The 72,089-nt window shown below is 34.3% G+C and overlaps 6 protein-coding genes across 6 annotated transcripts in view; all 6 read right to left on the bottom strand.

Moving 5' to 3' along the window:
- Positions 1-734, bottom strand: part of LOC123537749 (tripartite motif-containing protein 29-like) — a 2,578-nt gene extending 1,844 nt beyond the window's left edge. Inside the window, exon 1 of the mRNA XM_053530576.1 lies at positions 367-734. Within this exon, the coding sequence (XP_053386551.1) occupies positions 367-719 (353 nt within the window). The 5' untranslated portion in view covers positions 720-734. The remainder of the gene's footprint in view (positions 1-366) is intronic.
- A 24,519-nt stretch (positions 735-25,253) lies between these two features.
- LOC123537748 (E3 ubiquitin/ISG15 ligase TRIM25-like) lies at positions 25,254-27,281 on the bottom strand. Its single transcript, XM_053529756.1, has 2 exons — positions 26,929-27,281; positions 25,254-25,818 (listed from the first exon to the last, which is right to left on the bottom strand). Exons 1-2 carry the CDS (start codon positions 27,279-27,281, stop codon positions 25,254-25,256), a joined length of 918 nt encoding a protein of 305 aa, XP_053385731.1.
- Positions 27,282-38,573: 11,292 nt separating this feature from the next.
- Positions 38,574-40,239, bottom strand: LOC123538448 (uncharacterized). Its single transcript, XM_045322554.2, has 2 exons — positions 39,907-40,239; positions 38,574-39,387 (listed from the first exon to the last, which is right to left on the bottom strand). The coding sequence occupies exons 1-2, from the start codon at positions 39,963-39,965 to the stop codon at positions 38,574-38,576; spliced, it is 873 nt and encodes a 290-aa protein (XP_045178489.2). The 5' UTR covers positions 39,966-40,239.
- A 2,734-nt stretch (positions 40,240-42,973) lies between these two features.
- LOC128546168 (uncharacterized) lies at positions 42,974-46,195 on the bottom strand. The gene is made up of 2 exons (XM_053530575.1): positions 45,831-46,195; positions 42,974-44,625 (listed from the first exon to the last, which is right to left on the bottom strand). Exons 1-2 carry the CDS (start codon positions 46,181-46,183, stop codon positions 43,299-43,301), a joined length of 1,680 nt encoding a protein of 559 aa, XP_053386550.1. The 5' UTR covers positions 46,184-46,195; the 3' UTR covers positions 42,974-43,298.
- Positions 46,196-48,633: 2,438 nt separating this feature from the next.
- Positions 48,634-51,649, bottom strand: LOC123538638 (uncharacterized). Its single transcript, XM_053530574.1, has 2 exons — positions 51,426-51,649; positions 48,634-50,303 (listed from the first exon to the last, which is right to left on the bottom strand). The coding sequence occupies exons 1-2, from the start codon at positions 51,533-51,535 to the stop codon at positions 48,971-48,973; spliced, it is 1,443 nt and encodes a 480-aa protein (XP_053386549.1). The 5' UTR covers positions 51,536-51,649; the 3' UTR covers positions 48,634-48,970.
- A 12,831-nt stretch (positions 51,650-64,480) lies between these two features.
- LOC123537750 (uncharacterized) lies at positions 64,481-67,314 on the bottom strand. The gene is made up of 2 exons (XM_053529755.1): positions 66,974-67,314; positions 64,481-65,807 (listed from the first exon to the last, which is right to left on the bottom strand). Exons 1-2 carry the CDS (start codon positions 67,312-67,314, stop codon positions 64,481-64,483), a joined length of 1,668 nt encoding a protein of 555 aa, XP_053385730.1.
- Between the last annotated feature and the right edge of the window lie 4,775 nt (positions 67,315-72,089).

Raw genomic sequence — 72,089 nt, 5'->3', positions numbered from 1 at the left:
CAGGAATAAGTTACTAGTATGATTCTTCATCCAGTCAAAAGCTACAGAGAAGCAGGATTCATTTTTTATCAAGGAGAATCGCTATTTTGTTTATGTCCTGAAATCTGTATTGCTTAGTCACCGGAGCCTGTTTTACAAAAGGTAAGTTTTATCCTTATCTCTCTCCTGACTATTGTCTTTTAAAACGCATATTTTGCTTCGGTATTAATAATACGAAAGTTAGTGTTATTTCATGTACATTTAGTAGATAATCAGCTTGGTAGTTAAGTCAAAGATATGCAGTTTGAAGCATAATAGAATACGTGTAGAAAAACTAGAACACATGGTTACCTGTCTGTATGTATATTTATATTTTGAACGACGTACCTGTGTTTAATAGCTATACAAGCTGGACAACAGACTTCGTCGTGATCTTTACAGAACATGTCGACTAATTTCCCGTGATGAACTGCACATCTTTCTTTCGGTAGGCCCGCTGAAGCTCCGTCGCTGTCATTTCGCCTGCTTTGTCCGGACTTGTCTAAAATCTGGTGCGACCTTAACGCCGGAAATTTGTTATGATGTGACAGGCATTGAGTGCAAAAATATGATCCACAGTCAACACAGAATTTATCCGCTTCTTTTGTCCTTCCAGATTCCAAACACGGTGAACAACACGTGTCGAAAATCTCCTCTGATCCTTCAGCGATAGATTTTCTGAAATCGTCACCGGTCGCCATTTTGTGGGTGTATTGATTCGCTTATCTACACAATGTACTTGAAACATGACCTGATATTATTTAAACTTCCTTGTGGGCGCGAAATCTGAATTAATGTGCATTTTAAATGACAAACTTTTGCATGTAATAAAGATTTAAAATCTTAGCCCTTTACATCCATTTTCCAGTATAAATGGAGAAATGGGAAGCACCTGTCTCCAGTTGCAGTCGTTTTTTAATTGCAAGGTGCATGTGTGCATTTTGTGTTTCAATTTTACGCTGACAGAAATTTGGCAAAATGGTTCATTTTAGGAAGGGTTTAAAACATTTTTAAATCCCAGTGGTTTTTAAGAATTTCTATTACGCTGAACATTTCAACAGTTAATAAACGTTAGAAACTGTTTTGTAAATATTTGTAAATATGAGATTTTGTTTTTGTTTTCCCCGGACGGCGTAGGGGAAGGGTTAGGGTTAAACTCATTTAATTTGTAAATAAAATGAAAATCATTTCTATTCTATTGTAACACCATATCTTGATGGGAAAGTTTTATATTGGCTACTAAAAATGTTATGTCTTTTTAAAGTTAGATTTTATCTTAACTAAACACTGATGAAAAGTGTTGAGGATGCGACTACGCGCTACAGGTCAGTAAGATAAGTGCTTAAATTTCAGGTTAAATATTTGATGCCGGAAAAATGTGGCGCCGAAAGGTCCACTTAATAACCATATCAGCTCGACAAATTATCTCGTGCGCCTAAAACCTTATCTCAAGCCCACGACATGTTATCTCGTGCGTCCGACATCTTATCTCGTGCGCACGACATATTATCTCGTGCGCACGACATCTTATCCCGTGCGCACAACATCGTATCTCGTGCGCACGACATCTTATCTCGAGCACATAACATCTTATCTCGTGCGGCCGACTTCTAATCCCGTGTGCACGACATCCTATCTCGTGCGCACGACATCTTATCTCGTGCGCTCGACATCTTATCTCGTGCGCAAGATATCTTATCTCGCGCGTTCAACATTTTATTTTGTGCGCTCGACATTATATCTCGTGCGCACGACATATTATCTCGAGCGTATGCCATCTTATTTACAAATATTAGTGCTCTTTATGTGTATTTAGATCATGAACGAGGTGATAAATAGGGTCCTGCCTTTTCAGTTGTTAAACTTCCAACAAGTTTATCACATCGTTTGGGAGAGCAGTGCACATAATTTGGGCATCCATAAGTTGTCAAAGCTCACGGAAAAAGATGTCAAGCGCACGAGATAAAATGTCGTGCGCTCGAGGGTAACATGTCCAAAGCCAAAAAACATGTCATGCGCACGAGGAAAGATGTTGTGCGCACCAATTAAGATGTCGTGCGCACCAGATGATAGGTATTTGCTAGAGTTTATCTTACGTGCTCATACGAAAGAGTATTAGTGTCACGTGCTTGTTTTTTTTCTTCACTCGAAATTTCAAGATAGTATGTCGAAAATTCGAGTAGAATGAGTCAAACTTTTGTGATTCGTAAGTCGAAATTGTCTCATCATTTTTTAAAAATTACTCTGCTATACACATGTAAATACATGTTAAACCTATGTTAGCCTCTAGAGCTACTGCAGATTTTAAACTGTACTTATATGCCCATGTGGGGGCCTCCTAGGCCAAGTGGTTAAGGACGCTGACTTCAAATCACTTGCCCCTAACCGATGTGGGTTCAAGCCTCACTGGGGGCGATGACTTTTTCATTTGAGGAAGCCATCCAACTGGCTTACGGAAGGTCGGTGGTTCTACCCATGTGCCCATCATTGATGAAATGATGCACGGAAGGGCCCCTTGGGTCTTCCTCCACCATCCAAGCTAGAAAGTCGCCATATGACCTATAAATGTGTCGGTGTGACGTTACACCCAACAAAACAAACAAACAAACATTATACAGGATGTTTCCATGTAAAATATGGATATATGTTTCCGTCTTAGTGGGCTTGAACTAAACTACTCGGCCATCTTCTACGACCCTCTATGGCCATCGAAAGGCAACCCAAGGTACCTAATTTCAGCCAGAACATATACATCTACCGTATATATGGCAGTACGTAAGCCGAAATTTAGTCTTTCGAGGAAGACAGTCGAAACGTTAATTAATAAGATGCACTTTTTTGAAGCAAGTTAATGTACTTAAGTCAATTAACAAACGTAAGTACTTCATGAAATCGGGGCGTGGTCGTACGTTCCAGCATCACTAGGGTTTGAATTATTTTCTGTAAGGACACAATACGGTCGATTTGCGCCAGGCTGGTGGTTTTATCCGGGTGGTCGCCTGCCTTGAGGGACCCAATGGTCTTTCTGAATGAGAAGGCATTTGAAATTAGCTGGTAATGTTATTAGAAGCAACAACAAAAAATATAGAACAAAGACTGGATTAATGTTTTTAATGAAGTTTCATTATGAGTTACGTGTACGATATTTGCACATTTTTACACGATATTTTTCATATTGATAGAAGATGCTGCTGATTTTATTGGAATTATACCGTTGTTAAAATTCATTTGGTATATTTTACATACTTTCCTCAAAAAACAAGTATAAAAAAAATATCATTTAAAACTCAGACATCCATAAACTGCTCCGTTTATAATCTAAAAACTGGTGTCCTTTGATTAAGTTACTGAGAAAAACCTCCACGGTTCTCTGGGTGTCTTCCCTACCTTATGTTTTTACTTTGGTGATCATGCAACAACATTATTATCATATGTTTCAAGTAAAAGGTGCCTTAAGCTTTCAGGCTTTAATAAAATATTCAAACATTCACAAAACTTTATTAAATGACACGAAAAGTGCATTTTTCTCCTCTCTTCAGGGTTCGTGTAAAATTTTCAAATTATCCAAAACTTCACAGGAACCTTCATATAAAGTAAAAAGCATCAACGCCAGTTATTAGCCGGAGTTTTAATAAAACCCCCTTCCCCCCCCCCCCCCCCTAAAAAAAACCCAACAATTTTCTACCATCATTTTTTCCATACGTTTCATAAAATCCTAACAGAGAAGAATGATACACACTTTTAATGTTCTCAGATTTAAATGTTTTGTTTGTCAAGATCCACAAATGTTTGTTTCAATAAAAAGACGAAAAACGTTCCATCGATGTATTGCCCCCATTTTTTCTGACAGTGAAAGCTAACACTAGCGTATCAAGAAGCACTTTAGGACATTGATATGCTTCTTTTTGTGGTCCTAAAGCCTAAAAGACATGATTATCCCGCAATATTCTTGTGCAAATTTTATTTCTGCTGCCGTTATGTTTTTCAAAGTGTTTTCCCCCCTGTAAAACATCACTTTTATGAAAATCAATATATTGAAAATATACATTACCAAAAGATAAATTAAATATTAAATATTAGAAAAAAAAATCCTTTACATTTAAAACTTCAAAAAAAAGAGAGAGAAAAAAAACATGCATAGGCAATACAGACAAAAGAAATGGTATCAAATATAATGGTCTCCCTGATCTCCTTGTATGTACTAAACAAACGAGGAGGAACAGATGAAGAACACAGCTGCACACCGCATTGGAATGGTCAGCCACAAAACCTTTTAAAAAATTTAAAAACGCCGTCCCATGAAGTATGTGTACGATGCAACCAGTCTTTCAACAAAACAGGGACTATCAATTATTTTTTTCACTGTATGCCAAGTAGACAATTAAAGATAAATGTGCTATACTGTTTCTATTTTCTAGATAACGAGTACACCTGTATTTCATTTCAACCTTTCCTTCTATAAAAACTTAATTTTTCTTTTCAACTCAAAGGGCCCGAGGATGTTGTATCTGTAGAAACAAGCCAATTTTCTTTCAACTGCTCTGAATTTGTAAGCCGTTATTTGAACCAAAATCGCAAACTAATATGATTTCACCAGAAAGGACGCAAACGTCTTTTTGTTCGTTCAGACAGGGTCATAAATGTACAAAGCAAAAAAAAAAATGTGCTTATATATTTTTCTAAATTTTATGATAACGAGTTTCCTTTACTCATTGAGCAGTTTCCTACTATAAGCCTATACTTTTCTTTGTCAAACGCTAGAGCGAGAGGGGTGGTATCTCTAAAATAGTCCAATTTTCTTTCCACTGCTGTCAATTTGTAAGACGTTATCGAAGCGTATCATAGCTATATGATATTTCGCCGGAAGGACAAAACGCCCCTTGGTTCCTTCAATCTGGGTCAATAGATGTCCAAAGGCGTCGCTGTGTTTGGTCAATGCTATCAGTTTTTGTTCTGCCTATCGGTGACAAACATAACATCATATGATGCACTGATGATAATTGTGTTTGCGAACGATAATAAGGAAGTTGTTCGCCATATTTCGTTTCTTTCGTATGCTCTCAACAACACTCCCGATTTCGTAAAACAGAAACTTTATTTTGGTTTTCAAACAAAAAAAGGCATCTTGCTTTGGCGTCGTAGGAAACCGATGCTGCTTGTCCATCGATATCAATGTGGTTCCCAGTTTCATTTTACCCCAACATCTACAAAAAATATTTGTACTGGAAGTCAGCCGTTTCCATTGAATGCAAAAAGTGTAGCAACTTGGTTTGGCCCTCTTTGCATGTCGAATACGGTTTTCCCCGAACATCAGTACGACCTCGACTGCGAAGGTTTTGTTCAGTTTCTTCAATTGCAAATGTGTATTGTCAGCAATCACCAATGCCCGTTATTCAACACCATATTCCAGATATTTCGCAATATTTGGGTCAGTAGGAATCTTCATATAATGCGCACCGTATTTCTTCACAACTTGTGCTACCTCAAACAGACGACTGTACGAAACCAAAAGAAGTAAGGTTCCTTTTAATTTCGTAATTCAACACAATTTGAACTCTTCAGTTGTTTTTCCCGCAGACGGTCGTTCAAGAGTGCTTCAGAATTTTTTTTATCAATTCTTTACTTGTTTTAACATTCATAAACACTGGCATTCGTTTAAGTCTAACAAATTTTTTCATATTCGTTATTGCTGTTGAAATGACATTTTCCAGCATATTTAATTTGTCCCTTTCATCTTTTGATACTGCGACAAATTTGCTCCTTTGAAGTTCAGAAAGCTCATGTATCTTTCGAATGAGCTCCGTTTTGAAGGCATCTTGTCTTCAACAATTTTTCCTTTTGCCCTTTCTATGTTTCTAAGTTTACCTTTTCTTATGTCTCTTTCTTTTCCATTCTTGTTAGTACATTCTGCAGTGAAGTTTTGGTATCTGTATACACCTGACTGTCCTGTATGCCTTTAGCTATGTCTGGCAGGGTTTCAACATGTTCACAAGCCCTGCAAATGAAAGCTTTGTATAATTTGTTAATATTTACATTTACTATGCATTTTGTATGGAAAGAAAAACAAAACGTTTATTTTCGTATAATGATTTCATAGACGGCCCTTTTTGCGAGACTGCACGCGCAGTCTGGCTTCATTCACGAAAAACATGAAAAAATCTTCGAAAATTCTTTCAAAATAGGACGCCTTAATTAAAACAACAACAAAAAATAAAAACAACAAACTATTAAATTATAACTTAAACTATTTTTCTGACGCTAACTAAAACCGTATCCACTCGACTGCATGTTTTTTTTTCATTGTCTTCGTTTCAAATCTTCTCTGACACTTTTACTTTTTAGGAGATTTTCCAATGGGAACTGAAGCCGGACATAATACGCTGTTAAGAATTGTGTAATTAAAACAAATGGCTTTTTACTCAGCGTATCAAACGAAAACTCAGATTTGCCCCCAACTGCAAATAAGGTAGCTATGCACATTTGATAAAACGGAAGTCATGACTTGATGTAATTATTACGGAAAAAAAACAGAATAAATCCTGAACCGTCGTACGGAAAGGAAATTGTTCTATGTATAAATTCCATGCTGTGTGAACATTTATACAAAACGGCAACGCTACTTTCTTCCCAAAAATTTTTGACACATGTAATGATTTCACATGATTCCTTCAATTTCCCCTTGAGATTTCCAGATTTTCTTAATTATGGACACATTTCGTAAAAACTGCACACAACCTATATTTCACTGGAATACCTACAGTATATACTACTCGAAGTGTCGATTTATAGATTTATAATTGTAAAAAATCCGTTCTATTAGCAAAATGTCATCAAAAAATGTATGAAACCTTTAGAGAATATGATCCGAACGAGCAGAACTAATGATGAGAATTTCGACAACATTAACGACAAACAAAATATTCTTCATCGCAGCATCTGAACGCGAAAGTTGTTTGCTTAATGCCTCATGATCACTCTACTTTCAAAAAGGTCATCATTCACCAATGTTAACATTGTACTAGTGTTTCATTTTGGTTACCTCAGTGAAATCAGAAGTTCAATGCATGGACGTAAAGAAATAGTAAACCATTTTTGCACTGATGTGACAACTAGAGATGTATTTTTCATTTGTGCTAATGTACTCAGAAAGAACTATAAAAGGGAGATAATTGATTTGATCAGTAGGTTAAATATGACATGGAACTACAAATGTAGTTATAATTTGTAAATATTGTAGACTGAAAATTAATTTCTTCAACAGATAGCGGACATACTTAAATTAAAAAAATGAATGTATAAAGATAGAAATTAAAGAGAACTTAAAGGTGTCTTATATGATTTTTCATGTACGTACTTGTACAGCCGGATAGTAGCATTTCTGCAACATAACCGATAATTTTCACTTGATGGAAATTGGCTAATGAATAATAGGACGTAACTCTTTAGAGTGAGTTTCAGTTGAGGTATTGTAGTTCTATTGTCAATATTCTCTGGAAAAGGGATTTTATTTCACCTTAAGAGTATAATTATTTTAGCCAGTAGGTTATTGAATATTTTCTGTAAATTTCTGCAAAACAAGCTCAAAATTTGTAAATAACGGAAAACAGTTTCCTAGTTCTGAAAAACTTAAATGATAACTGTGTTGTATGAATTTATCTTTTTTTATGTGTGCATTATTTCTTTGTTAATAAACCTGCCTGTTATGTTATGCTTTAGAATACGGTTAGTAAATTTTCAGTGTCAGAAAGCTTTACACCCTTTTATTAATAGTATTGTTATTGTTTTTATTTTCACATAATTGCCCCCACTTTATTCTTTAAAGGTTATTTGTATAGGTCGACTTGTTTTCTTTTATAAATAGTTTTCTCATATTTCCTTTATCATGTGATTGTAAGTATGTTTCAAAAAAAAGTGTAATTTTGTAAAATTTGATAAACTTAATAGATTAAGAAATAAAATGTTAGTGTAATAAAAATTCTCCAATGTAATTGCCATAAAGAATAATTGGATATCCTATATACATTATTTCTGTGTCATTGCTATTGATTTTAACTCTGGTTTACCTCGGGGAAAACTGCAAAAGTTTCACATTTAAGTAAATCATATTTCTAAAACTTTCCATGTTTATAAAGTACTTGTGACTGCTAATCCTGATCTTCACTTGGGAATTGGCTTTGTTGCATTTAAAGTTTAATCATGTGTAGGTTTGCCATATGCTATATTTTGTTCACACAAAAGTACCACAAATATCACTGGCTGTTAAATTAATGGCCATTAAACTTCTCACTTCATAGTTAGGTCAGTCAGATATCACTGGCTGTTAAGTTAATGGCCATTAAACTTCTCACTTCATTGTTAGGTTTTCAGTCAGATGAAAGATTGTTATATGCTACTAAGGAAAGACTTCCACAGCATTTTAAGGTTGGGATGTATTTAGAGAACTTATTTGAGTGAACTAGCCTTAATTTATTGATTTGCCCCTCATATTTAGTCTGGATTTAAGGAAATACCACAATACTAGTATTATCAGATGCATGCTTTGTTGTTGTTTTTTGCAGATACAGATGTATGTAAGAGCTTCAGAGCACAAATTCATTATTTGTTAAGGTTATTAGATGCCACTGTTCTTATACCAGTGTATAAAATGTATACATTGTATATAACTTACATATTTTCAAGTCATTTTTGTTTTTTTATGTGTTGTAAATACTGTATTAAATCATGGCATTGATAAATTCAGAAGTTTACTTACCTTAAAGTTGTGCTGTTTCTTTTATATTACTTTTGAAATATTGTTTTAATTATGTAAAATAAACGGTAAGAAATATATAATGTTTGTTGCTTTCTGTTTTGTATGTAGTAATTTTGCCTGAAATGACTGTAAAAAGGTTATACAAAGTATTTATAAATTTTGAAATTATTTACCGTTTTGTAAATGTTTAACCCTAACCCTGCTAAATTTCTATAATGAACTTGTCCATCTTTCAGTTTGGACAGTACCATTAACTGTTAAAAAGAGTGCTTACTTAAAAGATGCTGACTGAATGACAAACAGTGCAGAACATGATCAGACTGCAGACTGCACGGATGTGCAGGCTGATCATGATCTACACTGGCCGCAAAGGCAGACTCAATTGTGTCCAGTCTAAGGGTTACCGGTCACTTCTAGGCTCTTAATGACATCTTGAATAGTGCTGAGGATTTCTCTATTCATTTATTTAATTTATTTTTACTTAAATTTCATATTATACTCAATTAAATTTCGAATTTAAATCAGATTAAACGTAAGGTTTTTGCAATGAATAGACCAAATAAAATGCAAATTAAACATAATTTTAATTCAATTAAATTTGATTTTTAAGAGCGCTTATGTTAGTTTAAATTTTAAATTTAATTTAACTTAAATTTACATTATATTCAATTAACTTTAAAGTATTTATCCGTTTAAACGTAATGATTTCGCAATGAATAAATCAACTTCAAAACAAATTATGCGTGGATTTTATTTTATTAAATTCAATATTTAAGAGCTTACTATTTATTAGTTTACTCTTGAACTTAATTATAACTTAAATTTAGAATTATAATAGAAGTTTAAACTTTCACTTACTGAGGCAGTTATTAATCAGAGTAGTTCTTATTTATTTTGAATTGAAAACATTGGGCTGGGCTGGAGCCTGCCTTGAGCAGAAAATTTTCAGGTAAAGAAAGATCGTAACTACTCTGATTAATAATTGCCTGAGAAAGTGGAAAGTTTAAACTTCTATAATAATACTTCTACCAGGCAGATAAAACTGCATACATTAAATTCAGTATTTATTGACGTCTGGGGACTTGAAAACATTGGGCTGGGCTGGAGCCTGCCTTGAGCAGAAAATTTTCAGGTAAAGAAAGATCGTAAGTACTCTGATTAATAATTGCCTGAGAAAGTGGAAAGTTTAAACTTCTATAATAATACTTCTACCAGGCAGATAAAACTGCATACATTAAATTTAGTATTTATTGACGTCTGGGGACTTTTTTTTTCATCACACAATCGTGTTGTCATGGTGAAGATATGCTTAAAACATTACAAATTTGAAATACCGGTATCTATTTCATAACATTTATTCATGAAATCAATATGGCAGCCTTTGTTTAGCTTAAGATGTGAAATGTTAAGCACTGTTTTGAACGTTTACAAATGTTACAAAAACATGTTTGTGAATTGTCATAGAAAAGCCCAAGGATGTTGCTTTTTAAGTTCTATGGGAACGTCTCGTTCTGAAACTTCTGCACCTCTGACTCTTTTAAGTTCCATTTTCCTAGATTTTGTTGTTTTCCTGTCATTGTGTTTCCTGTCTAATTCTCCTAACAGCCGTTCGCACTCATCACTCCTCCATGGTAATTTCTTAACTTTCATCTTGGCCTCTCCATCACTTTGTATTTCGTCCTCTGATGACATAACTTCCACCGACAAAATAGCATTTACTCGAGCCTTTTTCTCACCATCCCACGATGTCTTGAAGGACACAGCATTGCGTAGGTTTTCCAGTGTCTGAAAGAAATACAAGGAATGCAAGTGAAGAACGTTACGCCTTGTCGCTTAAACATTTTAACATTTTGACATCACTATCGAATCTCATGCAGGTGATCGCAGGAGTCGTGTGACAACATTATCACACCATATCATATTTGATTTAACGTCCTTTTTTTCGGGTTCTTGTTTGCATCCAACATTTTACCTGGGTGGACCAGATAACTAAACAACAGCGTTCTTCCTAGATGTGACAAGTACTAGACGCACGTCTGCAACCACAAAGTACCCAGGCTATACATTAAATATTTACTTAACGTGGAAATTACACGTTTTAATTATATTTGTTACATTGGATTTTATGTCTGTTCTGCTCGTGTTTTTGAAATTGTATAATATATTGTACTTTATAATAAAGATTCATTTCAAAACGATAGGTCTTGGCAACCCCCCCCCCCCCCCCCCCCCCCCCCCCAAAAAACGTGACATCAGACAAATCGGTAATAATGTATAATGCAACATATGTTACTGTAAATAATTTACCCTTTTCTTTCTGCTATAACGGACCATTTTCTCATTGTGCCTCCGCTCCTTCCCCAATGCCATACGGCGGTTTTTGTCTCGCAGAGTGGTGAAGTATCTCTTGATTCCTTCTGGAATAAAATATATATATTAGCAATTCATAGTTATACATACATGTATATGTATATATAATAATTATCATGTAAATGTTCAATTTAGGGCATTGTCTTCTTTAAAGCATGCAAAGATATTTGATTCAGCTCTTTTTTCAACAGCATAAATTCCCTCATATTGGTTTTTCTTCTTGTTTTTGTTTGTTAAAAAACCATTTATTTTGTTGAGCTTATATTCATCAGTTGTAAATAAGAATCATATTTTTGAAAATTGTTTGCGATGATTATTATTATTGTACGGTGGCACAGAAGTGACATAGATGTTTTTTATATTAATATGTGCGCACGTACTAGTACAAAAAACATCATCGTACCTACTATAAAAACATCTTCGTACGTATAAAGTAATACGTGCGCACGTACTAGTAGAAGAAACATCATCGCACATACTATAAAAAACATCTTCTTACGTATGAAGTAACACGTGTGCACGTAAAAGTTTTTATGTGTGCACGTTTTTCTTTATACGTACGACGATGTTTTTTATACTAGTACGTGCGCACGTATTACTTTATACGTACGAAGATGTTTTTTTTTCTGTAGAATGTGCGATGATTTTTTTGTACTAGTACGTGCGCACGTATTACTTTATACGTACGAAGATGCTTTTTATAGTATGTGCGATGACGTTTTTTGTACTAGTACGTGCGCACGTATTAATATAAAACATCTATGTCACCTCTGTGCCAACGTATTATTGTCTAAGGTTAGACGAAATTATTACCTTTGATGACAATATCTTGAGCGTTTGGATATATTCCCTTGACCGAAATATAATCAGCTATACTGTACTACTACTAATACAATTATTAAAATGAATGATCAAACGTTTTATGCTCAGTATTCGTGCGCGGCATTTTCTTCCTTTAAAGATGAAAAGTAAAACATACATTTAATTAAATTTCAAATCCGTATAATCATAGTAATGTAGATATAAAAGTATCTCATAAACGATACATTGTATGTGTTTTTAACTATTGTTTATTTCTTATTTCACAAAATGGCCTACTTCATTATGTCAAGTCCATGCCTTCACCTTTAGCATGCGAAAATGCGTCTCGAACTGCAACCTGTAAAATGTACTTTACAATAATTTAAGCGTGACCGGGAGTCTTGAATTTTGCTTAGTCCAACAAATAATTATGAAATAAAATGTCACTGAGGCAAAACTTCATGGATTGTTTGTATTCAAATAACTATGTGAAGGAATAACTTCATTGTCAAAACTATACAATTACATGTGGTTTTATCCAATTTTTGAGCACTTTCATTAAGGGAAATTGATATTTTATAGTTTTTCATGAGATATAAAATAAATACCCGAATATTATTCGGTACGTCTATTGAACTTTTCCCTCCTTTTCTTGGCTTTTCTCTTTCTTTCACCAACCCCGTGAGCATACTAATGATTCTCTCATTTTGTTCCTCGAGTTTTTTCAAGCGCCTTTCTACCCCGGATGGTGCCTTGGTAAATACAACAGTGCCCCGTCTACCCTGCAATATACACAAAAAATATAACAAAATATAGTACATGCAATGTCATAAATGCACTCACCTGTAACTTTTACAATTTTAAGAAGAAAATTTTTGGAAGATTTTACTATTGTTATAAGTCTATTTCAAACTGATAAGCCTAAGGGCGGGATGAAATTGATTCCTGTGGCCATGCTTTAGATATCGAAGCTCTGGACCTTGTAGTTCTGGGGAGGAAGATTTAAAAAAATATATATACAACTCTATGAAAAAACGATAAGCCCGGGGGCCATTAGGAGCCCGGGGTCATAATTTGGGCAATTTATATAGAGCTCATTATGCAACGCTATATGCATAATGCCTGAGCTCTGGTTCCCCTACTAAGATTTATAAAAGTTTAACCTATACAAGTCTATGTGAACTGATAAACCTCGGGCGGGGCCATTTTGAGCTCGGAGGTCATGGTTTAGACAAATTATAGAGAACCCAAATAGGTAATGCTATGTAAAATATATCTAAGCTCTTGAAGTTGTGGTTTCAGAGATTTTTTGTAAAAGTTGACGACGACGGACGGACGACAGGCAAAAGGGGATCACAAAAGCTCATCTTGTCACTGTGTGACAGGTGAGCTGAAATAATGAATCCATGTCATACATTCATAAGCTCTCGTTCTGGAGTACTGATTATAGATTTTAATAATTAATATGCAAAACCTATATAGGAAATTAAAATTTTAACAGACTTGTTAAAGACAGATAATTATTATTATGTTGCACATTAAGATATGGATAAATGTGACTTCATGTTTTTCCTTTTTCCAAGTTTTATTTTTATACGCATTCTACATGTACCAACAGCCGAATATAAATTTCTATTGTATCATTTTCACTCGTAAAGTGTAACTGCTTACCGCATTAACCAAAGTCTGACCTCTGCTATCTCACATTTCTCTCTACTCAGTTACATGTACATCATCTGGGATGGTGCAAATATGTTATGCAGTGAGCCATGAGTAATTCATTCGGTGTTATTATGTGTAAAACATGCACTTATGAATGTTATCGTTCAGTACGTATACTCGGACACCAAACATAATAACAAAATAAAGTACGTTTATAGTAATATCAGTTACTGTACTTAACTAAATTTGACTTGATAATTTATTCACAAATCGTACACTACTGAACAATCCCTTTACATAATCTAGACATTTAAAGATGATAAAAAGTAATCATGACTTACCGCTAAGACAGTATCGTCGTTCTTTGAACTTGAAGATATCCCAGAAGTCGCATTCTGAACCGATAGATTCTTTGACATAGATGTAGAGGTAAGTACTTGTTTACCAGATTTTTGTTTATGTTTATTGCGGACAATATCCCAAATTGTGTCTGATACATGAAAACGTATTTATTTGCTTCTAAAACTCCTATATATTTGTAGTTTTCGTTCCTAGATAAAATCGTAATTTCTTGTCTTGACAAAAGTTGTCATTGCAAAACTAAGGCATACAGTAGTAACTAAATTACTTTCATAAAAGTTTTATATTTTTATTTCAGGACTATGGAATCTTCAAAAAGGAAGTCGAGTGATATCTCACATGTCCAACAGTCTATTCGGAAAAAATCTGTCAAATCTATAAGAACTCATACGAGTATACGAGTACAATAGAGCAGAATAACCTAGAGTAGTCTGTTTCGATTTTTTTGACAGTGACGATAGATATGGTTTTTCTTGCAGATCATGAATAACGATGAACTGATTTTGAAAAGCCTTTTAAGGGAACTGAACTTTACAATATTATCCAGGTGTCTTGCGGTAAAAGTGAGTCAAAGGAACGAAATCAATTTAGTGAACACGTTAGCGTATAATAGTAAATTGAAAGCTCGTATTGCATGAATTCTTTAACCATTTTGTATTTTAATATCCAAACAAAGGATTTTTAGTATATTAGATAGTTATTATTTGATTTGATTACCTTTTATATTGAGCTAAAATTATAAGTTTAAAATCGTATTATAAGCCTCAGATTTAAGAATCAAAGCCACACGGATTTACAAGATGTTTTTGTATAACAACACTTTAATTTCGATGTTAAGATAGTTTGCCCTTAGTTTATATAATAAATTGATGCGAATGACTTTGAGTAATAACACGGCTTTAATTCAGAATTATTTAAATGTTTGGTTATTGACACTTTTAATACTATTACATTCTTCATGAGGGATGTATTGGATGAAATAACTGAATTTATCATATTTATTTATTAATTTGAAGTATTATTAGCACACACTTACAATTGTGAACTGTCTAAAATGTTGATTATCATGAAATGTAGAGTATTAATAAAATAAGAAATGCAGCAAACAACTTTCATTGTCATCGCCCTCTGTAACAGCAACAACCTTGCCAACAACCGCCATACCCCAGTAATCGTTCAAATTTTGGTTTTACAGTATGTTTAGCCCGTGATCTTAATATGAGCCGTGAAAATCGTCATAATGATCAGCACCGTTCCCCAGGCAGTCTGCCCGTCCTTGCGTGTTACCTCTCCTTCACGATTCGCACTAGAGGCTTAAAGCTGCTGATTCGCATCGATCGAAAAATTAAAAAATTCTTTTTTGAGTGTTCTTGATGATTAAGAATGTATATTGAATGACATTCATTGATGGTGATTGTTCTAATATATATATTAATATAATGGGTTTCTGCCCATAAAATATCAATAAATCTGACAGTTGCGTTAATAACGCTGTTTTTACTGTCTTCAAATAGGTTTTGCATGAGAATAACGGGGTAACACATATAATGCACCATTTTAAATATTTAGAATGTCATTTTAGCGATCATCATTAACAATTTAAACACATTCAAATCGTTTTGACTTTTTCGATCATTGGTGGTTCAGCAGCTTTAAAATTATACCACATTTTAGATACATGTATGTGCATATGAAAGTCCTTAGTGAATAATCCGAGTAAAATTTTGCTTAAATTTGCCGTTTTTGTGAAATTCCAAGTAAAAGTAAACATTTTATGTATCTAAATTCAGAATTCAATGCAACAATTAAATTTAATGAATATGCTGAGTATAATTTTGCTTAAATTTGCCGGTTTTGTGAAATTCCAAGTAAAAGTATATATTTTATCTATTTAAATTCAGAATTTAATGCAAAAATTAAATTTATTGAATATCCTGAGTATAATTTTACTTAAACTTGACGTTTATTTTAAATTCCGAATAAAAGTAAATATAATAAAATATTATATGTCATTAAACGTGTTTTTCCGTCCAGTGAGGTCCCTAGGTCTAAGTAGAGATGGTACCTAAAAAATCAAAATCATCTTTACAGATTTTTTCAGAGTGAAATGATAGCTAAGTGCACCAGTTTACTAAATGTATTCATGGTTTCCCCCCTCTCCATGTAAAAATAGAAATATTTGATATCTAAAGAACGACTTTCTCAAAATATCTGAAGCAAAATGGACAACTATTGTATTGACCGTTTTTCAATGATTTTAGAATTTTCCCAATTATAGTCTATATCAAAAGTCTCCACAGCTAAATAAATTCAATAGAGTATAGTGTAAGTTGAGTCTACTTTCTACACTTTGAAAGAGCCTATACTGAAGTTCCTTTTGTCTTTTAATAAGTCAAAATCCAAGACTAGCCAAGAGTCTAAAACTGATGAAAAAAATCTGAGTGAAAGAGAATGACATGCTCTTTATAATAAGCTTACCAGAACCATACCAAAGCTTTACCTTAAAGAAGTTATTAAAGATTTTATAATGTGAACAAATCCCTACACCATTTTACCATCAATATTTTCTACTCATAAACGCACTCAATTCAGGTGGTAATTGTTGATATAATTGTAAATGAGAGGCCCCAACAAAAATATTTTTTCAAGTTGTGTAAACAGTTTAAGTTGTAAATTAATGTTGATATCTCAAGTTACCGGCTTACTTTGTTTACAACAATTATAAATAAAACACCTTATAGGTTGTAAAAGGTAGCTGACCTGTAACGAAAATCATCAAATAAAGTAATCTACATATGATTCGTCAGCATTTGTTCGTTTTTCATGGAAAGCAATGATCATGATAGTTCCATTCAGAGAATGTTGAATTGCTTAAAATACATTGCAGAGTCATTACCTATCAGCTACCTTAAAATGTTGTAATTACAACCACTACCTCAAAATATTGTAATTTCATTTGATGACAATGAATTTTTGTGTTACATTATTTGTAGCAAGAGAAATGCTTCAAAATGAATAAAGCATAAGAAACGCTTTCAAAATGATTTACTGAAATGATGAATATAACCAGTCTAGCTATAGTTGTTACACAAACGTTATACCAATTTAACTATTTTTTTAATTACTCATTGTTGGATATATACATTTTACATTTTAATATATAAATTTTGTGTAAACCAATGTATCATCATAGAGAACAATAAATAACTTTGGCTAGAAGTTCAAAACTTAATAACGTTTCTTAATGTCGTAAAATTTCTTTAATGGAATTTAATCATTATTTTACTTTATTTTCATGTACTACTAAACTTACTATCAGGGCCTCACTACAGCTTACAAAATAACTGTCAGTGTAAGCCAGGAGGAATGTGTGCATGTTTTATATTGAATACAAAAAGATTTAAACAATTTTTTTCTGCCTGATCAGTTGTTATTAAAAGGACATATTTGATTTTTCTTTCACTTTTGACCAATGTTTTATGTTGGCTTCAGTTTATTGGTCAATTCAGAGTTGTACCCTTAGATTTTCTTGGGTAGGTACCATCTCTAGTCTAAGGTCAAGGTCACACTTAGAGGCCAAAGGTCGGATACAAGAATGACTTTGTCCGGAGCATTTCTTCTTCATGCATGAGGGGATTTTGATGTAACTTGGCACAATTGTTCACCATCATGAGACGGAGTGTCATGCGCAAGAACCAGGTCCCTAGGTCTAAGGTCAAGGTGACAGAGGTCAAAGGATACAAGAATGAAAGCTTTTTCCAGAGCATTTCTTCTTCATGCATAGAGGGATTTTGATGTAACTTGACACAATTGTACACCATCTTGAGACGGAGTGTCATGCGCAAGAACCTGGTATCTAGGTCTAAGGTCATGGTCACACTTAGAAGTCAGAGGATACAAGAATGAAAACTTTGTCCGGAGAATTTCTTCTACATGCATGGAGGGATTTTAATATAACTTGGCACAAATGTCCACCACCATGGGATAGAGTGTCATGCGCAAGAATCAGGTCCCTAGGTCTAAGGTCAAGGTTACACTTAGAGGCCAAAGGTCAGATACAAGAATGACTTTGTCCGGAGCATTTGTTCTTCATGCATGGAGGGATTTTGATGTAACTTGGCACAATTGTACACCATCTTGAGACGGAGTGTCATGTGCAGGTCCCTTCTTTAGAATTACTTCCCTTTGTTACTATAAATAGCTTATATTGTAACTTTTTCGTTACTAGTCATAGGGAAAAATCGAGACCCCTTTTCTCTAGTACAACATGCATGTTATATCCAAGTCTGAGGTGTATTTTGACCTATCTCTAGTAAGGATTTTGTGTGGACTTAGAATTTTTTTTTGATTTTTTTTTAGAATAGTCTAGCTATTCTACTCATCCTGGCGTCGGCATCACACCTTGTTTAAGGTTTTGCATGCAAGTAAATACAGCTATCATTTAAAGGCATATAGCTCTGAAAGTTATTTTTTCTTTTTGTAGGTCAATTACCAACCACACTGGGCCAAGTTCCATAACTCCGACATGTATTTTGAGCAAATCATGCCCCCTTTTGGACTTAAAAAATCCTGGTTAAAGTTTTACATGCAAGTTACTATCTCCAAAACTAATGCAGATATTGAATTTAAACTTCACATGTGTCTTCGGGGTTATAAAACTAGTTGATAGCATTCAGTCCCATAACTCTGACCTGCATTTTGGCCAAATTATGCCCCCTTTTCAACTTAGAAAATCCTGGTTAAAGTTTTGCGTGCAAGTACATACAGCATTTACTAAAAGGCATATAGATTTGAAACTTATTTTTTCTTTTTCTAGTTCAATTACCAACCTCACTGGGTCAAGTCCCATAACTCTGACATGTATTTTGGGCAAATTATGCCCCCTATTGTACTTATAAAATTTCTGGTTAAAGTTTTACATGCAAGTTACTATTTCCAAAACTAATGCAGATATTGAATTAAAACTTCACATGTATCTTTGGGGTTATAAAACTGGTTGAAAACATCAAGTCCCATAACTCTGACCTGCATTTTGGCCAAATTATGCCTCCTTTTGGACTTAGAAAATCCTGGTTAAAGTTTTGCTTCCAAGTACATACAGCTATTACTTAAAGGCATATAGATTTGAAACTTATTTTTTTCATTTTCTAGATCAATTACCAACCTCACTGGATCAAGTTCCATAACTCTGACATGTATTTTGGGCACATTATGCCCCCTTTTGGACTTAAAAAATCCTGGTTAAAGTTTTACATGCAAGTTACTATCTCCAAAACTAATGCAGATATTGAATTTAAACTTCACATGTGTCTTCGGGGTTATAAAACTAGTTGATAGCATTCAGTCCCATAACTCTGACCTGCATTTTGGCCAAATTATGCCCCCTTTTCAACTTAGAAAATCCTGGTTAAAGTTTTGCGTGCAAGTACATACAGCATTTACTAAAAGGCATATAGATTTGAAACTTATTTTTTCTTTTTCTAGTTCAATTACCAACCTCACTGGGTCAAGTCCCATAACTCTGACATGTATTTTGGGCAAATTATGCCCCCTATTGTACTTATAAAATTTCTGGTTAAAGTTTTACATGCAAGTTACTATTTCCAAAACTAATGCAGATATTGAATTAAAACTTCACATGTATCTTTGGGGTTATAAAACTGGTTGAAAACATCAAGTCCCATAACTCTGACCTGCATTTTGGCCAAATTATGCCTCCTTTTGGACTTAGAAAATCCTGGTTAAAGTTTTGCTTCCAAGTACATACAGCTATTACTTAAAGGCATATAGATTTGAAACTTATTTTTTTCATTTTCTAGATCAATTACCAGCCTCACTGGATCAAGTTCCATAACTCTGACATGTATTTTGGGCACATTATGCCCCCTTTTGGACTTAGAAAATTCTGGTTAAAGTTTTGCGTGCAAGTTACTATCTGCAGAACAAATACAGATATTAAGTTGAAACTTCACATGTGCCTTCGGGGTTATAAAACTAGTTGATAGCATCAAGTCCCATAACTCTTACATGCATTTTGGTCAAATTATGTCCTCTTTTGAACTTAAAACTCTTTTGATATTTTAACATTTTGGGTAATATTTTCCTGCTTCTGGGAAGTATTTCGAATAGTCGGGGATTGGCTCTTTCTTACGGACAGCTCCTGTTTTTGTTTCTTTTTAGATTAACTTCCCTTAGTTGTTACTATAAATAACTTTTATTGTAACTTTTTTAGCTCGACTATTCAAAGAATAGTAGAGCTATTGGACTCAGCCGTGCGTCGGCGTTCGCATCGGCGTCCACGTCGGCGTCCCGGTTTGGTTATGTTTTTGTATGTAAGCTAGTAGTATCTCAGTAACCACTAATGGGAATTGATTGAAACTTCTCAAGATTTTTCCATAAGTGAAATTAGAAATGCTATTTTTAATGTCAAAAAGAATAGATCAGTTGGCATTGATGAAATCCCCGGAGAGGTTTTAAAAATGAAGCTGTTGTGACTTTTCTGCATAAATTATGTAATACTTGTTTCCAAGCAGGTATTGTACCTAGTATATGGAATAAAGTGTTAATAAAACCAATTCCTAAGTGTTCTACCAGTGGCCCAAAGGATCCGTCATCCTACAGAAGAATTGCAATAACTCCTGTAGTTTATAAAGTATATTGTACCTTATTAAACAAAAGAATTACTGATTCGGCAGATGTCAACAATATTATTTTTGAAGGACAAAGTGGTTTCAGGAAAGGTCGCAGTACCGTAGACAAGATACAACATTAACACATATAACTGAAACTAGGGAAAAACTTAAATTGTGCACATTTTGCGCCTTCATTGATTTTAAGAAAGCGTACGATACTGTTAATAGAGACTTGTTGTTCAAAAAATTGTCTAAACTTGGATTCCACACTAAGTTAGTCAAGGCTGTAAAATCACTATACCAAAATGTAATGTGTTCTGTCAAGTTAAATTCCTTTAATACTGACTGGTTCTCTGTAAACACTGGTTTAAAACAGGGCTGTTCTCTTTCGCCCGTTTTTTTCAATTTCTACGTAAATGATCTAGCTTTAAAGCTTAATGCACTTAACAGAGGGATTGATATAGAAGGTGAAAATGTATCTGTTCTGTTGTATGCAGATGATATTGTTATCATAGCAGCATCTGAGGATGACCTGCAAAATATGCTGAATGTGTTGAATAGTTGGTGTGTAGTCAATTTTATGAGTGTTAACCCTTTGAAATCCAGTATTATTCACTTTCGTAATCCATCTGTCAATATGTCTAAATATTGCTTCAGAATTGGAAGTACAACAATAGGTTTTGTTTCACAATATAAATATCTTGGTCGTGTGCTTACAGAGCACTTAGATTACTCAGTTACAACAAAGGCAGTTGCTCAAACAGCCAACAGGGCTCTTGGCTTACTGATTGCTAGAGTAAAGGCTTTTGGTGGACTTCCCTATGAGGCTTTTACCAAACTATATGAAACTACTGTTTGTTCTGTTATTACGTAGGCATCATCTGTATGGGGTACTGCAACATTTACATGTATAAATGCAGTTCCGAATAGAGCTGCCAGGTATTTTTTAAATGTTGGTAGATATACCCCAAATGCAGCGGTCTGTGGGGATATCGGATGGAACCCAGTAATAAGTTTATGTTGGAAAACTATTATATTATATTAGTGCAAAGTAGTAAATATGGATGAGACAAGATTAAATAGAAAAGTGTTTAGTTGTTCAAATAGTAAAAGTAGCAATAAATGTAAAAATTGGAACTTCCGGGTGTGTCAAAGATGGAAAAAATATAATTGTGATAGGTTTTGTGACATTAATGCTTTTGCTAATAAAAGTGTTATCTTAAATGTAATTTTACCTAATATTTTCAATGAATTTGTAGAACAATGACATTGTGATGTAAATCGTGATACTGTCCGTAATGGTGTAGGTGGAAATAAGCTTAGACTGTATTGTACCTTTAAACAGAATTTTGAAGTAGAACAGTATTGTAAGATTGTTTTAAATAAATCATATCAGGTGCACTTGCTAAGTTTAGGAGTGGCACTGCTCCAATACATATAGAAACTGGTAGATACAACGGTCTTCCTGTTAGTGACAGAGTTTGTTTTAATTATTACAGTTGAGGATGAACTTCATGTTTTAATACATTGTCCTTGTTACAATACTATTTGTACAGACTTGTAGAATCAATTTAAATTTCAAAACTTTAAATGATACAGAGAAAGTAGCCTTTTTGCTGACAAATCCAGAAATAGCTTTACTACGTGCCAAAACCTGTTTTAGTATTTTAGGTAGAAGGAGAAATCTTTTATAGCACTGAATAAGTATAAATGTATAAATACGTATATACGGTGTACAAAGTTGGTTGTACAGTTTAAAAATATTTTTTACTAAAACTTTTTATGCTTATAAAAGTTAGTATGACATTCTCAAATATTTTAGCTACTTGTGAATAGATTATAGTCTCTCATATTTCTGATTAGAAAGGTTTGCACGTTTTAACGTCTGATGTTATTTTAATATGTATGTGTATAATTATCATGCAAAGTGAGACTTAAATAAACATATCTTATCTTATCTTATGAAAAAAAAGTGAGAGTTTCCTAAAAGGAGTGAGAATTGCTTTGCTGTAAGACTTATAATTTAATTGGTCAGGACATTACTCAACATGACTGAGCAATCAAAATTAGTATAATTATTATCAATTAAAATAATTTTGTGTACATTCTGAGCATTTCAAACACAGGAAATAACCAATTTATCTGTAGGCAATAAAATTTATGATTCTCTGACAAAAATTAGGCTACATGTCAAGTCTGCAGGGGTTTTATGGACCCTTATCAGACTGGACCAGACAGGATCTTGTTTATTGGCGATTAAAATGTCTGGTATTTGTGTGTGTGTGTGTGTGTGTGGGGGGGGGGGGATCACTTATATAAGAGATTTTCTTTGCCTTTAAGTAATGAAACGAGCCCATCACAGGTTTTCCAGGCTGCCTTCTTTCAACTCCATAACGCACATTTTGAGGATCTCCTACTGTACTAACTGCCCTTAATCAACTCCTATTACGTTATTGCTGATAAGCAGCAGATAAGGTCAGGGCAGTTTAATGGGGGACACGTAAATAATAGTTGATCCAGGCCATAAATTGACCAGTCGCCGCCTGTCAATCAAACTTACCTAATATCAAATCAGATATAGATTTCCAGCACACACGTGTGTATCACTTATCGCCGCTATTTTCCTTCGACAAGCTGATTGTCGAGGTTACCAGATAAGTAAGCATCATTAAAATGTATTTAAAACTGTGTTTTATTGCTAAACTGTTGAAGTGACGTAAGACATGTGCAAGTTATTTCTTTCCGTTAACCTAAAGGCGTACAGTACACTAAATAGGAAAATGGCACGAAAAAATGGTAGTCGCATAATGGCGGATACAAATAGTCCTCAGATTTTTTCGTTCTGTAGAGATGTTTTCCTTATTTTATATGACTGTTTGTGCTTAAATCACATGACAGATCTATGCTTGACATGTAGGTAGCATTTTCATAATACATAGCAGAATTTTTGATGAAAAATTCTTAGCTGATTTTGCAGTTTGTGTGTTTGACTGAAAATATTTTTCTTGCATCAAACACGACCCCACTTTTCTTTTGATTTTTATTCAGCACTGACTATATTCTTTAAGAAAATGTGAGTTACAGACACTTAAAATGGGTCCTGACGTGTGCCGTGGCCATTGGAAATATGTCAAAAGAAGAACAGCTATTAGTGCGCTGTATCCAAAAGGAAGCCTCGAGAGATATGCAAACTTTGGCCTATTTAAAATAATAAGCACCTATGTCGGCTGAAGATGAATAAACCCTAGATCTTAAAACTCAATAGTTATCAAAATGATCATATTCAATGTATCTATACCATATAATAAAAGGTAATGTTTGTACTCGAAGTAACCGCTATTTGGCGACGACAAAAATAAAATAGTGCGAATATTTACAAAACATAGCTGAAACATATAATCATTGTATCAAAAATAATCTAAGGTATTGATTTTGTGCATGGAAAAGTATGCTCAGTTCCAAAAGAAAGTGTGCACTTTTTAAGTTTAAATATTTCAAAAAATTCCCCGACGTTTTTGTTTCATTTTTTCATACACTAACTCTCAGGTATAACTCAAAATCTCAGTAAAATGCACACCAATTTGTTTACGAACTGATTTAAATTTTGGTACCAAACATTATAAGTGTTCATGAAAATAACCGAGAAAAAATAACAGAAAACTAAGTGCACACTTTCTTTTGGAACTGAGTGTATTGTTCAATCAGTAGCGTTATATGGCCAAATGAAAAGAATTGATAGGGCCGACAACCTATTTTTCGTCAGAGATTTAGTGTTTTATCTTTTTTCTCGAATCTTAAAATACTGCTGTACCTACACAAGAAATAATGAAGCCTTAAGCTTTTAAGCAATTAATTTCTTTACATAATATAATAAATACCACTCGGATTTTCGAATATAGAAAAAGGTATGAAATGTTGAATAGTTAAAAAGAATTGGGTTAATAATGACATCACACAGAGTCCCCAAACTGGGCATAGGACACGTGTGAATCCCGCTGAAATACCATTGACTGTTCGGGTGCCCAGTTGAAATGAAGTATAGAATTTGAGAACATACGTAAATACTCTTTAGAAACTGAGAAACATATGAAAATACAGATTTTTTTTTAGAAACATAACAAATACAATATACATTGTAGAATTTGAGAAACATACGATAATAAAGAAAACTATAACTCAAAACTCAACGCGAAAACCCACCAAAGTTGAATATACGCAGCCTTTTTCCGTCCGAAAATATTCCATATAATTAATATACGACTAATTAGTAAACTTTTTAGTCACAGTTATGTTTTGTATTAAAGGAAAGAAATATTAGCCATTATCATCATTTCCAGACCACGTGATCTAACATGAGGAACTGTCGGACGTTTGGCGACTGGTCATTTTTTTGTAATGGTTTGCTATGGTATCTTCCTTGGATGCACAAATGTTTTAATTCCGTGTATTAAAGGTATAAAAATGCAATGTATGTCATTTGGACAACTAATGGAACTAAAAACAGAATATAATGTCAGCAGTTCAGCAGTCGGGATTTCCTCTGATGTAGTGCAAGATCCATTATTTGTCTTTTTACTCTAAGTCTGGAGCGCTGTTGACAACATACGATACGAACGAAAATGATGATCTGCTTAACAAATAGCATTACATATATTGAATCACTCTATGCATTCCACCGATGAAAATGGAAAAACTTCAGGATCAAAATCAACTAAACACCCCAGCAACTTGAGAGTTTCCTTCAGTTCTTGATTTAACGTAAATACCAGTTCCTCATTTGTCTTAACTTTTGACATGTCACTCAAAAGTGCCTCACAACTTTTTATAGAAACTTTGCTTGTTTTAATATTTACAAACAATTGCGCTTCGTTTTTACTGGACAATTTCTGTTCACTGGTTGTCGTTGTTGAAATAACAGTATCTAGAGTATCTAAATCTGACTGTATGACTTTCTTACTATCTTCATACTTCGCACCAATTTGCTTCTTTGAAGTGTCGGCAAGCTTTTTTATCTTTTTTATCAGTTGTTCTTGGAAGCTGTCTACGTCTTCTAATAGTTCATCCTTTTGCTTCTGAAGATAACTCAGATTATGTTTTCTTGTTTCTCTTTTCTGTTTCATCTTGGACAGAATATTTTGAAGTGAATATTTTGTGTCATTGTACTCTGTACTGTCTCGTATACCTTTTGAAACATCGGGCAGATAGTCAACATTTACACATGCCCTGAAAATGAAAGTAACAGTTAATAAACATCGAGTTTACTGATAAATCGATAGATATGGCTGCAGCTTACAACTACAAGTACTACTGAAACAGATTAGTAAAATTATATAATGTTTCAAATTTTATGTAAATTTGGTTATACTTTCTTCATTAGAAAGGAATTGTATTTCCTAAGGGAGACAAGTTTTACGTGTCTTAGATTTTTTATCAAAGCGATTTTGTTATTATTTTTCTCAGTTGCTTTCTGATTTCATATGATCTCTATATATGAATTTGAAAGTTATAATTGTGTGTCAAAAATAGACCGGTAACAAAAATGATATAGTAATATTTTGAACTTTAGACATTTCTACTGTCGTATTTAAAATTGATCAATCATTTGAAATGCGCGTAATTGTTACGCATTATCACGGTATCTACCAAGAGGTTGTATACAAGAAGGACAAAGGGCCCCATTCAAATAACGCAGCCGCCCGTGGAAGTAGGCGTACGTGTAAATGTATACACTTACACTGCGGCTGCGCACATGTACACATTTACACATACGAATTTAATAACGCTATAACAATAGCACAGAATTAACAAACATACACGCTACACAATAAATCAAAAACATAGTTTAACTACTGAAAATAATTTGGAAAAGGAATTTTTATGATCTCTTTATGAAATAAACAATGGGCAGTAGAAATATTTGTTACATCGTTTTAAAGTATATTTTATATAACCTTGCTACAAATTGTCTCCTCTTTATAATTTATTATTTAATATACAGTTATAAAAAGCAGTTGTCTATATTAGTATAAAATTCCAAAATAAAATTTTCTAGAGTGTAGGTTACTCAACTTAACTGTAGAACCTTAATTTATCTAGCTTCTAGGTTAATGAAAGTTTGCAAAACATACGCACTCCGATGGATTCTGCTATATCTTGATTTATTGAATTTTAATAATTAAAAAATGCAAGATAATGTTATCTTTTCAATACCTCTCATGAATAGAATTTATAAAACCAGTCTTGGTATACGCTTTCAAAGCATCCTGTTAGACTTTTTATTAAACAAAAATGTGACCTTCGAAACGGGTTGTATATTTTTCCCAAGCTGTTTACCTGTGTTTTATAGCAATGCAAACTGCACAGCACACTTCGTCATGATCTTTACAGAACATGTCAACCAACTTTCCATGGTGCATTGAACATCGCTCTGTCGGAAGACTCGTCCCAGTTTCGAAGTTTTCATTTCGATTGTTTTGTCCGGACTTGTCTACGATCTGGTGCGGTCTTAACACCGGAAATTTGTTATGATACAGCAAACATTTAGCACAGAAATATGATCCACACTCAACACAGAATTTATCCGCTTCTTTTGTCATTCCAGATTCCGAGCACGGAGAGCAACACTTGTCGAAAATCTCCTCTGATCCTTCAGCGATAGATTTTGTGAAGTCGTCGCCTGTCGCCATTTTGCGGGTGTATTGATTCGTTATGTATACGGAGTACTTAAACTGTAACCTGATATGATTTTAACTTTCGTTTTGATTATTACAATTCGCTATGCATCGTTTGATAAAATATTTAGTTGAAAATATTCACATATTTGCACTAATTACATTTCTTCTAAAGCTTAATAATAACATTCTTAAGACATTAGATTAAATTGAAAAATAAGAAAACACACTGATTAGACTTAGAAGTATACAGTGCAACCTCTGCAGAGCAACATCCTTTGGGAGATGCAGATATTGGCCTCTGTTGAGAGGTTGTTGCTCTATAGAGGTTAAATTGATAGTAAATTTTAACTATGAGAAATTTTGATGATGCTGTTGGGGAGAGATTTTTGCTATAGAGAGGGCCGCTCTGGAGAGGTTGCACTGTAAATATAAACTCTCCTAACGACACCTCGAAGGAACAAACACCTTCATAAAGACGTACGAAAGTGATGCATTGCATGAATTTCTGGGTAAATTAATCTCTTTAGAGTGGCAACCTCTACAAACAAAGGTGTTCGTTCTATAGAGGTTGCCTGTAAATACAGTAACTAGTAACATAATTGCCATTAATAGCTAGTTTTTACTTATACCGAAATTAAACTGTGCTTTTTCCTAAAGGAATGCTGTACGTGTACTACGGTGTTCCGTTTGGACCATCGAGATTTTTATTCCTGAACCTAATACCTCGAAATCACGAAACTACATTGATGAAAGTCGAAACCACGATGGTAAAATTCAAAAGTCGAAACCACGATGGTGAAAGTCGAAATCACAATGATGAAAGTCGAAACTACGTGGACGAAAGTCAAAAGCACGATGGTGAAAGTCGAAATCACGATGGTGATAACACAAAATCACGATAGTGAAAACGCGATTTTTATCCTCGTGGTGTCGTGATTTCGAATTTCACCATCGTAGTTTTAAGTTTTCACCATCATGTTTACGAGTTTTCAACATCATGCTTCCGACTTTCGTCATCATACTTTCGTGATTTCCACTTTCGAGATGAAAATATCAATGGTCCAAACAGAACACCTTAGTGTACCTATATTCGCATTGCATATATTTTGACGCTCAATCGCCAACCTTAAGAAACTAGAGATATTTGCTCGGGCTTAAATTGCTGGATTAAAAATATCGCGCTTGTGTGGCAAACTAAAATTAAGGGAATTAGCGGATAATAAAAACATATTTCATAATTGCCAATTAATCAATTCATTGTTATTTCAATTATGCTTCAATGCGAAAACAAAAATAAATGAAAAGATCTAGAAAGGAGATCCTATAGAAGCATAGACCGCTACCAATCATAATAATAGCATACCCAGTTTGATCGTTAAGTAATGGAATATGCAAAATTTATTTTTGATCTTGAGTATATTCTTAACTTTTGCGACATTTTTATTAATAGTTTAATATAAAGTACGTTTACATATGTTGTAATAGTTTAACCTAAATCTTAAAGTATCTAACCTTTTGATAAATTATATTATAAATTCATATTGTCATTGAACTTATATTTTGGACTCAGTTTTTTTTCATCCCGTATAAAACCAGTGTTGGCAAAAGACGGTCCAATATTGCACTGGATCTATTCTATTCTATTCTATATTCTATTCTAAAAGATATTCATCATTAAACGTTTTATTACGGATAATGTTAATTTCAAAGTCAAATGCATAGTTCAGTAGTCAATACTGGTACATTTTGCAAAACATGACAACCGTTATGTATTTTGTTTGTGCTTAAGTTTATTTATAGTCAGCACCCACGTAGACGACTTCCTCCGGAAGACTGTTAGTAATTTTTCAGTTAGAGGACCATGCAAAAACAGCAGAATATTGCTAAGTTTTTCACTTTGTTCTCAAAATGACTGAAAAGTCTATTTCTCTTCAGTTGTTAAGTTGTTAAGACTGCCTTAAATTAGTAAGGCTGTGTAATACATTTTTCAGATGTCCACATGGATCGTGATATGCCTTAATTCATTCCGTAAATGTGCCTCATCTCCAAAATCTTCCCTGGTTCTTTAGCGTGCCAGGTGTAAAGCATTCATACAGACGACTTATGCCAATGTTAGCAATTTTAGTTGGAAGAGCAGAGGCTCGAACTCATGACTTCAAAAATGTGGTCTTCTTATACCCCTTTACACAGGTGGTACTATTCACACATATATTGGGGGTCTTATGTTATGAATGCCATTTTCCAAACTTCTAGCTTGTGCAAAGACAGTTATGGAAGGCCAATAAGGCAAATAAATATAAAGTAGCATTATTCACAGATATCACTATTAATTCAAATAATGTTTTATAAACAATAAAGTATTATCTTAAAATAATATGACAATTTTATCATTAATAAATGTCTCATTAATGTACATAAATATATTTACAAATAAAACAACATATACATTACAAACAACGGTTTGTTCTGTTATCACATAGGCTTCATGTATATGGGGGTACCGAAACGTTTACATGCATAAATGCAGGTCAGAACAGAGCAAATAAGTATTTTTTTAAATATTAGTAGATATACCCCAAATGCAGCGGTCTGTGGGAATATAGGATGCCCAGTAACAAGTTTATGTTGGAAAAGTATGGCATTATATTGTTGTAAAGTAAATATTGATGGGACAAGGTTAAATAGTAAAGTTCTTAGATGGGCAAATAATAAAAGTAGCAATAAATGTAAAAATTGGAATTTCCTTGTGTGTCAAAGATGGAAGAATATTGTTATGACAGGGTTCTGTGATATTTGCTAATAAAAGTGATATTTTAGATGTAATCGTACCTACTAGTTTAAATGAATTTGTAGAACAATTGCATTGTGATGTAAATCGTAATACTGATAGTAGCAGTGTAGGTGGAAATAAACTTAGACTGTATTATACATTTAAACAGAATTCTGAAGTAGAACAGTATTGTGAGATTGTTTTAAAAAAAGGTGCACTTGCTAAGTTTAGGAGAGGTGTATCTCAAATACATATAGAAACTGGAAATGGTAGGTTAATGGTCTTCCTGTTACTGACAAAGTTTGTTTTAATTGTTCCACTACAGTTGAGGATGAACTTCGTGTTTTATTACATTGTTCATATCACAATGCTATTCGTACAAAATTACTGTTAGAAGCTTGTAGAATCAACATAAATTTCACAGCTTTAAATTATAAATGATACTGAAAAAGTAGCATTTTGCTGACAAATCCGGAAATTACTTTATTATGTGCCAAAACCTGTTTCAGCATTTCAAGTACTCGGAGAAATCTTTTATATCATTGATTATTTATAAATATGTAAATGCGTATGTAGGGAGTACTAACTTGGTCCTTACAGTCTTAATAGAATTTACTAAAATGTTTTATGCTTATAAATGTTAGTCTGTAAGTAGAAGGGAATTCTTAAAGTATTTTTACTAGTGAATAGATTAAGCAATGATAAATATCTCACAGAGAAATCCAAAGTCAAAGAGTTATTTGTTTGGAGTATTTCTGTCCTCTGATATTAAACACTCCAATGGTCGACTTGTAAAATGTACTTAGTCGGAACTGTACAACAGTTCTAAAAACCTTGACTGACCATTGGACTCGGTACTCAGTGAATTATTCTGATATTCACTGTTAGAAAGCAGCACTGAACAAAAGCTAAAATACAAGATGTACTATTCGGTTAGTTTAAGTAATCTTTAGATTAAAACGTCTTAAATTGCAAAAAGCTGTCAAGAATGTGAACAATATTAAGTGGATGAAAACCAAAATTGTTACATGACGAATTGGCGAAACCTGTTTAGATCTATACTCCTATATTTAGATAACTTCATTTTGACGAACACAGAACTGCCTATAATGTTTTGTAGAAAAATGGTTTACCATCAAAAGCAGTCACTGTTCATTAGCATAATGTTAATAATTTACTAGTATTGATTGTGTACACGTGGCATAGGTACTACAAAACTAACTTTTTAGATAATGTGTACACGTGTATTTCATTTGAATTGTTTCCTATTAGCAGTCTAGAGTGTTTCCTGTCAAAAGTTAAAGAGAACGGTTGGTTTAATTTTTCGGAAGCTTCTAGCAACTCTCCAATCTTTCTGCCATATTTGTCAATCTGTAATACATTGGTGGAAGCTATTCCACTCGCCAAGATAATATCACCCGGCAACACACACACTCCCCAGGGCCTTGTTAACTTGGGATCACAGAATGTCCAAATGGTCTTACCGTCCTTGACCAAAGCCTTGATTTTTCCATCACTTTCATCTGTGACGAATATTAACTGATTTTGTGTATTAAACGCCAGTTGTATAGCAAACTTGAACAGTTCCTCACCAGTTTCTTTCTTTTCGTATGTTTTTAACAATACTCCTGATTTTGTATAAACAGAAACTTGATTTCCGCCGCAAACCAACAAGGAACTTTGTAAAATATCATAGGAAACTCCGACTGCTGATCTGTCGATATTAAATGCTGTAATCAGTTCCATTCGTTGTCCAATAGACACAAACTGTATCGTATTTATACCATGAAGAAATGCAGCAATTTCGTTTGGCCCTGTTCTGCATATTGAACAGGGATTTCCACCAACCTTAATATGATCTTCAACCGTGAAGCTTCCGTTCAGCCTCTTCAGTTTTGAATGTGTCCAATCGGCAATCACGATCGTCCCGCCATCCATGGTACATATACCAGTTATTTGACAGTGCTGTGGATCAATCTTGAATTTTCCATACAACGTTGCTTTGTCGTATGTTTCGGCTTCCTCAGGATCAACTACGCTTCCTAGGGAATCAAGATTTTCCTTCAGGTATTTATTCAACGTAAACATCAGTTCTTCATTTGTCCTAACTTTTGACATGTCACTCAAAAGTGCTTCACAATCCTTTATTGAAATGTTGCATGTTTTAATATTTACAAACAACTGGGCTTCATTTTTAATGGACAATTTCAGTTCACTCGTTGTCATTGTCGAAATAATAGTATCTAGATTATCTAAATCTGACTGCTCGACTTTCTTACAATCTTCATACTTCAGAAGTATTTGCTTCTTTGATGTGTCGGCAAGCTCTTTTATCCTCTTGATATGTTCTTCTTTGAATCTGTCTACGTCTTCTAATAACTTATTCTTTTGCTTCTCAAGATCATTCAGTTTACATTTTCTTGCTTCTCTTTCCTGTTTCATCTTGGATAGAATAGTTTGAAGAGAGTTTTTGATGTCCTTGTACTCCGTACTGTCTCTTATACCCTTTGGAATGTTGGACAGATAGTCCACATTTACACATGCCCTGAAAATGTAATTAACAGTGGTAAATCCTAAGCTGTGGCTGAAACCTACAAATAAATGTACAACTAAAATAGATAAATAAACTGGTGTAACACATAAACAAGCGTATAACAACCTTCAAATTTTATGTGTATCAAGTTATATTTCTGCATTGAAGAAGAAGAATTGTATTTCATTATGGAGAAAAGGTTTAAATGCATCAAAGATATTCTTGTATTATTTTTGTCAGTTGCTTTCTGATTTGACATGATCTCCACAAGAATTTGAAAGTCAAAAATAGACCGACCGGGTAGAGCGGGTAACAAAAATGAAATTGTAGCATTTTGTAATTTAGACATTTCTTGTCATATTGACAGTTTAGCAATTATTTGAGATGTACATGATTGTCACAGTATTTGCCCGGAGCTTGCAAACAAGACGGTAAAAATGCCACATTCAAATATGCAGCCGCCAATACATCACTCCACATGGAAATAGGTGTATGTGTAAATACGCACGTACACTGCGGCTGAGCACATTACATATTAACAGATACAAATGATAATAATGCAATAACAAAAAACATGTAAGCAGGAAACAGGCACATACACTTAAGCTACACAATAATTATAAACATGCTGAAAAAAAGAAGAAATATTTTTCGAAATGGAACTGCGATGTTCTCTCTATGAAATAAACAATGGCAGTAGATATTTGTTTCATCGTTAAAAGTATATTTCTTTATAACATTTAAGTACCAAATTCCAAAAAAAAAAATTCTGGAGTGTAGGTTACTCAACTTAACTACACTACAGAACCTTAATTTACACAACTGCATGTTAGGTTAATGCAAGTTTGCAAACATACGCACTCGGATGGATTCAGCGATATCTCGATTGAATTTTGATAATTAAGAAATGCAAAATAATGTTATCTTTTCGTTATCTTTCATGAACAGAAAACCCAGTCTTAATCTACGCTTTCAAAGCATCCTGTTAGACATTTTATAAAGCAAAACAAAAATGACCGTTGAAACGGGTTGTATATCTTTCTCCAGCTGTTTACCTGCGTTTTATGGCAATGCAAATTGCACAGCAGACTTCGTCATGTTCTGTCAACCAGCTTCCCATGGTGCATTGAACATCGCTCTATCGGCAGGCTCGTCCCAGTTTCGAAGTTTTCATTTCGTTTGTTTTGTCCGGACTTGTCTAAAATCTGGTGTGATCTTAACGCCGGGAATTTGTTATGATACAGCAAACAATTAGCACAGAAATATGATCCACATTCAACACAGAATTTATCAGCTTCTTTTGTCCTTCCAGATTCCAAACATGGAGAGCAACACGTGTCGAAAATCTCCTCTGATCCCTCAGCGATAGTTTTAATGAAATCGTCGCCTGTCGCCATTTTGTGGGTGTATTGATTCGTTATCTACAACAACTTCTACAACAACGTACTTGAAACATGACCTGATATGAATTTAACTTCCTTTTTGATTATTACAAGGCGCTATGCATCGTTTGATATAATACTAAGTATTTAATAGAAAATATTCATGTATTTGCACTAATCACATGCCTTCTAAAGATTGATGAGTACATTCTTAAGACTGTAGATTAATTGAAAATTGAAAAAATAAGGAAACACACTGATTAAATGTAGAAGTATACAGTATAACCTCTCTTAGCGGCACATCGAAGGAAAAAACACCTCTATAAAGACATACAATTTCTTTCCCATCACATAAATTTCTTAGTAAATTAATCTATTCATAGTGGCAACATCTATACAACACACACACTTTAGTTTCCCAAAGGTGTTCGTTCTATAGAGATTGCCTGTAAATGCAGTAACTAGTAACATAATTGCCAAAAATGGCTAGTTTTTGTATAATTTCGGTGTTAATGACATCACTAATACCGAAATTAAACTGTGTTTTTCCTAAAGGAATGCTGTACGTGTACTACGGTGTTCCGTTTGGACCATCGAGATTTTTATTCCTGAACCCGATACCTCGAAAGTCGAAATCACGAAACTACGATGATGAAAGTCGAAACCACGATGGTAAAAATCGAAACCACGATGGTGAAAGTCGAAATCACGATGATGAAAGTCGAAACTACGTTGGCGAAAGTCGAAAGCACGATGGCGAAAGTCGAAATCACGATGATGAAAACACAAAACCCCGATGGTGAAAGCGCGATATGATATCTCGTTTTTATCATCTTGGTTTCATGATTTAGAATTTCACCATCGTAGTTTAGAGTTTTCACCATCGTGTTTTCGATTTTCACCATCGTGCTTTCGACTTTTGTCATCGTAGTTTCGTGATTTCCACCTTCGAGATATGGGGTTCAGAAATAAACATATAAATGATCAAAACGGAATACCGTAGTGTACCTACAATCGCATTGCATGCATTTTTCGGTTGATCGTCAACCTTTAGAAACTTGAGACATTTGCTCGGCCTTAAATTTGCACCCGCCACAGCTGGGCTTGCCTGGCAAACTTAAATTACGGGAATTAGCGGATAATAACAATGTATTTCATTCAGTGTGAAAACAACGGTAAAATGAAAAAATCTCTGGAAGCAATTACCAACCATAATAATAGCATACTCGGTTTGATCGTTAAGTAATGGAATGTTCAAAAATTATTTTGATGGAACATTTAAAACGGGAATATATTCTGTACTTTTGCAACATTTTTATTAATAGTTTAATATAAAGTACGTTTACATAAGTGTAATATTTCATCCTAAATCTTAAGGTATGTAGCCTTTTGAATATATTATAAACATCATATTATAAATTAATGGTGTCATTAAACTTATATTTTGAACTCATTTTTCATCCTGTATAAAACAAGTGTCGGCAAAAGACCGGCCAATATTTGTAAATTGGTCTGTTGGTTATCTTAAATTACGCCGAAAATGTCAGTACTGTTAATGTCGAATACACGCATTCCATCCCATTCCATTTCATTCCATTCTATTCTATTCTAATTAAAAGGTATTTATCATTGAACGTTTTATTTCGGATAATGTTACTTTCAAAGCCAAATGTATAGTTCAATAGCCAATACTGGTACACTTTACAAAACATGATAATGGTTGTGTATTTTGTTTGTGTTTAAGTTTATTAATAGTCGCCACCCATGTAGGCGTCTCCTTTAGAAGACTGTTTGTAATTTTTCGACAATGCAAAAAGAGCAGAACATTGCTTAGTTATTCACATTGTTCTTAAAATGACAGAGTATATTTTTCTTCAGTTGTTAAGTTGTTAAGACTGCCTTAAATTTACTAAGACTGTGTAACATTTTTTTCAGATGTCCTCATGGATTGTGATATGCCTGAATCAATTCCGTAAATGTGCCTCAATTCCAAAATTGTCCCCGGTTCTTTATCGTGCCAGGTGTAAAGCATTCACACAGGCGACTTATGCCAATGTAAGCAAATTTAGTTGGAAGAGCGTGGCTCGAACTCATGATTACTGGTAATTGTTATCAAAAATGTGGTCCCTTATACCCCTTTACAGAGGAGGTACTATTCACACATATATTGTGGCTCTTGTGTTATGAAGACCATTTTCTAAAATTTCTCGATTCTGTAATAACAGTTAAGAAAGGCCAATAATGCAAATAAATATAAAGTAGCATTATTCAGGTACAACATTATAATTTTAAACAATGTCTTGTAAACAATAAAATATAAACTTGAAATAATATGAAAATTTTATTGTAATTAATTTCATATCAATGTACATAAATATATTACAATGAAAGCAACATATAAAATCATATACGAAAGGACATTGTCACTGTGCGGAGTTGTAAGAGGCACTATGATATCACAGACATAATATCAAATAAATAGAGAACAACACAGACAATTGTATTAAAACTAAAACACCTCTGTTAATCATTTGATAAGAAGAAATATAATTTAATACGTTTGTCTATATATTCCTGTCATTTCTCAAGAAAAGTATGTTATAAAATATTATTCCTAAGTTAAAATAACTGGATCTTGGTTGGACAACTACGTGGGGGAAAGAAATCAAATCTTAAAGATACCCACTCCCCAAGTGAAAGTCTGACATGTATTGAGGCGCTGTAAGGGAAGATAAATAAATATATGCCGTTAATATTGTTATATACAAGTAACACTGTGGTAACAGAGAGAATAGAAGGTAGCTTACTTCAAGTATGAATAAGCTTAGTTGTACAGGTGTACATATGCTAAAGAACGATAATATTGGCAATACAATAATGAATAAAGAAAGAAAACCCCTTCAGATGTACAAAAAGGCAATGTCAAACAGAGCAAGCCGAAATCAAAGAATCACTTGTTTGAAAAATAGCTGTCTTCTCTGTTATTAAAAAGTTCAGTGATTGACCTGTAAGTCAAAACATACTTTAAACAAATGATAATAAGAAAAGGTACACGTGTATATAAATGAATGATGTAAAATCTTGGGCAAGTTTAATTTTATGTGTAACTAAGTGACTTAAAGCTTTGTTGAGTGTCGTAAGCATATCAAAATAACAAAATATTTACTTTAATATATATATCAAATGGGGGAATAATTACATCATTTAATTTACATTAAAAAGCATACAAGTTACTTTTCTTGAATAAATACATGGTCAGTTACCGGTCATATAAAATGTATCACAAGTAAATAAAGATTTGATTTTATTCATGTACAAAAAATACCTGCACGTACTACTTTTAATATACACGTAGGTATGAATTTTCAAAATACGTGCTTTTACAATCTTCGTACCTGCAGGTACAGTTTATAACTACTAAGTGTATCGTTTTACTTTTAACCCAAATGGTACGCATATTATCATGTGTACTAGTATGTATGAAGGTGCAACCAACCAGTCAGCTAACCGACTTACCACATATGATGACTCCTATTTTATGGCGTATCATTAGGGTCAAAAGTTATTAGATATAACAAGGAGTTTTACAATTCTACAAATGTTATACGTGCAGGTATATTTTTTACACACGTAAGTATATTTTTGTACAAATCAGAAATGTACGTGCAGGTATAAATGTGTACGTGTAGGTATAAAATACCTGCACGTACAACTCTATAGTTGTAGGAATCAAAATACCTGCAGGTATGATATTGCAGATATAAAAGTTTACCTTTACGTGTATATTTTTTACTTGCGCGTTAAATATATTTATACAATGTACCTGCAGGTATCAATTATACCTCCATGAACAATTCTGATTTGTACCTGCAGGTGTAAAAGTGTACCTGCCGTCTATATATGTAACACCGATTTTAGATAAAATTTGAATCTTGTATCTTAACGATATATTTCACATTGCTATTAACACAATATGCGTCATTTGACAGCAAAAGTCTACGTTATTTTTGAACAGTCATCGTATGTGCAAATAGATACATAAATTTACAACAAAATAAAAGCAAACTCATGCTAGATACTACAGTAATTTCCTGCAGGTACTAAAGTACTAATTTTCTAGATAACGTGTACACGTGTATTTCATTTGAATAACTCCCTATTATCAGTCTGGAGCTTTGTCTGTCAAAAGCTAAAGCATACGGATATTTAAATTTCTCTGAAGCTCCCAACAACTCTACAATTTTTCTGCCATCTTTGTCAATCTGTAATACATTGTGGGAATCCCAGCCACTCACCAAGATGATATCACCCGGCAAGACACACACTCCCCAAGGCCGTTTTAACTCTGGATCACTGAATGTCCACATTGTCTTACCGTCTTTCGTAAAGGCCTGCAATAGTCCAGTATCATAATCCGTGAAGTACATGAAATGATTGGATGCATTTAATGCTATTTGTCTAGCCGATCTCAATATTTCATAATTATTTTTGTTCTTCTCGTATGTTCTTAACAACTTTGCAGACTTTGTGTAGACAGAAATTTGATTAACATGGCAAACAAACAAGGAATCTTGCATCACATCATAGGAAACCCCAACTGCTGAACTGCCGACATGAAATTATGTTTTCAGCTCCATACGTTGTCCAACAGACACAAACTGAATTTTATTTGTACCACTAAGAAATGTAGCAATTTCTTTTGGTCCTACTCTGCATACCGAATACGGTTGTCCATCAACCTTAATATGATCTTCTACCGTGAGGTTTCCATTAAGCCTCGTCAGTTCTGAATGTGTATGATCGGCAATCACATATCTCCCGTCATCCATGGCACATGCACCTGTAATTTCACAGTGCATCGGATTTATCTTGAACGTTCCATGTAAGATGGCTTTGTAATCTTTGACATCTTCAGCAGTAACTAAAAAGCTCATGCTTGTTAGTTCTTCTTTTATTTCGCTATTCAATAAAAATTTCAAATCTTCAGTTTTCTTTCCTGTTGTTTGCTTCCTCAAAAGTGTTTCACAATCTTTGATCGATACCTTGCTTGTTTTAACATTCACAAACAATTGGGACTCGTTTATGCTGGACAGTTTCTGCAGATTTGTCGTTGTTGTTGAAATAGCAGTACCAAGCGTATCCAAATCGGACTGTACGTCTTTTCTTATATCTTCATACTTTGATGATATTTGTAGCTTCGAAGTTTCTGCAAGCTCTTCGATCTTCTTGATAAGCTCATTCTTGAAGTTTTCTATTTCTTCAAATAACTTCTCCTTTTCATGATGAAGCGTCGTCAGTTTACTTCTCTTTGTTTCTTGTTCCTGTTTCATTCTTATCAGAACATTCTCGAGTGCTTTTCTTGTGTCATCAAGCTCCGAACTCTTCTGTATTCCTTTAGCAACATCAGGCAAGTAGTCCACATTAACACATGCCCTGAAAAGGAAATTAAAAGACTACACAGCAAAATGACTCGCTAATGTCATAACGAATAAGTGGCTCGTATTGTAGACGAATGTGTGTATAACTACAGTAACTATAAAGTATTTTTAGATTTTGAAAGAACCAACATTACTGCAATTGCATAATCGTATTAACAGAAATAATACATTTTTCTCTATTCAATCAAACTACTATAGAGAAACAAAATTCAACTTTTTATCAAAGGAATTGCTATTTTGTTCATGTTCAGAAAGCTGAAGTGCTAAAAACAAGGACTTTGTTTCATAAAGTTCGTAAGTCTCATCCTAATTTCTGATTAGGTTGTATTAAAACGCAAATCTCTCTTCGGTATTTATGATACGAAAGTTAGTGTTATTGCATGTACATTTTGTAGTTAATCAGCTTGATAGTTAAGTCAAAGATATGTAGTTTGAAGCATAATAGAATACGTATAGAAAAACTAGAACACATGGTGACCTGTCTCTATATATGTTTATATTTTGAACTACGTACCTGTGTTTAATAGCTATACAAGCTGGACAACAGACTTCGTCGTGATCTTTACAGAACATGTCGACTAATTTCCCGTGATGGACTGCACATCTTTCTGTCGGTAGTCCAGCTCAGGCTCCGTCGCTGTCATTTCGCCCGCTTTGTCCGGACTTGTCTACAATCTGGTGCGATCTTAACGCCGGGAATTTGTTATGATCCAGCAAACATTTAGCACAGAAGTATGATCCACAATCAACACAGAACTGATCCGCTTTTTTTGTCTTTCCGGATTCTGAACACGGAGAGCAATACGTGTCGAAAATCTCTTCTGATCCTTCAGCAATGGATTTTGCAAAATTGTCACCGGTCGCCATTTTGTGGGTGTATTGATTAGTTATCTACAATACTTGAAATATGAACTGATACTATTTAAACTTCCTTGTGGATGTTTTATAAAGCGCGAAATCTGAATTAATGTGCATGTTTAAATTACAAATTTATGTATGTAATAAACACTTAAAATCTTAGCCTTTTACATCCATTTTCCAGTATAAATGGAGAAATGGGGAAGCACCTATCTCCAGTTGCAGTCGTTTTTTAATTGCAAGGTGCATGTGTGCATTTTTTATTTTAATTTGACGCTGACAGTATTTGGCTAAATGGTTCACTCTAGTAAGGCATTGTACAGATTATGCCAGTGGTTATTTAAGAATTCTATACGCTGAACATTTCAACAGTAAATAAAACGTTAGAAACATGTGTAAATCTTTGTAAAGATGAGATTTTGTTTTTGTTTTTCACGGACGGGGTTGGGGAGAGGTTGGGTTTAAACTTCATTTAATTTGTAAACAAAAATGAAAATCACTTCTTTTTCATTGTAACACTGTATTTTGATATTTTGATGGGAAAATTTTTAAAATAATTGGCTACTACAAATATTAGCAAATGTTACGTCCTTTTAAGTTAGATTTTATCTTAACTAAACACTGATGAAAAGCGTTGAGGATGCGATAACGCGTTACAGGTCAATAACATAAGTGTTAAATTTCAAATTTGATATCGGAGAAATGTGGCGTCGAAAGGTGTGTTTAATAACCGTATCAGCCTAGTTATCTCGTGCGCACGACATCTTATTTCGAGCACACGACATATTATCTCGTGCGACTGACATCTTATCTCGTGCGATTGACATTTTATCAGACATGAAATTATCTCGTGCGCACGACATCTTATTTCGAGTGCACGACATCTAATTTCGTGCGACCGACATCTTATCTCGTGTGCACGACATCTTATCTCGTGCACTCGACATCTTATTTCGGGCGCACGATATCTTATCTCGGGCGCACGATATCGTATCTCGTGCGATCGATATCTTATCTCGTGCGATCGATATGTTATGTCGTGCACTCGACATATTATTTTGTGCGCTCGACATCTTATCTCGTGCGCACGACATGTTATCTTGAGCGTACGTATCTATATATATTAGTGGCCTATATGTGTATTCAGGTCATGAGTAAAAACATACGGACAAGTAGATAATTAAGGTCCCGCCTATTCAGATGTTAAACTTCTCACAATACAAGTTTATCACATCATTTGGGAGAGCAGTGCACATATTTGGTCATCCTATCTTCAAAATTAAACGAACATAATAATGCCGCATGTTAGAATAGCAACAAATCGCAGTTCAACTGATAGTATAAATTCGCACATTGTCAGAAAAGTTATAAAATTACATGCATGAATTAAGGGGATACACCGAAATTCTTTGATATATGGGCGAAGCCTACATATTTAATCTTTATTCGTCAAAGACATAAATTTATTCCTTTGCGTCATCACTGAATATTTGGAGCCTTTTTTATATCAGTTTGTGTACTACCCTGCAAACCCGTATAACGGTTATAAGTATAAACAAAAAAAGCAAAAACAGTGGGAGTCGAATTGGTATTTGAATTGATATCATACGGGACATAATGTGAATTTGATTCAAACTTAAAATTATTGTTCCGGACCATCACCCACATCATATGACACAAGTCCATGCGCTGGCACCAATTTGTTACGAGTTATGGCGCAGATCTACAGTTCATGGGGTCGTGAGTTTGATCCTCAGGCGAGGCGTATGTTCTTTTTGATGATTTGATAAAAGATATTTGGTCTGAAATCATTCTTCCTCCATCTCTGATTCATGTGGGGAACGGAGAACAGGTTCGTACTGGAACACTGGTTAGATTAACTGCCTGCCGTTAAATGACTGAAATACTGTTGAAAAACGGCGTTAAACCCAAAACAAAAAAACCCTTAGAATTTCAGATTCAAGTTGTGAGGCACTTTTGCTCTATCTCAATTATTACTAAATTAATTAACTGAATTATTACTAAATTAATTTGTTTCAAACTTGAACATGTTGTTCCACATTATTAGCCACATGTTATGACTCGTGGTGCGTTACTCTTGTTGAATTTTTCCATGAATAATGGCCTTTTTTAAAACTTATTTAATGGTTTGATACACTTTACCTCACGTCACGCACCCGATATGAAATTCAGGTGTCAGTGTATAGAAAAATATTGACGTTTTCCGTACCATTGTACTTACTTAGAACGTTAGTATAATGCCTTCAAACTTAATAGGATGATTGCCTGTGTTCAGTGGATGACCCTTATTGTATTCGGGATCAATAGGTCAAAGGGTAAGGTCATAGTTACCTCGGTACTAAAAATGGGACAGGCTGTCCGTGCATAACACATGGCTGAAAGTTATATACTAGTATAAGGTTGATCAGCTAATTTTCCAGTATGTAGACTATATTAATTATCATCTTTCTTTAAATATTTGACAGCAAGCTCATCAAGAAACGTTTGTTCCCCGAACCCTGTTAGAAATATACCTTAAAATGAGTGAACAGTTTAGTTAATCTCTGTCTGTCTATGGGTCTTTGTTATGATTTAGTTAGAAAGACTTGAGCAGGAATAATACCAGTGTTTATAATGTCATAACATAAACTACTCTTGTTTAAAAAATGAGAGGAAGTATTGACTAATATAACTTGTGTATTCTGGTATATATATGCAATTATGGACGTAATTTACATATCGAAGTCATATTGTAATTATTGCATTTTAGATGAAAATAATCAACAGTTTATACATCAGAAAATAGTGTGTCAGAATTAAAATTGAAATAAATGTTGACTCTGTGTCTTTGATATGATATGACAAATCGGCTTAAGCTGTTTAGACCTATACTCCTGTGTTTAAATAACTTCATTTTGTCGAACACAAAAATGCCAATAACATTGTAGAAAAAAATGGTTTGCTATCCAAAGCAGTCAATGTTTATTAGCATAATGTCAATAATTTACTAGTTTTGATTGTGTAAACGTGACATAGGTACAGCAAAACTTATTCTTTAGATAATGTGTACACGTGTATTTCATTTGAACTGCTTCCTATTAGCAGTCTTGAGCTTTTACTGTCAAAAGCCAAAGCGAACGGTTTGTTTAATTTCTCGGAAACTCCTACCAACTCTCCAATCTTCCTGCCTTCCTTGTCAATCTGTAATACGTTGTGGGAACCAAATCCGATCACCAAGATAATATCACCCGGCAAGACACATACTCCCCAAGGCTGTTTTAACTCTGGATCACTGAATGTCCAAATGGTCTTACCGTCCTTGACCAAAGCTTTAATATTTCCATCACTATAATCAGTGACGAACATGAACTGATTTTGTGTATTAAACGCCAACTGTGTAGCTGACTTGAACAGTTTGTCACCATTTTCTTTCTTATCGTATGTTTTTAACAACACTCCTGATTTTGTATAAACAGAAACTTGATTTCCGCCGCAAACCAACAAGGAACTTTGTAAAACATCATAGGAAACCCCGATTGCTGATCTGCCGACATCAAATGCTGTTTTTAGTTCCATATTTTGTCCAATAGACACAAATTGTATCTTCATTATATCATTAAGAAATGTTGCAACTTCGTTTGGCCCTGTTCTGCATACTGAATACGGACTCCCATCAACCTTAATATGATCTTCGACCGTGAAGCTTTCGTTCAGTCTCTTCAGTTTTGAATGTGTATAATCGGCAATCACGAACGTTCCGTCATCCATAGTACATATACCAGTTATTTGACAGTGCTGTGGATCAATCTTGAATTTTCCATACAATGTTGCTTTGTATTCTTTAATATCTTCTTCAACAACAACTACACATCCCAGTGAATCAAGATTTTTCTTTAGGCCTTGATTTGACACAAACTTCAGTTCTTCATTTGTCCTAACGATTGACATGTCCCTAAAAAGTGCTTCACAATCCTTTATTGAATCTTTGCATGTTTTAATATTCACAAACAATTGCGCGTCGTTTTTACTGGATAATTTCTTTTCACTCGTTGTCGTTGTTGAAATAACAGTATCTAGAGTATTTAAATCTGACTGTATGACCTTCTTACATCCTTCATACTTCGAACGTATTTGATTCTTTGAAGTGTCGGCAAGCTCTATTATCCTCTTGATAAGTTCTTCTTTGAAGCTTTCTACGTCTTCTAACAACTTATCCTTTTGCTTCTCAAGATCATTCAGTTTACATTTTCTTGCTTCTCTTTCCTGTTTCATCTGAGAAAGAATATTTTGAAGTGAATGTTTGATGTCCTTGTAATCCGCACTGTCTCTTATACCCTTTGAAATGTCGGGAAGATAGTCAATATTTACACATGCCCTGAAAATGAAATTAGCAATTGATAAACATCGAGTTTACTGTTAAATCGAAAGACGTGTCAAAAGCAAACACGGTTGTTATAAATATTTTGTTTAGTGCGTTTTAAAGAAAGGCTTTAAGAACAAGGCTTTCATAGAATATTCTAAAGATTTTATCAACCATACAACTGCGGTTTGTAAGTGTTGTTTGGCATCCGTAAAACGTCTTTCCATAACATACTTGTTCTTCCATATTATAATTTCATTACTGTCATAATTAGGCCACTTACAAGTTTCTCAAAAATATTTTTTTCACGAAGAATAAATGTCTAAAAGTTTCCATCATAACGATTCTGCGTATATTTAGCTCAGTGTTGTCTGTTGTTTGTTATAACTGTTTGTCTAAAATATACCGGTTAGATAGTGCGAGGAATAAAAAAATGGTGTATTTGTTCCTTATTTGAGATAAAGCAGCATTTCGTAATATAGACATTTTTTTCATTCATATTGCAAAACTTAGAAATAATTTAAGTTGTATGCTTTGTTAAATATTTAACACTATGAATTTAGGGAGACCGTGTAAGCTTCACAATAATTATAAACATAACGGGGAAAAGGAAATATTTTTGAAAACGAAGTTTGGTGCTTCCTCTACGAAATAAGCCATGAACATTAGAAGTATATGTTATGCTTCTCAAATGAATATCTATATATAACATCTGTACAAAAGTGCCTTCAACCTCCTTTGAACATTTAGTATGTATCATGTATTTATGAAGAAGTATGTTAGTCCGAAATAGATTTCGTTTGACGATCTGATTACCGAACTCACTGCATTGCAGAACCTTGAATTACCTGATATATCATTCATTGTCGGTTCCTGTCTTCGGTTTTGCACACTAGTGCGTTCAAATAATTATATTTTACCATCAAAATGCAAAAGATAATATTACTCGACAAAACCATAGCGAACGTGTTGTGATATTTTCTGGTCATTTGGAATCATTGAGACCATTCAATATCTATTTAATAGAATAATAGAATTCCTCTTAAGCCAGTACAGAGGGGTGTTGCACTTTTCATTTCCTCTCATGAACGGACATGAACAGGCTCAGCATCACCTAATCTCGGTTGCATTCTTTTTTTCAAAATATCTTGTTACAGCATTTATTTAACAAAAATGTGACCTTCGAAACGGGTTATATATTTATTTTCTTCGCTGTTTACCTGTGTTTTATAGCAATGCAAGCTGCACAGCACACTTCGTCATGGTCTTTACAGAACTTGTCAACTAATTTTCCATGGTGGATTGAACATCGTTCTGTCGGCAGGCTCACTCCAGTTTCGTAGTTTTCCTTTTGTTTGTCTTGTCCGGACTTGTCTAAAATCTGGTGCGATCTTAACGCCGGAAATTTGTTGTGATGTAACAGGCATTTAGCACAGAAATATGTTCCACAATCAACACAGAATTTATCCGCTTCTTTTGTCCTTCCAGATTCCAAACACGGTGAACAACACGTGTCGAAAATCTCCTCTGATCCTTCAGCGATAGATTTTGTGAAATCGTCACCGGTCGCCATTTTGTGGGTGTATTGATTCGCTTATCTACACAATGTACTTGAAACATGACCTGATATTATTTAAACTTCCTCGTGGATGTTTTACATGGCGCGAAATCTGAATTAATGTGCCTTTTAAAATAACAAATTTATGCATGTAATAAAATCTTATTGCTTTAAATCCATGGAGAAATGGGAAGCACATATCTTCAGCTGCAGTCGTTTTTTAATTGCAAGGTGCGTGTGTGCATTTTATATTTATATCTTAAATGCATTTTGTATTTTAATTTTACGCCGACAGTAATTGGCTAAATGAGGCATTATACAAATTATGCCAAAGGTTATTGAAGAATACTATACGCTGAACATTTAAACAGTTAATAACAGTTTAGAAAAATGTGTAAATCTTTGTAAATATGATATTTGTTCCTGCTTTTCACGGACGGGGCTGGGGCTATTTTACGAATTCTATCCTTCTACCAGGAATTTTAGTGAATAATACGTCTTATAATGGACAACCATTGTATACGCAGGGTATGGTAAATTACAAGTTAATATAATTTACACTGGTGACTAGGCAACTTCAAACATTCAACAAGTAGATGCTTTCTTGTTTTTCAACTTTTGCAGGAAAATGATTATTTTACAAAAGATGACGAGGAAGGTTTTGAGAAATATTAACATTTTCAATTTGTAAACAAAAATGAAAATCATTTGTTTCAACATTGCAACACAATATTTTTATGGGAAGATTTTATAATTAGCTACTAAAAATGTTATAAAATGTTATGTCTTTTTGAAGTTAGATTTTTTTATAGTTTTTATCTTAACTAAACGCTGATGAAAATTGTTGAGGAGGCGATTACGTGTTACATGTCAATAAGATAAGTGCTTAAAGTTCAGGTTAAATATTTTATGCCGGAAAAATTTTTGGGCCGAAAGGTCCGTTTAATAACCATATCAGCCCAATTATCTCGAGCGCACTGATTTTAGCCAGGTTGATTTATGTACGTTAATTTAAGTTTTTACTTTTTTAAGCAAAATAATGTACTTAAGTCAATTAACAAACTTAGATATTTTCATGAAATCGGGGAGGGTCGTACGTTCAAGCATCACTAGGGTTTGAATTATTTTCTGTAAGGACTAAATACTGTCGATTTGCGCCAGGGTTGGTGGTTTTATCCGGGTGGTCGCCTGTAATAATAACGATGCTTTGAGGGACACAAGGGTCTTTCTAAATGAGAAAGCATTTGAAATTAGTTGGTAATTTAATTAGAAACAAACAAAAATATAACTAAAACTAAAATATGTTGAATGAAGTTCCATTATAAGTTACATGTATGATATTTGCAATCATTTTTACATGATATTTTTCATAATGTTACGAGATGCTGCTGATTTATCGGAATGGGTGCCGTCTGTTAAATTTCATCAGGAATATGTTACATACTTTCCGTCAAAGATCAACTATGAATTAATAAATATCGCGAAAACTCAGATCCGTATATAATCTAAAACTGGTGTCCTTGATACAGTTACTGAGTAACCTCCGCGGTTCACTTGGTAGTCTCACCCTACCTTATGTTTTTACATGGTGAGCATGCAACAGTATCATTGTATCATATGTTTCAAGTAAAAGATGGCTTAAGCTTTCAGGAACTTTATTAAAACATTCAAAGCATTTATAAGTGTTTATTAAATGACATGAAAAAAGTGCATTCTTCAGGGATCATATAAAATTCTAAAATTACCCAAAACTTCACAGGAACCTTCATACAAATTTGAAGTACAAATATACAAACAAATCTACGCCAGTTATTTGCCAAGTACGTTTTCAGGAACTTTATATGAAAAAAAAAATTCTATCTCTGTCATTTTTTTCCATACGTTTAATAAATTCCTTACTTTCCTCTGGACAGAAGAATGATCCACACTTTAATGTTCTCAAATTTAAATGATTTGTTTGTCAACATCCACAAATGTTTGTTTAAAGAAAAAGACAACAAAATGTTCCATCGGTGTATTGGCCCTGTTTAGTTCTGACAGTGAAGACTAACACTAGCGCATCAAGAAGCACTTTACGGGACATTAAAATATTTTTTGTGGTCCCAAGGCCTAACAGACGTTGATATATCCAGCAAAATATTACCTGTACAATTTTTATTTGTTCTGCATGCCGTTACGTTTCCCTGTAAAATATCACTTTTGGAAAAATCAATATATTGAATATCTACATTACCAAATGATAACTAAAAACATAATATATACAGAATAAAACTTAGACCGTATGCAATAACCCCTCACATGTAAAATTAAAAAATAAACATTCGTAGGCAATACAGACAAAAGAAATGGTATCAAATACAAAGGTCTCCCTGATCTCCCTGTATATAACGAGGAGGAATGATAAGTGCCAAAGCTTTTAAAAGTTTACAAAGTATCGTGTACGATGCAACCAGTCTTTCAACAAACACATGTAATATTATTTATTCACTGCATGCAAAGATAAGACATTAATGATAAATGTGCATATACATGTTTCTATTTTCTATAGAATGAATACGCCTGTATTCCATTTGAGCCACTTCCTACTATAAATCTATCTTTTTTCTTCGAATGCTAGGACCAGAGGACTTTGTATCTGTAGAAACAAGCCAATTATCTTTCAACTGCTTTGTTGTTAGCCGTTATTTGAACTAAAATCGCAAACTAATATGATGTCACCAGAAAGGACGCAAACGTCCTTTGTTCCTAGTGACATGGGTCACTAAATGTCCAAAGCAAAAATAAGTGTGCTGATATATGTTTCTATTTTCTAGATAACGAGTACACCTGTATTTCATTTGAGCAGTTTCCTACTATAAGTCTGTAATTTTCTTTATTAAACGCTAGGGCCAGAGGACGTAGTATCTCTAGAAACAGACCAATTTTCTTTCCACTGCTGTCAATTTGTAAGACGTTATTCGACTCGTAATCACTAAGTAATATGATGTCACCAGGAAGAACGCAAACGTCCCTTGGTTCCTCCAAATATGGGTCTGTAAATATCCAAACCGCTTGGCCGTGTTTGGTCAATGCTTTCAGTTCTTTGTCCCGCCTATCGGTGACAAACATCACATCATTGGATGCGCTGAATGATAATTTTGTTGCGAACTGAAACAATGTAATGTCATATTCGTTTTTTTCGTATGTTCTCAACAACACTCCCGATTTCGTATAAACAGAAACTTGATTTTTGTTACAAACAAATAAAGCATCTTGCTTTGCATCGTAGGAAACCGATGATGCTTGTCCATTAATATCAAATGTGGTTCCGGGTTTCATTTTTACCCCAACATCTACAAAAAGTACTTTGTAGTTGTAACATTGACTGCATAGAACTGTAGCAACTTCGTTTGGCCCTACTTTGCATGTCGAATACGGTTTTCCCCGAACATCAATACGACGCTCGACTGCGTAGGTTTCGTTCAGTTTCTTCAATTGTGAATTTGTATTATCTGCAATCACCAGTGTCCCGTCATCCATCACACATATCCCAGTTATTTCGCAATATTTTGGGTTAATAAGGAATCTTCCATATAATGATGCATCGTATTTCTTCACAACTTGAGCTACCTCATCAGACGACTGCACGAAACCAAGAGAAGTAAGGTTCCTTTTAATCTCGTGATTCAACACGAATTTGAACTCTTCAGTTGTCTTTCCGGCAGACAGGTCGTTCAAGAGTGCTTCACAATCTTTTATCAACTCTTTACTTGTTTTAACATTCATAAACAACTGGCATTCGTTTTTGTCTAACAAGTTTTGCACACTGGCTGTCGCTGTTGAAATGACATTTTCCAGCACATTTAAATTGTATTCAATTTTGTTCTTGCATCTTTGGTGCTGCGAACAAATTTGCTCCTTTGAAGTTTTAGAAAGCTCATTGATCTTTCGAATGAGCTCCGTTTCGAAGGCATCTATGTCTTCTAACAATTCATCCTTCTGCTGATCAACGTTTCTAAGTTTATCTTTCCTTGTGTTTCTTTCCTTTTCCATCCTTGTTAGTACATTCTGCAGCGAAGTTTTGGTGTCTGTATACACCTTACTGTCCTGTATGCCTTTAGCTATGTCCGGCAGAGATTCAACATGTTCACACGCCCTGCAAATGAATTTATAAATATATTTATTTCTTCACGCTGAAACAAATATGTACACAACAAAACATGTTCTTAGTTTAGAATAAGAAACACTTTTGGCTTGAAGGTGCATTGTTGTTGGGTACTACAAATTTTTACTACAACCGCATTTGAAAAAGATATTTTTGCTAACACTGTATAGAATATACGTTAGAAAGGCAGACTGCTATATTGTTTCGTTATCTTGAATACAACGGACGCAAATTGATACGAAGTAGAGTACATTTTAGAGTCAATAAAATAAGATTAAGATAGGATAAGATCTGATGTTATCTACCATCGTCTTTGCAACTAATCAGGTGTTCAATAATCGACTTGTACCAAAAGCTATTTTTTATCAATTTTTTTTTATTATTTCAAACTGTAAGTTAATTTTAAACGGTTACAATTATATTGAATCGGTTATGCAGGGGTGAACAAGGACAAGCGAAAGCTTTATATAATTTGTTAATTTATATTCACTAGAAAGCAAAAGAACGTTTATTTTCGTACTAAAATCTTAAAGGACGTTTTTTTTTTTCGCGAGATTGTACGCAACAGTCTGGCTTCATTCACGAGAGAAACATGAGCAAAAAGCGTCTTCGAAAAGTCTTTGAATAGTGGTTACTTTAATTAAAAATCAACAACAACAACAGCAACAACAACAACAAGAACAACAACAACAAAACATTGAATTATAGTTTAAACTATTTTTTTTCTGATGGTAACGACCGGAACTGAATCCACTCGACTGCATGTTTTATTTTCATGGCTAACGATATTTAAGAAAACAAACAACAACAACAAAACAAAAACAAGGAGCTGTAAATTTATCGGACTGAAAGTGGGCGGGTCCTTTTGGCTGTTATATTTAAATGTTGAAAGATTCGACATCCATACCTTTATTTTGATGGAAAGAAAACCACTTATTTTTGTTGCAAGCTACCATAAAAATGTAAATTAAGCATTGATTAATATTTTATACATTTATAAATCCGGGTATAAACCACATTGAACCGTTATTGCAAACATCCAATAATCGATAGCGCCATACGGTTTTTACCTGTATAAATGTACATACATCTTCATTGTAAAAACAAACAAACCTGTGTTTAATTGCGACGCAAGCAGAGCAACACACTTTGTCGTGATCTTTACAAAACATATCAATCAACTTTCCATTGTGCACTGAACACCTCTCCGTCGGCATGTTCATTTCAGTTGTTTCGTTTGTACTCCGTCCACTCTGTCTGGTCTTATCTAAAACCTGGTGAGATCTTAACGCCGGAAATTTGTTATGTTCTAGCAGACACTGAGCACAAAAATGCGATCAACACACAGAATTTATCCGCTTCTTTTGTTCTTCCGGACTCCGAGCAAGGAGTACAAGAAGTGTTTAAAATCTCCTCTGAACTCGTTTCAACGTTTTGTTCGGTCGCCATTTTGTGGTGGTATTGATTTGTAATTTGCAATGCTCACTTGAAAGCGCAGGCGTTTTAAAAACTCTACATTTAAACTGTCTTGTTACATATCGCCTTACGTATGGAAAACTGCTAGAACTATATTCTTATATTACATGGTTTTCAGAAAATTATCGAAAATTAGGGTGAAACATATCACTGTGGACAATATCAAATATATTTTTCCCTTGAAAGAAACTACCGAATGGGTAAATTTCGTCAGAACATGAAATAAAAAGATAAATTGTTTATTTTACATGTAAGCTTTTATATATTTCAATCTTACACTAAAATAAACAAATATCCTCTATATATTAAAGAAAGGTCACTAAATTTTAGTTAAATGTTCATCCGTCCCGTCGATTGATAAATATATCTGTTGTGAGTATAACCCAAATTATCCATTAATGTGGCTGAAATGTTTTATATCTTTTTGTGTAAAAGATGTATGCACATATAATAATTAAGCCAGTACCTCAAACAACATATGTAACCATGAAGCCAGAACCTTAAAAAACATGTGACCATGAAGTCAGTACCTCAAAAAATACATGTCATTAAGCCAGTACCTCAAAACATGTGATCATGAAGCCAGTACCTCAAAAAGCATATGTAATCATGAACCGAGTACCTCAAAAAGCATATGTTATCAAGAATTCAGTACCTCAAAAACATATGTAATTATGAAACCTGTACCGAAAAGAACATATGTTATAATGAAACCATTTCCTTAAAACATACGTAATCATGAAACCAGTGTCTCCAAACGCATATTTAATCATGAAGCCAGTACCTCACAAACATACGTAATCATGAAGTCAGTATCTCAAAAAACACATGTAATCTTGAAGCCAGTACCACAAAAACAAATGTAATGATGAAGCCAGTACATCCAAAATTATATGTTATCATGGTTGCAGTACCTCAAAAACATATGTAATCATGATACCAGTATCTCAAAAACGTACGTAATCATGACACCAGTAACTTGAAAAACACATGTTATGATGAAGCCAGTACCTCCAAAAATATATGTAATCATGAAGCCAGTACCTCAAATAACATATAGTATTATGAAGCCAGTACGTTAAAAATATATGTAATCATGAAGCCAGCACCTGATAAACAGGTCACATCAGATGATACCAGTACCTTATAAACATGTGTTGTCATGAAGCCAGTACCTCATAAACATATGTTTTTTATGAAGCCAGTACCTCAAAACATATATTTTATGAAGCCAGTACTTTAGAAATACATGATATCATGAAGCCAGTGCCTCATAAAGATAAATATTATCATGAAGTCAGTACCTTATAAGCATACCGGTATGTTGTCATGAAGCCAGTACCTTATAAACATATGTTATCATGTAGCCGGTACCTCGTATACATATGTTATCATTAAGACAGTACCTGGTAAACATATGTTATCATGAAGCCAGTACCCCTTATACATATGTTATCATTAAGACAGTACCTGGTAAACATATGTTATCATGAAGCCAGTACCCCGTATACATATGTTATCATTAAGACAGTACCTGGTAAACATATGTTATCATGAAACCATTACCCCATATACATATGCTATCATTAAGACAGTACCTGGAAAACATATGTTATCATGAAACCAGTACATGTACCTCATAAATATGTTATTATCTGCATGATCCTCATCATCTTAAAGTCCAATAAAGCTTTTAATTTTATGTTAAAACAAATAAACCAGCTGTCCAAATAGATGTTATGCATAATTATATGGTTAGAAAAGCAATGATTTTAATAATGCACATGAACTTTTACAGTAAGAGTCTTAAAGGGAGGTAATAAATTAATTAATTCTATACAACTTTTCTACCATGCCAGTCAATATCCATACCTTTGACAAATGTTAAAGAAAACAGTTATCGAAACTAGAATTTAACCAGAAATTAGTATATTTTATTTTGAAAACAAAAATGTGGCAGCTACATCATAAACAAAGGCAATATGTCCCTTTAACGTCAAATCTAAACTAGACAGTGGTTATTTTGTTATGACAACTCGCAAATGCTTTAAACTCTCCTGAGTAAAGCTCAAGATATCATGCAGGTACACAAAAGGTCAGGGATCTTGCCATTCCCTTCCCCAATTGACCGGAATGATGTACATATACACATTTGGCATTTGTTACTTGTTATCGGGGAATACGGCTTTTGTACCGACAATGGCCTATTATAAAATAAAATGTAAATTTTTTCTTGATATAAAATTGATTCACTCATATTAAATAATTATCGTGTTTTCTTAGACCTACTTAACTGATAGACTATCCTAAATGATTAAAACTGTTGATTTTATTCGTGTAAACATGATTTGTACTGAAAAAGACAAATTCTATAATTTGGTTATTAAGATGAATTGTAGGACCCCAAAATGTAATAATGGTTACACATATGAAAATAGTTGCAAATGTGAAACTTTTGTGTTACATATATCAAAACATTTCAAAAACGTGTAACATAGTTGCTCTAAATGTAAGAATGACGCTGATCATATACAATATATGTCATAAAAAGCGTTACAAATGTAAAAACATGACATATGTGACCAGCCTCATTTTTACTTTTAGAACAACTAGGTTTCATGTTTGTGGAATGCATTCTTAAAACAAACCATTACTTCAATTATAGAGCCGTGATACTAAATACAAACAAATGTCTTGTTAGAGATTTAGAAAGTTTGAAATAAAAAGCCTTTTTTTGGAGGTGTTTGTCACGTTTTTTATTCATAGTTAACGTATTTTTGGCAATTATACACTATAAAGTCATAAATACTTAACCTTTTGACTTGCACGATTTTATCTGACAATTGAAACGTATATCACGTTTATTCTACAATACTTAAAGACTTGAAACAATATATGATTAATCGTCCATTCTCCTATGAAATATTAATGATTTTAACCTTTTTAAGATCAGATTGTTTTAAAATGCACTGCCAATTATTGAATTCAAACCACGATACGTCGCACTTTTACTAATATATTAGAGGACGTGGAGTCACCTAGTACTTTTACTTTCGTTTATAGCTGTCCCAACTGAGTCTCTAGGTGGGAAATGGGACTTGGGGCATTATACGTCAGGTAGACTTGTGATAAGTCAATCGAACCCCGAGTAAATTGAGTAATTAAAACAACAAAAACAATAGATGGCCTAAACTCACGCTGTATCAAACAAATACTTTGTACTTTGCAAAGCAAGCTGCATAAGTGAAATAATAATTAAGGTGATTATGCACATTTGATGAAACGGAAGTCATGACATGATGTCATTATTCCGGATAAAACAGGATAAATCTTGAACCCGGTGTACGGAAAGGAGAACCATTCTATGTATATGTCTCATGCTGTATGTACTTTTATAACAGTACTTTCTTTCAAAATTGTTGACACATGAAATGATTTCACATGATACCTTCAAATGCAGATTTTCGGACCTTTTAGATTATAGACACATGTCGTAAAAACATGCACACAAGCCTATATTTTTCACTGGAATACATGAAGCATAAAAATTATAATGTGTTGTATGAATATATATTTTTTTATGTGTTCATTATTTCTTTGTTGATAAACCTGCCTGTTATGTTATGTTTTAGAATACGGTTAGTAAATTTTCAGTGTCGGAAAGCTTTACATCCCTTTATTAATAGTATCATTATTGTTTTTATCATCACATAATTGACCCCACTTTATTATTTAAAGGTTATTTGTATAGGTCGACTTGTTTTCTTTTATAAATTGTTTTCTCATATTCTCATCATTTATCAGGTGATTGTAAGTATATTTCAGTGTAATTTTGTAAAATTTGATAAACTGATTAGATTTAGAAATAAATGCTACTGTAATAAAAAATCTGCAATGTAATTGCCATAAAGAATAATTTTATATCCTATATACATTATTTCTGTGTCATTGATATTGAATTTAACTGGTTTACCTCGGGGAAAACTGCAAACATTTCGCATTTAAGAAAATCATATTTCTAAAACTTTCCATGTTTATAAGGTACTAGTGACTGCTAATCCTGATTTTCACTGGTGAGTTGGCTTTGTTGCATTTAAAGTTTAATCATGTGTAGGTTTGCCATATTCTATAATTTGTTCACACAAAAGTACCCATGTATCACTGGCTGTTAAATTAATTGCCATTAAATTTCTCACTTCATTGTTAGATTTTTAGTGAGATGAAATATCAATCTATTCTTCTAGGAAAAGACTTCCACAGCATTTTAAGGTTGGGATGTATTTAAAGAACTTCCTTGAGTGAACTAGCCTTAATTTGTTGATTTGCCCCAAATATTTACAGTCTGGATTTCAGGAAATACCACAATATGTGTCAGATGATTTTTTGTTTTGCAGCTGTGTGTAAGAGTTTCAGAGCACAAATTCATTATTTGTTAAGGTCATTAGATACCACTGTTCTTGTACCAGTGTATAAAATTTATACATTGTATATAACTTACATATTTTCAAGTCATTTTTGTTTTTTATGTGTTGTAAATACTGTATTAAATCATGGCATTGATAAATTCAGAAGTTAACTTACCTTAAAGTTGTTCTGTTTTTTATATTATTTTTGAAATATTGTTTTAATTATGTAAAATTAAACAGTGAAAAATATATAATGTTTGTTGCTTTTTGTTTTGTATGTAATAATTTTGCCTGAAATAACTGTAGAAAAGTTATACAAAGTATTTATAAATTTTGAAATTAAATACCGTTTTGTAAATGTTAAACCCTAACCCTGCTAAATTTCTAAAATGAACTTGTCCATCTTTCAATTTGGACAGTACCATTAACTGTTAAAAGGGGTGCTTACCAAAAATATACCGACTGAATGGCGACCAGTGCAGATCATGATCAGACTGCAGACTGCACAGATGTACTGGCTGATCATGATCTGCACTGGCCGCAAAGGCAGACTCAATCATGTCCAGCATAATACGGGTTGATTACCAGTCACTTCTAGGCTCTTAATGAGATCATGATTTCTGGTAATGATTTTACCATTCATGTACCCAGACAGGCTGGAGACTGGATTTGCTTCAGATTGGAACAGTTGTTCCTTATCATCAACAATTGTTCCACATCATCGCTCACATTTGAAATAAGGTCCATAGCTATCACCAATATTTTATCCTTGGAATCAATCAAAAGTGAAAGTTTTGATGCTCTTCCATCCTTGGAATCAATCACAGGTGAAAGTTTTGATGCTCTTCAACTCTGTTATTAATGAATCGGATTCAAACTGTTGCTCCACATCATCACCCACATCTATCATATATTTTTTCATTATCCAGCATCATAATAGTAAAGTGCATAGATAGTGTGCTCAGACAACTCTTAGTTTATTCCAGTCATTTTATCTCTCCTGGCCATAAAGTGCTCTAAGTGAGCTTATAGGAATATTTGATCCATACTCTGTCTACTATTTCTATAAAGAACTTCAAAAACACGAAGCCAGTTCCACATGATTAGGTTTTAGGTATTCAAAGTTTATGGAGAGCTATCCTACTGCACCTGGTGTCTGCATCGGCTTCCTTTCGTGTCTACACCTTGGTTAAAGTTTTGATGCACTTTATCTCTGTAATTACATGATGGATTTGCTTCAAACATGAAATAGTTATTCCTCATCATGGTACAGGGGCATAACTCTCGCACCAATATTTAATAAATTTTCCCCCGTTTTGCTTAGAATTTCAGCTCAGTCATGATGCACTTTCGCTGTATCTCAGTTATTATGCCCCCCTTCGAAGAAGGTAGGGTATATTGTTTTGCAGATGTCGGTCGGTCAGTAGGTCTGTCTGTCCGTAGACCAATCCATTTCCGGATGATAACTCAAGAACGCTTGGGCCTAGGATCATGAAAGTTGATAGGGTGGTTGTTCATGACCAGCAGATGACCACTATTGATTTTGAGGTCAAAGGTCAAGGTCACAGTGACCCAGAACTGTTAAACAGTTTCTGGATGATAACTCAAGAATGCTTGGGTCTAGGATCATGAAAGTTGATAGGGAGGTTGATCATGTCCAGCAAATGACCCCTATAGATTTTGAGATCAGTAAGTGAAAGGTCAAGGTCACACTGACCCAGAACAATTAAATGGTTTCCGAATGATAACTCAAAAACGCTTCGGCCTAGGATCATGAAAGTTGATAGGAAGATTGATCATGACCAGCAGATGACTCTTATTGATAATGAGGTCAGTAGGTCAAAGGTCAAGGTCACAGTGACCCGGAACCGTTAAATGGTCTCCGTATGATAACTCAAGAACGCTTGGGCCTAGGATCATGAAAAATGATAGGGAGGTTGGTCATGACCAGCAGATGTCTCCTATTTATTTTGAGGTCAGTAGGTCAAAGGTCAAGGTCACAGTGACCCGGAACAGTTAAACCGTTTCTGGACGATTACTTGAGAACGCTCTGGCCTAGGGGCATGAAAGTTGATAGGGAATTTGATCATGACCAGCAAATGACCACTATATATCTTTTGAGATCAGTAGGTCAAAGATCAAGGTAACAGTGACCCGGAACAATTAAACCATTTCCGGGCGATAACTTGAGAACACTTGGGCCTAGGGTCAGGAAACTTTATAGGGATGTTGATCTTGACAAGCAGATGACTGCTATTGATTTTGAGGTCAAAGGTCAAGGCCACAGTGACCCGGAACAGTTTTTGGATGATAACTTGAGAATGATTGGGCCTCTAAGATCACGAAACTTTATGTTAATTTTGATGCATTTTCACTCTGTTATTACAAAAGTGATTTTGAACTTAAAATTATTGTTCCACATCACCACCCACATCATTTGAACAAAGGGCTATAACACTGGCACAAATGTTTTATGAATTGTACCCCTTTTTACTTAAATTTTCAGGTGCACTTTCTCTGTTATTACCAAAATAATTGTTCCGCAGCATCACCCACATAATATGAGATAAGGGCCATAACTCATGCACCAATTTTTCATGAATTATACCCCCCTTTTTATTTAGAATTATGTCTCCCACCACACAGTGGTGCGGAGACATATTGATTTTCTCCTGTCTGTGTGTGTCTGTCTGTTTGTCACAAAGCTTGTCCGCACTCTAAGTCGAACATGTCTCATCCGATCTTCACCAAACTTGAACAAAATGTGTAGGCCAATAAGTCCTCGGCCAAGTTCGATAACTAGCCAAATCGGCACAGGCACTTCGGAATTATGGCCCTTGACCATAATTACTGAGCCATTCATCCTAATCACCTAGACTCATAAAAATGCTGAACCATTCATCCTAAAACTTGCTCTAAAAATTACTGAACTATTCATCCTAGTCCACCTAGACTCACTAAACACTGAAACATTCATCCCAAAACTGTACTTTACTTTTTTACTATTCAGATGATTAGGCAGTTGTGCGAGACATGCGCTTTTCTCAAAAGCAGCTCTAGTTTCAGTTTAATTTTGGTGCTTTTATGCCATATTTCTGTTGTTACTAAATGAATTTGATTTAAACTTAAAATCGTTGTTCCAGATCATCACACACATCATATGACACAATGTCCATAATACTGGCAGCAATATGTTATGAGTAATGCCCGATTTTAACTAAGAATTTTAGGCTCGCCTGCTAAGCTTTATAGGGAGAGCGCAGATTCAGTGGGGTCACGGGTTTGATCCCCGAGACAATGCATATGTTCTCCTTGATGATTTAATGAAATACATTGTGTCTGAAATCATTCTTATTCCATCTCTGATTCATGTGGGGAAGTTGGCAGTTACTTGCAGAGAACAGGTTTGTACTGGAACAGAATCCAAGAACACTGGTTAAGTTAACTGCCTGCCGTTACATAAATGAAATACTGTTGAAAAATGGTGTTTAACGTTTAACAATCAAACAAAACTTAGAATTTCAGGTTCAAGTTGTGATGCACTTTTGCACTATCTCAGTTTGTACTAAATTGATTTGATTCAAACTTGAAATTGTTGTTCCACATTATTAACCACATGATATGACTCGTGGTGCAGAAATATTTCATGAACAATGCCCCTTTTTTTAGCTCACCTGAGCACAAAGTGCTCATGGTGAGCTATTGTGATCACGCTGTGGTCGTCGTGCGTGCGTGCGTCCGTCAAGTCGTCCGTCATCAACAATTGTGTTTAAACGACATCTCCTCCAAAACCACTAAATGGCTTTTGATGAATGCAATTCAAACATGTTATGGGAAAAAGATATGTTCATATAGATTTGCAATTCATGTCTCTTTTTACTCATAAGTATGTTTTTATCATTAAGGATGAGATATGAAACTTGGCCTAGATGTTCCTTGGATTGTCCTCCACCAAAGTTGTTCAAACGGTTCTGCTTGGTTGCACATAGGGAACGCCAGAGCTAAAAATAGAAAATTCTTCAAACGACATCTCCTAATATAAACCGATGAGCCGATTTTGAAATGGTCACCCTCCACCAAGATTGTTCAAATTTTAACGACTTGTCAAAAAACATGGTCACTTTTCTCTATATGTTTATACAGGAAACTTTAAAAATCTTCTTGTGTGAGACTACTTGCCTGAAAAAACATGGCCGCCAGGGGGCGTGGTCACTTTTTCCTATATGTATAATAGTGGAAACTTTAAAAATCTTCTTGTGTGAAACTGCTTGCCTGATTTTAAAATAATTTTACACAATGGTTCTTGTGTGACCTTCTACCAAGATTGTTCAAATTATTTTGAGTCGTCAAAATGGCTGCTAGGGAGCGGGGTATTAATGTTTTACAAACATATATATAACTTCCATGTACTGTACAGTGCATAACACATGTTTGAAAATTATACCTAGGTATCCCAGTATATAGACTCTTTTTATTTGACTGCAGGGTCATCACTGAGCGTTTGTTCTGCAAACCTTGTTAGAGTTATACATTTAAATGAGCACAATTGAGTTCATCTCTGTTTGTCTGTCTGTCTGTCCGTCTGTCTATTCTTATGATTTAGTTAGAAAGATTGGAGCAGGAATAATACCAGTGTTTGTTATGTCATAACATAAACTACTCTTGTTTGAAAAATGAGAGGAACTCAGAGAGACAAAGGATTGACTAATATAACTTGTGTATTCAGGTATATATGTAATCATGAACGTTATTTACACATCGAAGTCATGTTGTATTGTCCGTAAGTATTGACCTGGCACTCTTGAATATTCCGTATGTTTCCGTAAATTAATTTTCGGTGCCCGAACACAATATAACTATTGAAAAGCCAATTATATACCATCATTTATAATGTGCAGATACACGGGAGGGGATCCAACATATGTATTCCTAAATGGGCACCGCTTAAAATCATATGTTGTGCTTCCGGTAGTACATATGTGGTAAACATTTCGCAGATAAATACGTGAGATTTTTATTTGTGATTGAATATTGTGAAAATGACATTGTTTTGCCAAAAAATCGCGATGCAGTGCAACCGAGTATACATTAACTAGCACGTAAGTGCATTTACCTCAACTGTATTTCTAGAAATGACAGAGAAAAACGTATCCTCCGTGAAGCGGTATGACTGAAAATTAGCAACATTTTTTATCAACAGATGAAAATATGTTGTTTAGTTGCCCTGCGCCTGCTTAATTTTGCCCTCGCAACCTTCCGTATGCTAAACCCCATCCAGAAGAAAAAATATTTAGCGATCACTTTGCTAGTAAAATATTTTTGGGCGAAAAACCGAATGGGATACATATGTTGTGCATGGGCTACATATGTGGTCGTTAGACTTTTTAGAACTCCACAGATCTTGAGCTTAAATGATACCTGGATAAAGAAACGAACAGGAAATACGTACCAAGTATATGTCACATCAGTTCAAAAATTATATACATGAAAGGGATAACTTATAAACGAGCACAGTTTTAAGCTTATATTAGATGTTGTAGAACATTTTCACTTAGGAGTCAACGCATCTCTCCTAAATCCGAAGGCGTTATTGTGTTGACCTGTGAATGTCGGAAATATGCATGTATTGTTTGCTGTATAGTATATTAGTTGCCGATACGGTCTGCGTAATTATATGTTCTTGAACCTAGTGTTCTTTTCATGTTTGCTTTACCCGTTCATGTGCGCCTCTCTATATATCTTCGGCGGTATTATGCATCGTTAACTGTGGAAATTGTCTGTCCGTGAACTGAGTTATAGAGCAAAATATCTGTCTCGGCAAACGGACTCAAACATAAAATGTAATAAATACTTTACGGTCGGGGTGTTTCAGGAGGTATTTTGGTTTGCCCGATACAGAACTACTGGCCCAGCCTCTCAACTACATGTACATATGATATTGTGGACCTGGCACTTACTTGTGTAAGACTGCCTTGTTACATGTATACCGCAACTCCACATTCTAGGCATATCATAGTTTGTGGAAATATAGGAGGGAGGATAAACTGCAAGGTACTCGGTCATATAATCAGAACATAGCTGCGTCTGATAGGTAACTTAATCAAATTAAGGACCCAGGACATATTTCATAATTTAATGACCATGCTCAGTTATATTTACACAATTTTTGACCGAGATCCTTGCAGTATATCCTCCCTCCTATATTGCCACAAACTATACAGGTCTAGCTTGCGATGTTACTGCGTAGTTCAACACAAGTAAGTGCCAGGTCCACAATATCTTATGTATTGGAGCGGCCGTGCAAATAGTTTTGTATCGGGCAAACCAAAATTACTTCCTGAATTGAAATCCCATACCCTAAAGTATTTATTACATTTAATTTTCGAGTCCGTTGCCCGAGACACAGATATTTGGCTCTATAACACAGTTCACGTACATGATTCAAAGACAGACAATTTCCACAGTTAACGATGCAAAATACCGCCGAAGATATATATATATATATATATATATATATATATATATATATATATATATATATATATATATATATATATATAGAGAGAGAGAGAGAGAGAGAGAGAGAGGCGCACATGAACGAGTAAAACAAACACGAAAAGAACACTAGGTTCAATAACATATAATTACGCAGACCGTATCGGCAGCTATATGCTATAAACCAAACTATACATGCATATTTCCGACATTCACAAGTCAACACACATAAGCAACACATAAATGCCTTCGGATTTAGGAGAGATGCGTTGACTCCTTAGTGGAAATGTTCTATAGCATCATATGTAAGCTTAAAGCTGTGCTCGTTTCTAATTTATTATCCCTTTAATATACATTTATATAATTTTTGGAATAATGTGACGTATACTTGGCAAGTATTTCCTGTTCGTTTCTTTACCCAGGTGCCATTTAAGCTCAGGATCTGTGGAGTTCTAAAAAGTCAAATGCACCACATATGTAGCCCATGCACAACATATGTATCCCATTCGGTTTTACGCCCCAAAACATTTTTCTAGCAAAGTGATCACCATAATTTTCTTTTTCTGGGTGGGGTTTTGCATACGGAAGGTTTCGAGGGCAAAATTTAAGCAAGCGCAGGGCAATTACAACATATTTCCATCTCTTGATAAAAATGTTGCTAATTTTCAGTCATACCGCTTCACGGAGGATAAGTTTTTCTCTGTCATTTCTACAAATACAGGTAAGGTAATTGCACTTACGTGCTTGCTAATGTATACTCGGTTGCACTGCATCGCAATATTTTGGCAAAACAATGCCATTTCTGCAAAATTCAATCACAAATAAAAACTTCACCTGTTTTTCTGCTAAATTTTTACCACATATGTACTACCGGAAGCACAACATATGAATTTAAGCGGTGCCCATTTGGGAATACATATGTTGGATCCCCTCCCGTGAGATATAGCTGTGCGGACGAAACGTTTTACCATTAACCTCAGGGTTGTGTGTTCGAGTACTTTGTCTGACCAAATTGTTTTTTGTTTTTTTTAATTTTATCTGCAAAATTAACAGACGGAAAACTTGTCACACTTATGATTTATCAACTTACTCTGCTATCCATCAACATTCTACATACATATTACCGTCATACAAAATGTTGTTTAAAATCTTCAGGATCGGACAAGTATTCGTTCATTCAACGGACAATTCAAAGACATGTTGTTAACGACACAAAATAAAATGTTTCATAAAATAATATAATATAGATACAAATACAAACACACGGAATTATATCTAAAAAATATGGTTAGAAATGAATGATTCGAACCCATGGTAACGTGTTCCCAAGTCGGAGAGTTTACCACTACATCACTGTGCCGTTGGTTATCTAAATTGATTATTTTGATAAATCTAGATATTTCCTGGACAGAAATGTCGCGTAAAATAACGAAAACGCCCGAAAATATTGGCGACGATTAATGAGTGCCAGGCCAATACTTACGGACAATAATAATTGCATTTTAGATGAAAATAATCAACAGTTTATATATTAGAAAATAGTGTGTCAAATCAAAGTAGAGAATGAAAGTGAAAATAATATTGACTCCATGTCTTTGATATCATATGACAAATTGGCTAAACCTGCTTAAACCTATACTTACTCCTATGCTTAAATAACTTCATTTTGTCGAACACAAAACTAGCTATAATATTTTGTAGAAAAATGGTTTGCCATCCCAAGCAGTCACTGTTCATTAGCATAATCTCAATAATTACCAAGTTTTGATTATGTACATAGGTACTACAAACTTATTTTCTAGATAATGTGTACACGTGTATTTCATTTGAATTGCTTCCTATTAGCAGTCTGGAGCTTTTCCTGTCAAAAGCCAAAGCGAACGGGTATTTGAAATTCTCGGAAGCTCCGAGCAACTCTCCAATCCTTTGGCCTTTCTTATCAATTTGTAACACATTGTCGGAACCTTGTCCACAAACCAAAATACATTCACCCGGCAGAACGCAAACTCCCCAAGGCTGTTTTAACTCTGGATCACTGAATGTCCAAATGATCTTACCGTCTTTGGTCAGAGCCTGCAAATTTCCAGCATCATAATTAGTAACGAACATGAACTGACTGGAAACATTGAATGCTAATTGTGCAGTTGACGTAAACAAGTTGTCACCAGATCCTTTCTTTCCGTATTGTTGTAACATCTGTCCGGATTTTGTATAAACAGATACTTGATTTCCTTGACAAACCAGCAAGGAGTCTTGTAAAACATCATAGGAAACCCCGACAGCTGAACTGTCGATATTAAATGCTGTTTTCAGTTCCATTCTTTGTCCCAAAGAAACAAATTGAATTTTTGTTTTTTCATTCAGAAATGTTGCAACTTCATTTGTACCTGTTCTGCATACTGAATACGGATTACATTCAACCTTAATATGATCTTTGACCGTGAAGCTTTTGTTCAGTCTCTTCAGTTTTGAATTTGTCCAATCGGCAATCACAAATGTTCCGTCATCCATGGTACATATACCAGTTACTTGGCAGTGCATCGGATCAATCTTGAATTTCCCATATAAGGTTGCTTTGTATTCTTTAATATCTTCTTCAGCATAAATTATACATCCCAGCGAATCCAGAGTTTCCTTCAGGCCTTGATTTAACGTAAACTCCAGTTCCTCATTTGTCCTAACTTTTGACATGTCACTCAAAAGAACTTCACAGTCCTTTATTGATACTTTGCTTGTTTTAATATTTACAAACAGATGGGCTTCATTTTTACTGGACAATTTCTGTTCGCTCGTTGTCGTTGTCGATATAACAGTATCTAGAGTATCCAAATCTGACTGTATTATTTTCTTACATCCTTCATACTTTGAAAATACTTGCTCCTTTGAACTGTCGACAAGCTCTTTTATCCTCTTGATCAGTTCTTCTTTGAAGCTGTCTACGTCTTCTAACAACTTATTCTTTTGCTTCTCAAGATCATTCAGTTTATTGTTTCTTGCTTCTCTTTTTTGTTTCATCTTAGTTAGAATATTTTGAAGTGAATGTTTGGTGTCCTTGTACTCAGCACTGTCTCGTATACCGTTTGAAATGCTAGGAATATAGTCCACATTTACACATGCCCTGAAAATGAAATAAGAAATTAATAATTGTACTAATAAATCGAAAGATGTGGCTGCAACCCACAAATATGTACACTGAAACAAATGACACAATGTATCAACAACTTTCAAATTTTCTGTTACATTTCGGCTTTGAGGACAAGGCTGTATATGTCTTAATTAGAGAAAAATTATATCTCCAAAGGGAAACACACTTGTTATAAATATTTTGTTTTCTGTTTTTTAAAGAAAAAAGGTTTTTAGAAGAAGGCCTTTTTCTCGGTGCTTCCGAGGGATCTACTTTCCAGATTTTATTTACTTCACAACAGCGGGTGTTAAGTGCTGTGTGGCGGCCGTAAAATGTCGCCCCGACTTCATCTCAGTGTTGTTATATTTTCTGGTCCTTCGGGATCATTGATTTCAACTTTAGATTTGAAGACTGAATTCTGCTTAAGCCGGTGCTAGGGGGCGTGGGCAGTGTTGCATTTTCCATTACTGCTCATGAACAGACTCAATCAAACCGAGTCTGCAATTTTCACTGTTTGCCTTGTTCTCGGTGCTTCCGAGGGATCTACTTTCCAGATTTTATTTCATATAATCATCCATAGATTTTATCAACCATGCAACTGCAGTTTGTAAATGTTGTGTGACGTCCGTAAAACGTCTTCCCATACTTGTGCTTCCATATTATATTTTATTTCTGTCATAGTTAGGCAACTTATGTTTTCCAAAAATATTTTTTCACGAAGTTTAAATGTCTAAAAGTTTCCATCATAGCGGTTCTGTGTATATTAAGCTCAGTGTTTTCTGTCTATATACTTTGATTGTTATAATTGGTTAGTTATAATGGTCAGTTTTGCAAAACATAACCCTTCTAATGCATTCAAATACATTTTACTTTACAAAACTATAAAAAATAATGTTACTCGACAAAACCATAGCGAACGTGTTGTGATATTTTCTGGTCATTCGGGTTCATGGAGTCTATTCAATACCTGTATAGAAATCCTCTTAAGCTGACGGTGCTGACGGATCTTGCACTTTTCATTACCTCTCATGAACGGACAAGAACAGACACAGCAACACCTAGTCTCGGGTTGCATTCTATGTTTTCAAAGAATCTTGTAAAAGATTTTATTAAACAAAAACTTGATCTTTATCAGTTTATTTATTTTCTCAGCTGTTTACCTGTGTTTCATAGCAATACAAGCTGCACAGCACACTTCTTCATGAACTTTACAGAACATGTCAACCAACTTTCCGTGGTGGATTGAGCATCGCTCTGTCGGCAGGCTCGTCCCAGTTTCATTTCGTTTGTTTTGTCCGGGCTTGTCTGAAATCTGGTGTGATCTTAACGCCTGGAATTTGTTATGATCCAGCAGACATTTAGCACAGAAGTATGATCCACAATCAACACAGAATTTATCCGCTTCTTTTGTACTTCCGGATTCTGAACACGGAGAACACTTGTCGAAAATCTGCTCCTGTCCTTCAGCGATAGATTTTGCGAAATCATCAACGGTCGCCATTTTGTGGGTGTCTTGATTCGTTATCTACAAGTTATCTGCTTGAAATATAACCTGATATTAATATAACTTCCCTTTTGATTATTAAGAGACACTAAATCTGAATTACCTTTCCTTGTTTGGTAAATTATTTACTAATCAATATTCGCAAATCTGTACTAATCATATGTGTTAAAATACCCGATAAATACAGTCTTTAGACTTTTAATTAAATTGATACGTAAGAAAACAGACTGATTAGATAGAAAGTATACAGCTTTCTTTGTTGTGTATTATATTCTTTATTAAAGTCTCATCCATATATATTCAAGTTAAAATAACATTATAAGACATGCACAATGTATATGGCCATTCCAATCGGTATTACAAGAGACTATTATATACATACATAAAATTATCACATGAGCTCTCATATTTTACATAGTAAATATCATTTAGATAATGCACATATATGGCACGGCAAATGTCCAATACTTACCTTGACCCAGGTTCACGTTCGAAAAAAAAGGATTGGCGATCGATATACTAGGTTTTTCGAACGTAAAACCAGGTTTTTTTGAATGCTAAGCTATATTTTCGAGCGAAAACGAAAGAGGCGTAAAATATAGTTTACGCTCGTGCATCCAGGTTTACGTCCGATAAACTAGGTTTGCCGATTGAACTAGGAATTTCGGTTGTTATCCTAAGTTCACGAGCGTGAACCTATATCTACGGGTGTAAACCTGGGTTTACGAACGTGAAATTATGTTAACAACTGTGAACTTGGGTTTACGATCATGAAAATGGGCTTACGACCGTAAACATAGGTTCTTTTGCTCGTGAACATAGGATAGTGATCGAAAAATCATAGTTTTGTTCGAGAAACCTAGTTTATCGAACGTTAACCTAGGTTCACGTTTGTAAACTATGGTTCACGGTCGTAAACCCAAGTTCACGGTCGTAAACATAGGTTCTCGTTCGTAAACATAGGTTCACGTCCGTAAACTATGGTGCACGGCAAGGCAATTATCAAATAATTACGTTCTTGGTCGGAAAACTAAGATTATCGAATACTAACCTATATTTTCAAGCGAAAACATAGGATAATGGGCGTAAACCTTAGTTTACGCTCTTGAACCCATGTTTACTTTCTATAAACTAGATTTTTCGATTGAGCAAGAACCTATGGTTTCGGGCGTGAACCTGGGTTTACGAGCGTGAACCATAGTTTATGAATGTGAACTTAAGTTTACGACCGAAAATCATAGTTTTGTTCGCGAAATCTAGTTTATCGAACGTAAACCTAGGTTCACGATTGTATACCCAAGTTCACGATCGTAAACATAGGTTCACGTTCGTAAACATAGGTTCACGTCCGTAAATTATGGTTCACGTTCGTATACATAGGTTCACAGCCATGTTCACGCCCGAAATTGATAGTTGATTTTATTATCCTAATGTATCAACCGTAAACCATGGTTTACGTTTAATAAACTAGATTTCTCAATTGAACCACGAATGTTAGTCGTTATCTTATGTTTACGGTCGTTATCCTATGTTTACGCTCGTGAACCCAGGTTCACGCTCGTGAACCATATTTTACTAACGTGAACCTATGTTTACGACAAGAAACTTTGGTTTACAAGCGCGAACCTATGTTTACGAGCATGAACTACGGTTTATGGCGTTATCCTATGTTTTTGCTGGAAAAATAGGTTAGTTTTCGAAAAAAACTTGGTTTATCGATCGTTAATCCTAGTTTTTCGACCGTGAACCTGGGTTCACGTAATTATTCGACAATTGGCGTGCCATATATAAACGTACAGATAAATTAAAAGGAAAATATTAACTCCGAAAAAAAAACAGCAACAGTGAAAATACAATATCCCTTGAAATCGTGTTCCGAAACATGTTCTAAAGTCACTGATCAACCTCAGCTAGATCGAGGATGACTTTATTAGCAGTTACTTCTTATGTTTAATAAAAAGTACTTCGCATGGTATTGCATAAAAGCAGAATGATTATTTACACAATTGTCTCCTTAGAATTAAAAAACAGGTTTTGGCTAAAATTCTTGATAGTTTGTAAATAAATAAAATAGTTTATGTTTGTCTCCGCTAGACTTGTTAAAAATATGCAGCAGAAACGTCAGCTTGTTAAAAAAGGCACTTCTCATTTCATTATACTTTCTAGTAATGCATGATTTTCAATTTCAATTGTATTGACCCTACAACATGGACAAAAAGCGTCAGTCAACAAACAGACCTTCGTATCTTCCTGTTTCATTGCGTAGCGGGGCAACTCCACACCTAAATACGCAGTGCAGGTCTATGACTCTTTGGCATAAGGCATTCGCAGTTTTTCTCTACACTATAATCATTTCTTTCTAAGTTTATTTCCACCTCTACCAGAGGTACCATTAGTAGATTTTATTCTATTGAGCAAATCAACTTTGTACTCATTAAACAATTTCAATACGTTTAACGATATCATAATTAGAGATCAGTCTTGTTAACTCAGAATAATGTGCAAGACCACAATGAAATAAATGCTGACGTACAAAGATAAACCGATTTTTACAGTTTTTAGGTCTGGTGTTTGCTAACATTACTATCCGTTTGTTTACTCTTGAAAAACTGGTTGTAGGTAAGCGGAGCGGGCCAAGTAATTAGTCACAACTTTCCATTGGCGAATAAAAACTGGACTCCAAACACCCAAATTAGGAGTATATTTGCCAACTCCAAGATAAAATCTCATTGCCCTGTTCTGGACTGCCATTATACAGGAGAAGGACTTGTGTCCCCAATGTCTGCCCAATGAGCTACTACCGGCCAAACCACGGATTCATAGTTTAATAAAAACATTGTATGGAGTTCACCTACCACTTCCGCTACGCAGATAAGCAAACTGAATGCCCGGCTAGAACTTTGACCCGCCATCTTTGCAGTAACAATAAAAATCTTAAAAAAATCACCTGATACCAAACCTAGATATCTATAGAAACTGGCATATTCGCATTGTAAGCATTTCTAAGCCCGTTTGCCAACCTTAAGAAACGCGAGGTAAATGCTCAGGCTTAAATTAAGCTTGATTCATAAATTCGCACTTTAACGGCAAACCTTAATTACGGTAATTAGCAAATGATCAAAATGTATCTCTTAATTGCCAATCAGTCGTTTCGTTGAGAAGGTCACATTTGTTTTCTTTTTGTATGTATCAAAAATATTTTTGTACCTGAAGGTGTAAAAAATATACCTGCACGTATAAAATTGATAGTATTTTAAAACTCCTTGTTTTATCTATTTACTTTTGACCAAAATGGGGAGTTATCTTATGTGGTCTGTCGATTAGCTGACTGGTTGCACCTTCATACATACCATGGTAACTATGAAGCATACTGTCATTATTTGGTACATGAAACTATGGCCGGTTATGACTGCAGCTTCAAAACGTACTGTGCAAAAGATAGATAAGCAGGACGTTATTAGCACTTGGATGTTGGCATTTTTTTTTACCTCTGACAATTAATTCTAGTTGTTTTAATGCGTGTTTTTTCCATTTTATATTTTTCAAATTTTGTTTTAATTATGTAATAACCATTTAGAAATATGAAATATGTGCTTCCATTAGTCGCTTGTCCTATATGACTGCAGAAGTATACTGAACCAAAGAGATAACCCGACATTTGGTATTTTGCAAATTAAATATATAGTAAGTACATTTCTTAAATTAAAGGGACAGTTAGATCGGTCTATCAATATTAACATATCAAAATATCAATTGTATTTAATTTCGCAAAAATATAATTTTATTCCTTTTACTACTAAAGTCACATGAAAGATGCGTTTTTAGAAAATGAATATATACAATTTATAGAAATAAGCAAGTGTAGATTTTATTTTTTTTAAACTTGGAAATCTTTAAATTTCACACACATATTGAAAGCTCTTTTACGATAGGAAATGACAATGCCATTTTTCTGTTTGTGTTGTCATTTTCTTCCCTCATAACGCTTTTCATTGGTTTGTAAATTGGAGATATTTTAGTGTATTTTGTGACGTTTCAAGGATTGGTAAAATGGGCAAATGTATATGATATCATAACTTGATTTTATTGAAATTGTAAACGCTCATCAACAACATATTGTTCTAAGCGTGGAATTAACTTCAAAATTTTACGTTCAGTAATTTTAAAATTACGGGCAAAAGAACTAGTGGCGGGTTAGCTGTTTTGACCAGTATATTTATTTTGAAAATATTTACGTTTCAGTAAAACACTAATCTCCGACTTTGTGTCTAAATTTTCCTTATTTACACAGACTGTATGTATATACTTGACGGTTGTCTATGGTGGCTGATTTAGAGCATTTCGTTTTGTCGCGTTGGTTTGCGCTTGGTTTATGTAGCACATTTCGTACTGTCATCCTTGCGCGCGCCCCATCGCACCATTATATAATATTGAAAGATTTTTTGTGTTGTTTTGGTGCGCGACGCGACAAAACCACACACAAAACTTTCAAAATTTCGTTTTGGCTTGTTGGCGCGTGCGACATGTTGACAGAATGTGCTATAAAAGCCGTGCGCACTTCAGCACGACATAATGAAATGTTCCAAATCAGCTAATATAGTTATCGACAATCTATCATAAACAGAAGCCTGTGTAAGAAGTTATTCTATTAGTGATCTAAAGTGGATTTGACCACTTCAAGAGACAAAAAAGAGAAACCTTGGTTAGAACTTATTCTTTAAGTAATTCAATTTTTGAAAGAGGATTTCGCCATTTCAAAGGACAGTATGGAT

The sequence above is a fragment of the Mercenaria mercenaria genome, chromosome 18 (assembly GCF_021730395.1).
Source record: "Mercenaria mercenaria strain notata chromosome 18, MADL_Memer_1, whole genome shotgun sequence".
NCBI classification, from domain to species: Eukaryota; Metazoa; Mollusca; class Bivalvia; order Venerida; family Veneridae; genus Mercenaria; species Mercenaria mercenaria.
This window is presented reverse-complemented; position numbering and strand designations above follow the sequence as displayed.

Bases quoted from the DNA above. Each gene is read 5' to 3' on its own strand.
- LOC123537748 (XM_053529756.1), bottom strand. From the start codon at position 27,281: ATGGCGACAGGCGACGACTTCACAAAATCTATCGCTGAAGGATCAGAG. The intron at 25,819-26,928 runs GTAAACAGCTTG...TTTCATTTTCAG, and splicing joins TGCATTGCTATAAAACACAG to GGCATGTGTAAATGTTGACT.
- LOC123538448 (XM_045322554.2), bottom strand. From the start codon at position 39,965: ATGTTCTGTAAAGATCACGACGAAGTCTGTTGTCCAGCTTGTATAGCT. The intron at 39,388-39,906 runs GTACGTAGTTCA...TTTCCTTTTCAG, and splicing joins TGTATAGCTATTAAACACAG to GGCATGTGTTAATGTGGACT.
- LOC128546168 (XM_053530575.1), bottom strand. From the start codon at position 46,183: ATGGCGACCGGTGACGATTTCACAAAATCTATCGCTGAAGGATCAGAG. The intron at 44,626-45,830 runs GTAAACAGCGAA...TTTCATTTTCAG, and splicing joins TGCATTGCTATAAAACACAG to GGCATGTGTAAATATTGACT.
- LOC123538638 (XM_053530574.1), bottom strand. From the start codon at position 51,535: ATGAACATGCCGACGGAGAGGTGTTCAGTGCACAATGGAAAGTTGATT. The intron at 50,304-51,425 runs GTTTGTTTGTTT...ATTCATTTGCAG, and splicing joins TGCGTCGCAATTAAACACAG to GGCGTGTGAACATGTTGAAT.
- LOC123537750 (XM_053529755.1), bottom strand. From the start codon at position 67,314: ATGGCGACCGTTGATGATTTCGCAAAATCTATCGCTGAAGGACAGGAG. The intron at 65,808-66,973 runs GTAAACAGCTGA...TTTCATTTTCAG, and splicing joins TGTATTGCTATGAAACACAG to GGCATGTGTAAATGTGGACT.